Source organism: Schistocerca serialis, chromosome 10 (assembly GCF_023864345.2).
Source record: "Schistocerca serialis cubense isolate TAMUIC-IGC-003099 chromosome 10, iqSchSeri2.2, whole genome shotgun sequence".
Lineage (NCBI taxonomy): Eukaryota > Metazoa > Arthropoda > Insecta > Orthoptera > Acrididae > Schistocerca > Schistocerca serialis.
Genome location: NC_064647.1, coordinates 114,929,574 through 115,001,662, shown reverse-complemented (window position 1 = coordinate 115,001,662; position 72,089 = coordinate 114,929,574).

The window sequence follows — 72,089 nt, the reverse complement described above, 5'->3', positions numbered from 1 at the left end:
GATTATGTGGACAAAGTCCTCATTAACGAACAAGCTGGATTCCGACCAGGAAAATCATGCTGTGGCCAAATCCTGAATATCACACAGTACATCGAAGACGGCTATCAGAGAGGAGAAGTAACTGGGGTCGCATTCCTGGATCTCAGTGCTGCATATGACACAGTTAACCATAAGTTGCTTACCCAGAAAGTGTATAATGTCACTAAGGACTACACCCTTTCTATGTTCGTGCAATGTATGCTACAGAACAGACGCTACTATGTAACCTTACAATCTAAAAACAGCCGATGGAGGACACAGAAAAATGGACTTCCACAGGGCAGTGTTTTGGCTCCAATATTATTTAACATCTATACCAATGATCTTCCCATCAGCCACCAGACACGAATGTTCATATATGCTGATGATGCAGCAGTGGCCACTCAGGATAAAACCTTTGAACCAGTGGAGGAGAATCTCACAGTAGCCTTAACAGAACTTGCTACCTATTACGACGGCAATAATCTCAAACCAAACCCTAGTAAATCTCAAGTATCCGCCTTCCACCTTAGGAACAAACAAGCCAAACGGAAACTCCGAGTCATGTGGCAAGGGGAAGAGCTGAAACATACAAACAGCCCAAAATACCTGGGAGTAACACTGGACAGAGCACTTACTTTTAAGCAGCACTGTCACAACACTAAAAAAAAGGTCTGTGCCAGGAACAACATACTGCGGAAGCTAACAGGTTCATCGTGGGGAGCTCAACCACATGTTTTGCGCACCACAGGTCTGGTGCTGAGTATCTCAGCTGCGGAATATGCGGCGCCAGTTTGGAGGAACTCTGCCCACGCTAAGCAAGTTGACGTCGCCGTAAACGAAACTGTACGTATTGCCACAGGATGCCTCAAACCAACTCCCACAGACATCATTTACCCCATAATAGGCATAGCACCACCCACTATCCGCAGACAAGTAGCCGCCGAGATCGAAAGATCAAAATAAAAGAATGATCCTCGACACCCGATGTATATGCACCGAAAACAACGTGTCCGGCTGAAATCCCGCAGGAGTTTCATGGAAACTACTGAAGAGCTCGCCACCAAGCCCGTCGCAAGGCGGCTATCTCTCTGGGAAGAAATGGTGCCACACTCCACAATGGAACTACTTGAGGAGGGATCTGCAGGATTTCAACTACCTTTTACAACTTGGAGGTCATTAAACCGGCTGCGCACTGGAGTAACTGGGTGCAAATCAAACCTATTTAAATGGGGTTACAGTGATAGCGATAGGCGTGAATGCGGAGCAATACAGGACTTGGACCACCTACTGATCTGCCCAGACATGTCTATGACATGCACTAAAGATGATATTTTGAAAGTCAATGACAAAGCAATCTACGTTGCTAATTACTGGGAAGGGAAGATATAATTGGTGCATCCGGACACGGAAGAAGAAGAAGAATCCGCTCGATACAATTTGAAACGAGACTCGTCCGACCAGGCAACATGTTTCCAGTCATCAACAGCCCAATGTCGGTGCTGATAGGCTCAGGCGAGATGTAAAGCTTAGTATTGTGCAGTCATCAAGGATACGCGAGTTTGCCTCCGGCTCCGAAAGCCCATATCGATGCTCTGTCATTGAATGGTTTGCATGGTGACTTTCGTTGATGGCCCAGCATTGAAATCTGCAGCAATTTGCGAAGGGATTGTACTTGCGTCACCTAGAACGATTCTCTTCAGTCTTCCTTGGTCCTGTTCTTGCAGGCTATTTTTCCGGCCCCAGTGACGTCGGAGATTTGATTCCTGATATTCACGGTACACTCGTGAAATGGTCGTACGGGTAAACCTCCACTACATCGATACCTCGGAGATGCTGTGTCCCATCGCTGGTGCGCCAACTACAACGCCAGGTTCAAACTCAGTTAAATCTTGATAACCTGCCATTGTAGCAGCAGTGACAGATCTAACAACTGCGCCAGACACTTGTTGTCTTATATAGGCGTTGTGGACTGCAAAGCCGTATTCTGCCTGATTACCTACCTCTGTATTTGAAAACGCGTGCCTATACCAGTTTCTTTGGCGCTTTACTGTGGAAGACGGCAATAACTATGCCCTCTACATGAAGCCATTAAAGATCACCTAACTCACGTTGAGCAAACACTAGGGCTGAACAAAATGACTGACAAGGCACAATTCATCTTGTAGATGGTATAGTATGGACATATTGGAATAATTATTGTCGGGTGATGGTTTTAAAGTAATTCTCACGACATGAAAACTTTGTGGAAACGCGTCGATTTACTGGAGGCTAGTTTATCCCAGGGAAGTACCCAGAAATTACCGCGGTGCGCGGCTGGGGAGCGGCGAAGGGAAGCGACAATAGCCAACTTAGGGCGGCTCAAGCTCTGAGAAAGCGGTAACGGGGCGCGGCCTCCAACTGCCTTAAGATGAGTGACAGTGAGTGGGTGGTTGAACCCATGCTGTTGTACCAGGAAGCAGACAGAGAACTTGTATTCCTGTTGATAAATGTCCATCTTCCCGTTTTCAGTGAAACATGAGAGTAAGCCGAACAAAGCTACGGTGGAGCGGTCAACAGAGGACAAAATATGCATGTTCGTGACTTAGCAACTTCACGCTGAATTCACAGTTCGCAGAGTCTGAAGTAAATCAGGTGAAGAGTGACAGAATGAAATACGCCGGCCTCCGATGGGAACGTAGGACCAAGGAATTTGCTCTCCTGGGAGTCAGAATTCCGGAAAAATTGGTGTTTTGTGCAGACGCTAACCTTGATGGGTGGCCTGGGAGGAGCTAAATAGCAGAAGTTGAAAGGACTGAAATGTTGTGGGAATTTGTGCACTTCCCAGAGCAGGCATTGATCGGCGCTGGGAAGCGGCACATAATTAACGCGACTTGCGCTGCAATTGGCGTAAGTGATTTTGCTGGAGGGGAAACCGAGGCGAAGAGCAGACTGGGAGAAGTCCCCGTAGTGGTCTTCCCAGCTTGCCTAGAGTGCGGACGTGGCGTTCTTTACTCAGCTTGCCTGAGAAAGAGTGAGCACTCTGCAGTTTAGGACTTAGCAAATGGAACGATTCAGCTTGGAGATAGGAAGTTTTGGTTCAGCTGTGTACTGAGCAAGATAGCTAGGAGCGCAGCCTTGCAGCACCACGAGGTCGGCCGACGTCCGCACAACAACGCCGCTCCGCCACGCTGAATTCGGTGATATTGCGCCCGCTCCGGCCATTGATTAATTTGCTGGATCACGTCGGCAAAGTTTCCACGAGGGTATCATGGGTCGTGTATTGTAGAGTGTAAGTAGACTGTTTAGGTTTTTTTATTGGTAACGCCACCTCTGTATAAAAATCACTGGCTGTGCTGTGTGCAGTCTGTGTCTAGTTTGCATTGTTGTCTGCCATTGTAGTGTTGGGCAGAGGCAGCTGGATGTGAACAGCGCGTAGCGTTGGGCAGTTGGAGGTGAGCCGCCAGCAGTGGTGGATGTGGGGAGAGAGATGGCGGAGTTTTGTAATTTGTCATGAACTGCTATATACAATCCTGGAAATTGAAATAAGAACACCGTTAATTCATTGTCCCAGGAAGGGGAAACTTTATTGACACATTCCTGGGGTCAGATACATCACATGATCACACTGACAGAACCACAGGCACATAGACACAGGCAACAGAGCATACACAATGTCGGCACTAGTACAGTGTATATCCACCTTTCGCAGCAATGCAGGCTGCTATTCTCCCATGGAGACGATCGTAGAGATGCTGGATGTAGTCCTGTGGAACGGCTTGCCATGCCATTTCCACCTGGCGCCTCAGTTGGACCAGCGTTCGTGCTGGACGTGCAGACCGCGTGAGACGACGCTTCATCCAGTCCCAAACATGCTCAATGGGGGACAGATCCGGAGATCTTGCTGGCCAGGGTAGTTGACTTACACCTTCTAGAGCACGTTGGGTGGCACGGGATACATGCGGACGTGCATTGTCCTGTTGGAACAGCAAGTTCCCTTGCCGGTCTAGGAATGGTAGAACGATGGGTTCGATGACGGTTTGGATGTACCGTGCACTATTCAGTGTCCCCTCGACGATCACCAGTGGTGTACGGCCAGTGTAGGAGATCGCTCCCCACACCATGATGCCGGGTGTTGGCCCTGTGTGCCTCGGTCGTATGCAGTCCTGATTGTGGCGCTCACCTGCACGGCGCCAAACACGCATACGACCATCATTGGCACCAAGGCAGAAGCGACTCTCATCGCTGAAGACGACACGTCTCCATTCGTCCCTCCATTCACGCCTGTCGCGACACCACTGGAGGCGGGCTGCACGATGTTGGGGCGTGAGCGGAAGACGGCCTAACGGTGTGCGGGACCGTAGCCCAGCTTCATGGAGACGGTTGCGAATGGTCCTCGCCGATACCCCAGGAGCAACAGTGTTCCTAATTTGCTGGGAAGTGGCGGTGCGGTCCCCTAAGGCACTGCGTAGGATCCTACGGTCTTGGCGTGCATCCGTGCGTCGCTGCGGTCCGGTCCCAGGTCGACGGGCACGTGCACCTTCCGCCGACCACTGGCGACAACATCGATGTACTGTGGAGACCTCACGCCCCACGTGTTGAGCAATTCGGCGGTACGTCCACCCGGCCTCCCGCATGCCCACTATACGCCCTCTCTCAAAGTCCGTCAACTGCACATACGGTTCACGTCCACGCTGTCGCGGCATGCTACCAGTGTTAAAGACTGCGATGGAGCTCCGTATGCCACGGCAAACTGGCTGACACTGACGGCAGCGGTGCACAAATGCTGCGCAGCTAGCGCCATTCGACGGCCAACACCGCGGTTCCTGGTGTGTCCGCTGTGCCGTGCGTGTGATCATTGCTTGTACGGCCCTCTCGCAGTGTCCGGAGCAAGTATGGTGGGTCTGACACACCGGTGTCAATGTGTTCTTTTTTCCATTTCCAGGAGTGTATATTATGACTATTAAGGTAAATACATTGTTTGTTCTCTATTAAAATCTTTCATTTGCTAACTATGCCTATCAGTAGTTAGTGCCTTCCGTAGTTTGAATCTTTTATTTAGCTGGCAGTAGTGGCGCTCGCTGTACTGCAGTAGTTCGAGTAATGAAGATTTTTGTGAGGTAAGTGATTTCTGAAAGGTATAGGTTAATGTTAGTCAGGGCCATTCTTTTGTAGGGATTTCTGAAAGTCAGATTGCGTTGCGCTAAAAATATTGTGTGTCAGGTTAAGGACAGTCGTGTAGAAATTGTTCAAAGGGGACGTTTCATATGTCGACCCTTAGCCTAGGATACCTCACTGGAATCTTCTGATTTTTTTCTTGTAGTTTGTGTAATTAGTGTAGCTTTTGTTTATTGCTAGCGCGTAATTGTAGAGAAAATCTCCTTTGTACTTGCAGTCTTTCATTGTTGTACAGTAAAACAGTTGTGGCATGCATGTAGATTTGCACCAAGTATTTCGCAGCTGCAATTAACTAGATATTATTTTCAGTGTTATGTTAATGTGTTCTCTTATTTTGCTCTTCAAATTGTGCTTTTCTGTGTTATCGTGTGAAATATTGTGACAATTATGGCGTGTGAAAAACGTAATACTAGGCTCCAAAGTAAACTGAGAAATGACAGTGAAAACGAAAGCAGTGTGTTAGCGCCACCTTGTAATGAATTAACTAATGTTCAAAGTAGTAATTTGGTAATTGCGCATAGTGAGATGGAGCGCGTTGCAAATAATGGTGTACACAGTGAAACAATTAGTGAACAGGGAAGCATTATCGAACGATCGGTCGGCAACAGCTCGCCTCAGGAATCCGAAATGACAGGAAACAATCTCGCAAATACTGTAGATTCAGGTTTTGGGTCCTCACCGTTTTCTCAAATGAGTCAAGACACATTTTCTGTTTGTCAAAATGTGAATGTTGCCGGTGAAAATGCACTGCCAAAAAGCATAGAGAAACAGATTCCAGACACTAATACATTATTATTGCAATTAATGCAACAAATGGGACAAAAGCTTCAAAAGTTAGACACAATGGAACTAAATCAGAGACAAACACAGCAAAAGTTAAACACAATGGAACAAAATCTTCAAAAGTTAGACACGATGGAACAGAATCAGAGACAAACACAGCATAACCTTTAAAAGTTAGACACAGTGGAACAAAATCTTTAAAAGTTAGACACAGTGGAACAAAATCTTAAAAAATTAGACGCAATGGAACAAAATCTTCACACCACGCTTGAACAAACACGTGATGATTTGACTACTGAGTTACATAAAATCGAATCGAAATGTCAAAAAGTCTGTAACGACGTAAAAACACAAATTTGTGAGCATTTTCAACCTACTTTTTTCGCGGCATGAAAATGCATTACAGAATCACGAAGCAGCCATAAAAGAACTGCAAATTATTGTTCATGAAAATCATGAGACCTTGCAAGCTAAAATTGACTCAGTTGCATCTACCGATTCGGTTACGCAACTTGCAAAAACTCGGGAAAACTTAAAGGACACAGTAGAAAGACACATGGAGGAAATTAGTACATTATCAGAGAAAGTAGTTGTACTTTCGGATCAGGTCACTAACTTATCTACAAAGGTAGATGATGATCTGAATGACACAAGACCTGTAGCCTTCACTGACACAGAAGACTATGAACAAATTAGGAAATTCAAACAAAATCAGAATCAAATTAATACGCAACACCAAAGAGAAATCCGGGAAGTACAAGATCAGCTGACACAGGTAATACAAGAATTACGTGTTTCAGAGGACACTCGCGCCCCAATACAGGAAGAGGGACATAGAAATACGGAACAGCCACAAAATAATAACACAGCACATTTCGGAAATTATGAAAGAAATTGGCAAGGTGCACCGAATTTTGAAATGGAACCGCCGAAACCACGTAAAAATGACCGATATGCGACTCGCCGACATGATGACTTTGACTATAAGCTGTTCATTACTACACATAAATTCAAAACATTTAAGAATTCTGGCAACGACATTCATCCACAAGCATGGCTCCATCAATTCTCTCATTGTTTTCCTCCCAACTGGTCATTAGAGCACAGATTAGAATTTATGTGTGGCTACTTAGAGAATGAAACAGCTGTAAGAATGCGATCGGTCATTCACGATTGCCACAGTGAAGGAGAGTTTTACCATGCCTTCCTCTCAGCATATTGGTCTCAAGCCACACAACACCGAGTAAAACATGGCATCATAATGATGAAACATTTCGAACAATCTGAATTTTCCAGTCTTGTGAAATATTTTGAAGACATGTTGCACAAGAATCAGTACCTGTCAAACCCATACAGCCCCTCAGAACTCATCCGCATTTGCTTAATCAAATTACCTGAACATTTACGACATATTATTTTAGCAGGACGTTGCAAAGACGACATTGAAGCTTTTCAGGGACTGTTACAAGAACTGGAAATTGACACTGACAATCGGGGAACGCGGAAACAGGAGCACAACAATTACAGGTCACATCTGTCACAATTCCGCGATGAAAGAAATAATAACTGGACACGACAAGGCTATTCTCACAACACATATCGTGACCAAAACAGACACCACCCATATGACAACCACTGGCAGAGTAGTAATAATTACAGGGAAAGATCACTTCTCCGCGGTAGTGACTATCATAGAGACAATCAGAGAAACAGACAATTTGGGAACCAAAATAATAATTATCAAGGGAGACAGAATAACTTTAGACGCAACGGTCCAGCGCGCAGTTACGATTCAGGGAGAAATTCTCCACCACTTAACCGACAAGAAAGAAACTACAGGAACTACCGACCTGACGACAGACGATGTGATCGTAACGACAGACCTGAACTGCGGGATTTAAACAGGGCAGGGCCCTCTCGTCACGGTGAATTTGTAGAAGTTAGGTCTCCAAATCCCAGTAACGACGCGCGCCAACAAAGAGACAATAGGCAATGACTCACACCGCTGGCAGCCACAAAACGTACTTATGAAACTGACGACGCAGCTGCCGGAGCTAGTAATTACGTAAAAATGGAAGACATTAGGGACATCTTACTCCAGGAACACGACGTAAAACTTAACAACATTGCATATCCTGTGATTTACATTGCTGTAAATGACGTAAAATTTACGACAGTACTTGACTCTGGCAGTCGCATTTCAGTAATTAGTGAAACAGCTTTTAGCAAGTGCAACAAATCGAACGATTGCCCCACACTTCCGTTACATAAGATTAAATTACAAGGTGCAATCTTTGGAAAAAGTGTAGATGTACGCCAACAAACCAACTTAGAATTCTTTTGTCAAAGCCACAGCTTCTCTATGAACTTTCTTATTGTTCCATTATTGTCGACGGAAATTATATTGGGAGTAGACTTTTTGAATGAATACAAAGCAATCTTAAACTTTCACGATGCGGAAATAAGTTTAGAGAAGGAAGGTAAGTCAATAGCTTTGAAATTTGAAGATTGGCTCTCAAACCATGACGAGGAAATTAATCGGCTTTACCTTCTGTTAGACAACAGTTCGGAATTTTCTACGGAACTAGACACCAACAATCACTTTGCAAGTACTGACAGGGATGATATCGACGGCATATTTGAAATTAATGAGTTAATTCAGAATAAAATTCAAACAATGACACTGATAGGCAGGACCTTTTTGAGATTTTACAAGCACATTCCACAGTTTTTACTCATAAAACAGGAACAATCAAGGGATTTCAATACCGATTTCGTGTTCGTGAGCATACTAAATTTTGTGTTAGACCATATGTAATTCCAGCACATTATAGGGACTGTGTTAGAACAGAAATACAATCTATGCTTGACGATGGCATTATTGAGCCTGCGGTAAGCTCATACAACAATCCATTACATGTTGTTGAGAAGAAAAATGGATCGATCAGGCTTGTCTTAGATTCGAGACAAATCAATACTATTATCTTTCCTGAAACAGACAGGCCACAAACGATGGAAGAACTTCTTCAAAATTTTAATGGCGTAAAAGTGTTGTCTTCTATTGATCTCAGATCCAGCTTTTATCAGATCGAACTTCATCCAGAATGTAGAAAATACACAGCTTTCCTTTGTTTCGGCGTTTGTTATCAGTTTCGGAAACTTCCTTTTGGTTTGAACATTTCTTCGGCAGCATTCATTCGCGGGCTAAATTCCATATTACCTGAGTTCTTAAAACGTCACATCACCTTATATGTGGACTATATTCTAATAGCAGAAGCTTCATGGGAACAACATAATCGCATCCTCAACAGTTTGTTACGTATTTTTGTAGAATCTGGAATGACAGTTAACTTGGAAAATTCTGAATTCGGTAGGTCAAAGGTGAGGTTTCTGGGACATATTATTTCTTCTGAAGGCATTCAGCCGGATCCTGAAAAGTTAGAAGCAATCAGAGCCATTCCAGTTCCATCCACAAAAAAACAAGTCCGCAGTTTTCTAGGTCTCGTAAATTTTTACCGTCGTTTTCTGAATATGCAAATTCTTGTTACACCAAAACTTTGTTCTCTCACTGGAAAAAATACTGTTTGGAACTGGGACGAACAAGCACAGTTGGAATTCAATTCTTTGAAAGAATCGCTACTTCACGCGCCAATACTAGCTCATCCAGATCTGTCACAAGATTTCTGCCTTAGCACGGATTCTTCTAAAGTCGGTCTTGGTGCCCATTTATTTCAAAAAGCCATAGAAAATGACATTACTGTTCAGAAAACCATTGCTTTTGCTAGCCGAGTGCTAACAAAATCTGAAAAAAATTATTCCGTTACTGAATTAGAAGCTTTAGCTATTGTTTGGGCATTTAACAAATTCCGTTTCTTTCTTTCTGGTAAGCACGTAAAAGTATACAGTGATCATCGTGCATTACAATTTCTTATGTCTTCAAAATTAAATCATGACAGATTAAAACGTTGGGCATTGTTTCTGCAAGAATTCCGCTTCACAATAGTCTACATTTCCGGCAAGGAGAACATTGTTGCGGACGCACTGTCACGCGCTCAGGCTGGGCTTGAGAAAAGTAACACAGAAGGCAACCTCGAAAAAAATTTCAGTATTCTTTACATTCAGAAAGTCGCCTTTGAAAACTTCATCACCACATCTTTAAAGGACATTGCTCATGAACAAGATAAAGATCCGGTTTGGAAAGACATCAAGAGCAAATGGCATGAAAAGACACACACACAGATTCGGCATTATTATCTGGTTAGAAACAACATACTGTTCAAACGCTGCACTGTTGATGACAAGCTATGGGTACTTTGCATTCCTGACGATTTTGTTAATAAGCTCATTTGGTACATTCATTTCAGCTACGCACATTTTGGTCCACGAAAATGTTATCATATTCTTCGAACGACTTGTTATTTTAACAATATGGAAAAGAGAATTCGAAGAGTCCTATCTATTTGTAAACTTTGTCAAAAGGCTAAACCATCTACTATCTCACATCGTGCTCCGTTGTTTCCTATCAGTCCTTCTAAATTAAAAGAATTTGCTGCAGTTGATCTATTGGGACCCCTTGTCAGAACATCGAATGGATTTTCGTACGTTCTAGTCGCTGTTAAACTTACTTCAAAATTTGTTTCTTTCACTCCGTTACGTAAAGCCACTGGACGATCTGTATGCAACGCCTTTGTTAAAAATTTCTTACGTGAAGTTGGCCACGTTGCTAAAGTCATTTCAGATAATGGACCGCAATTTAGATCTGCTGTTTGGTCACGCATGCTTCGGAATCATAAAATCAATCCTGTTTTTATTTCATTGTACTCACCACATTGCAACCCGTCTGAACGGATTATGAAAGAAATCAATAAGCTTTGCAGACTTTATTGTCACAGAAAGCATCAGCATTGGGACAGATATCTACAATTATTTCAAAATGTGCTGAATGAAATGCCTCATGATTCCACTGCTTTACCACCTATTCTTGTACTGAAGAATGAAGAACCACCGAACAGAATCAGAGAGCTTGTACCTTTCCCAAATACCCGTAAACTTCGACACAAAGACATAATTGATTTGGCTCTTAAAAATATAAAATCTGCAGCAGACAAAAGGAGAAAACTACACCGTAAAGCAAATGCAAAGAAAATGTATATTGGTCAGAAAGTTCTCATTAAAGCTCATTCATTGTCACATAAGAAGAAACACTTGAGTCACAAATTCTTTCTAGATTACAAGACCTTACAGAATCCGATGTATACCACATGATAATTGCGTTGAAGTTGAAACTCTGCGTACTAGGAAGAGTAAAGGTTTACACCACATTTCACATGTAAAACCGTTTATTGAAAGATAATCTGCTTTTTAACTTTGTCTTTGCCATATAACTTTTCACTTTACATTACTAGTATGCTTTGTCAGACTTAAGAAACTGTTAACATGCAACAATGTTTGAAGTTAAATATCCAGTCAAGAACCAAGAGAACTTATTTAAACAGAAATTACGAATGCATTGTTATAGTGAACAGACGACACAGTGTTGTTATTTGTACATTCTTGCTTGTTCGTTACACGATTACGTAACGACTATCAGGCTTACATACTTCGAACATGTACTGGTACTGCTAATGAGATTTTCATGCAACATTTTGGTTTACTTGAAAAGACATTCTTTATTTGAAGTACTTTCTGTGGGATTCAAGATGACTTAGCACTTGGTTTCTTTGACAGCTACACTATTATATCACGACGCTACTAATGTGCGACACAATTTACATTGTTGCTTTTGTGCTGTATCTGCTTTATATCTGCACAGTTTTTCTGAATTCTTCTGGAAAGTAAAACATGTTTAATAGTGACTTTTGTGGTATAGCTACAATGAGACAGCCTTTTTCGTAGCACAACAATACGTTACAGCACAGTACTTTCTTCATCACAGCAATAAGCGTAATAACTAAGATATCTATACGCAAAGCATTTCACTTTTGTTTATCATGAGGTAAGTACATTGACTGCAGAACTTAGCTTTCGGAGGACAATAACTACGACACTTCCACAGAGATTATCTCACAACAAGACGCACAGTTTAGCGCTACAGTACACGTATTTGAGTGATTAATTTTGTACTTAAAACATTTATTTTTAAAGATATTTGAAGTACAACGATACAAATGTTTTCCGTGATACATTTCATTCCATTGCTGTAATCTGTAACACCTGAGGGTATAATTACATTAATCCTCAGGGGGGTACACGCTTACTTTGTGTACCATGTGTTTGGCAAGCACAAGGAGCCCTAGCTAATATGGTATTTGCTTATACAACTTTACACATCGGTACCATATTTCTCTAAAACATAAATTACACAGCTATCTGATCATTTAACTGAGAGACAAACACTTTTTTTTACTACATCAGTGACAGATGTTTACGTAATTACACAGTTGGATAACTTCACACTTATGAAATTGTATTTTGTCTGTATTTTGTGAAATGCTCATATTTTTCAGAACCATTGTGATACTATGAGAGCTTTGAATGATGTATTTGGTATGGGATTATGATTTTTAAAGTGCGATGAGGCAGATGACACTTTTGACATGTGCAGAGAATTTTTTTAGGTTTTGAAATTATTGGAGGAAGCTACGACGATTTTGAGAGTTGACTGAGGTGTTATGATGTTATTATTACGATGACTATGTGTATTATACTGTTGCGGTATGTTTATGATCAATAAGCTGATGCTATATGAGTTATTTGAGTATGCTACGTGAGTTATGAAATGTATGTAAATGCGTGAATGTATCACAATGCCGACGAAAATTTTTTGGACACTGCTATATCAATAATATTTTGTTTCTACAGATTTGTAACTCATATTCTTGCCCTGTGAAATATTTTTATATGAGACTGTCACTGTAGTGTAAACTGGTGTAGTAAATATTTCCGTAAGAAAGTTAACGGACCACCTGCACGTAATGCGTCGTGGGCACCCAGCTGTGTCAGACGCCTGAAAAAAAGCCACTAGTGAGGGCCTGTTCAGAGGCACAGGTGGAGAAAAAAAAGGGAGGCCATTATCCTCGCTATTGACATTCCTTTATAGAAAGCACCGCAAATACGACATGCTCATTACTTGGAAAGATACTTACATCTGCAGACCTGATTATGACAAGCGTCTTTCTCGAAAATTGAGAGAATTTTTTACTACCTTATGAAATGCCATATGGCTAATGAATGATGTTTCATGTCTTCCTTTGTACATATTTGCTCATTTTCTTTAATATCTAGTTTCTAGCTGCACTGCAGCATTGCTTATTATAAAATTTAATAGATGTACTAATATCACTATTTTCTGTCTACAGACCCAGTAAAGAATACGTTTCTGATAAACTTTCTTGGAAAAGAGAGCACAAATAGACATTTCCCTTCACAGGAATTGCATAAATACTATTTTTAATGACTTGGTAATTTCTTTTCTAGAATAAATTGTGATGCATCACTCTAGTGTCAAGATGTGACATAGGTATTAGACATGGTCATTTTCAGTGTAATATTTTTTCTGCTTGAGCTTTGTCATGTTTAGATATAAGCTGCTGTTTGCCAGGCATAGTGCTACTGAATTTTAATTTATGTTACTCTGCTAAGCCAGATTTATTTTTCTTGTTTGCTGCACGTTGCCTTATATTAGTTGTAATATTGCAATTGCTTTGCCAGTTTGAATTTTTTGTCATTGATGTTTGTGTTACTTGTTTTGTGCTGCCGCATTGCCTCGTCCCTTAGTTTAGCATCTGAGCTCAGTAGATTTAAGTTAGCTTAAGAGGGGGTAGACTATATAAGAGAATGAGTTGCGATGAATTGGAAGAAACGCATTGAGAAGGTATAAGAAACAGATTTGGTAAAAATGAGTATTGTGCACTGAGAAATAATTATTTTGAAAGAAATATGAATAGAATACAGGAAGCAGGTATAGATAGCACTTTTTGAAATAATGAAGAACGAAGGGAGATCTCCGAGAAGTAAAGAAAGTTTTGTTTGCAAAATACTGCAGTAAAAGAAATCCTGTCCTTTCCTTGTGTTATCCCACTATGTGTTTGTGTTCCCTTGTGTATTTGTGTTTTTCCTGTCTTTATGTGTTTAGCTAATACGATTTATGTTGTAGAATTTTTCTAGTACTAAGCTACATTCGCTATGATGAGGAATACTGTTATCCTCAAATATAATTTGCATTTATAATATGTTATTTTCTTTGTAAAGATGTTTAGACATTATTTATTCTGGTCTGTTTTAATGCTCATGTGTAAAGTTGATGTTTCAAAAGTTATTCTGATCTTTATGTATGTACTTATGTCATTATTTTTGTAACACTGATGTATATGTTATTTCGATTCTTTTGTAAAGCCTGTATTACTACAAATGTTATCTGTATTGTTATGTTCTTTAATGATGTATTTTGTACCTTTGTAATTGTATTTTCATGTTGTAAATTTATAATTGTATAGACACCAGTTCTTCAAATTAAGTTACATTTCACTGCACACGTTTCTGTTGGTCATAGTATATGGACAATATGTGAGAAGTAGGGACTGTTAGTGTTTATGCGCGTGTTAATAATTCAGCAAGGGACTGGATAACAGCATTGCTGGTTCTAAGGACAATTCCAAAAACTTTGTGAGTGCACAAGTGGTGGTTATGGACTTGCTATATTATCCGCAAGACTCTTCAATGGTGATTGTGCAACTGCACAGTCACAACAGATGGCGGCTGGCCATCTCTTCAAGGATTACAGTAGGTCTGCATCTTTGATGACCCACCAGTACCATTATTTCTACAAGGACTACAGTGGGTCTGCACGTTTGATGGCCCACCAATACCATTAACTCTACAAGGACTATAGAGGGTCTGCATCTTTGATGGCCCACCAGTATCGTAATCTCTACCAGGACTACAATGGGTATGCTCTGTGATGACCTACCTACCAATATTCTTCAAAACTTCGACTGACTCTGCTGTGGGTTTGCTCTGTTGTGACCCATTACTTGTCTGCATGTCGAGAGTCAGCACTGTCTTTCCGTTGGAAGGACAACACTACTTCTTCAAGACTGCATGGAAATCCACTACTTCTGTGTGCATTTTCTTTTACTGTTCAGACTTTGAAAAAAAAAAGAAAAACACTATAATTTTACTGTGATGAATCAGGACTGTCTTTATATATGTTAGTCAGGGCCATTCTTTTGTAGGGATTTCTGAAAGTCAGATTGCGTTGCGCTAAAAATATTGTGTGTCAGGTTAAGGACAGTCGTGTAGAAATTGTTCAAAGGGGACGTTTCAAGAGTTCTTCTCGCACTTCGCATTACGCCTGGGTCAGCCGATAGGAATTACTTTTGATTTATCGCGGTTTACTGCACGCAAACGCAATTTATTACCACTGCCTGTTATGAGAGTCATGTAATGTGATGATTGAAGGTCGTGAGTTAAAATAAATCTATGCTAATCGACTGTTTTCAATCAAGTAGTTGAAATCCCAAGTCACTTTCTTAATTAATTTTTTGTTCAACATTTGTATCTGGTGTTCAATAGCTGAATATAATAACATCAATGTGCAGCACTTTTTAATTAAAAGGGATCAATTCTGAATCCATTAATGTCAACATTGCCACCGCAGTTCAGTCAGGAGTCACAGGGCCTTATTACTTTCTTTGCGTTATCCGACACTGCGGCTGTTTTGCACTCTCTGATCTGTTAGTCAATTACCTGGGATGAACACACACCAATACCAGATATGTGACAAGTGGGGTGTTACAACTGTAGTTTTCGACATATGCAATGATTTGAAGGAAACTTTTACGAATGCTAAAATTCACCTATTTCAATAACCTACAAAACACCGGCCCTAATTAAAATTAAGAAACGATTTTAAATAAATTTCTAGGCACTTCAGTCCGGAACCGCGCGGCTGCTACGGTCGCAGGTTCGAATCCTGCCGCGGGCATGGATGTGTGTGATGACCTTAGGTTAGTTAGGTTTAAGTAGTTCTAGGGGACTGATGACCTCAGAAGTGAAGTCCCATAGTGCTCAGAGCCATTTGAACCATTTTTTCCTAAGGACAAACACACACACCCATGCCCAAGGGGGGACTCGAACCTCCGCCGGGACCAGCCGCACAGCTTTCGTATTTGTTAGGCTCCTTGGGGTCTCCTGTCTCTTTATACAGTATTTCTATTATTTATTTTCTTCACTGTTGTGGGAAGGAGGCTGTTTCTACTCAGATATTGTATAGTTTTGTCCGTGATGGATTTAGTATTTGGGCGGTGTTTTTTAAGTATTCGCTATACAGTCTGTGGGTCCTGCCGCTATTTTATTCTTGGCGCTCTTTCCCATATTACGCGACCACAAAGAGGTCCCAAAATTCTGCAACGCCAGCGATACGGGAGCACAATTATTCCTGGGCCCGTTGGACGACCCTTATGATGTAGAGGGGAGGGGAGGAGATGGGGTGCGGGGACACGGAGTGGTGCGTGGGTGTGGGTGTTTCCGGCGCGGCTCGCGACCGGGCAGTGACCACAGCGCGTACTGCAGCCGAGGGCGGCGGCCGGCCGCTCCGAAAATCGCATTTCGCGACCCAGCGCCGACCGCGAATTTCACGTCGACTGAAAAATTGCGGCGCCCCGAGTTTTCCGTGTCACGTTACTCTAATTAACCCGCACGCTGGACCGACAAAAATTAAATGAACTGCACCATCCACGCGGAAGCCGTGTCGGCGGCGCGGGGTGGGTTTTTCCGCGCAGCTTCTGTCGCGACCGCGGGTGTGAATAGCGTGTGGCCGGAGAACCACGTGTCTGTGTTCCTGCGTGCGTAAAGCAGTCACCTGGTCTTCCGAGCCCAGTTGCAAGGTGCCTACCTATCTTCCAGCGGCAACAAAAATTTCACTTTCAATATTACATACAATTTTCGAATATGAAAATTTTAATGTGGCCAGTATCTACTCATTAAAATGTACAGGGTGTCCGAAAAGTCGATCCCTGATTACATAAATTGATAACTCAGGCTAGAAGTGAGATACATATGAAACTGGTGTGTAATTGAAACTTCCTGGCAGATTAAAACTGTGCCCAACCGAGACTCGAACTCGGGAACTTTGCCTTTCGCGGGCAAGTGCTCTACCAACTGAGCTACCGAAGCACGACTCACGCCCGGTACTCACAGCTTTACTTCTGCCAGTACCTCGTCTCCTACCTTCCAAACTTTACAGAAGCTCTCCTGCGAACCTTGCAGAACTAGCACTCCTGAAAGAAAGGATACTGCGGATACATGGCTTAGCCACAGCCTGGGGGATGTTTCCAGAATGAGATTTTCACTCTGTAGCGGAGTGTGCGCTGATATGAAGTTTGGAAGGTAGGAGACGAGATACTGGCAGAAGTACAGCTGTGAGGACCGGGCGTGAGTCGTGCTCAGATGGTTTAGCCGGCACGGTAGCTCAACGTGTTCGTTCAGAGGGTTAGCAGCCCTCTGTAATAAAAAGAACTGAGTTAACCGATCAAAGACGAACTTAAACGGATGTCTTATGACGTCCGCCCCGAGCACATACAACGAACGAAGGCGAAAAAAAATTAGAATTAAAAAAAAAAAGATGGTAGAGCACTTGCCCGCGAAAGGCAAAGGTCCAGAGTTCGAGTATCGGTCGTGCACACAGTTTTAATCTGCCAGGAAGTTTCAAATCAGCGCACACTCTGGTGTCTAATTGTTTACAAACTACCTAAGTTTTTTTCACACATCAGTGAACTTCCACATGAGCACCCTTGGTAGCACGTAGCACATCTAGGCGATATTCAGTTTCCGTCCACACATTAGCCAACATCACTGGAGGGATCAATTCAACGACTGTGGTTATCCGTTGCCGCAGGGTTCCAAGATCTGGTACACGCGTTCGGTAGACCTGGACGTTGACATAACCCCATAAAAAGCATCTAATGGGGTTATGTCAGGAGAGCGTGGAGGCCAATCCGTTGGCCCATCACGACCAATCCATCGCCCAGGAAAGGTCATATCGAGATAGGCATGGACGTCCAAACCGCAATGAGGCGGTGCACCGTCTTGCTGAAACAAGACATCGGGGTGATACTGAAGCAGCTGAGGAACAGCATACAGTTGCAACATGTCCAGATACACTGCAGATGTGATAGTAGCCTCAGCGAAGGAGAATGGCCCCCATAATTCGATCGTGCAGTAGCACCAAACATTCACTTTTGGACTGCCTCTGGTCCACTCCGTGACCTCGCCAGGGGGTTGTGAACCTCAAATGCGCACATTATGGCGATTCACTAATCCACTGACAAAAAAAGGTCGCTTCGTCGGAATAGGCAATTCGTCTGAGATAACCATCATTGTCTTCAATACGTGACAGCATTTCGACCGGAAAGTCATATCGACGTGGACTGTCATTGGGGAACAAGGCCTGAACGATTTGCACTTTGTATGCACGAAACAATAAACGTTTGTTTAAAATGTCATGGAGAGAGCTTTTTGGCATCTGTAATTCACGTGAGGCCCTGCGCACCGATTTGTTCGGACTTCGCAGAAAAGACTGCCTTGCAGCTTCCACCCTGTCTGCTGAGGTTCTTGGTCGACCAGATCTCGGAAGGTCAGCAACCGATCCTGTGTTCTTGAACTTGTCATACCAGGCTTTAATGCTCTTGACATCAGGTGGATTCCTTCCAAATGTTGTCTGGAAGTGTCTCTGCACTGTGGTTGGTGATCGTGTCTCATGGTGCCACAGGACACACTGTGCCTTCTCCTGATTGGTTAACATGGCTTCGTGGGCACTGCAACTCATCCACTACTTACGTACTGCCAACCTAAAACAGATAAAAACTTTGATAGCTGTAAACAATTCGACACAAGTTTCATATTTGTATCTTACTTCTAGCCTGAGTTATCAATTTATGTAATCAGCGAAAGTCTTTTCGGACATCCTGTACAATCTCACGTTACAGTTTTAACAGAATAAGTCAAGTAATAAAGTTAGAAACTGTGTGTAGGTCTTGAGATAGAGCAACTAACGGCGCCCAAATTAGCCACACTACAGACTGTTTGAAAAATATACCGAAAATATTCGTGGTGCTGCAAATGTCTTGAGGAACAAAATGACGATAGAAACCCGTGTCCGGGAAAGTCATCCAACGACGATACAGAGCGTCTAGTTATAGCCGCTGACTGAACAGACAAAGAAACTGGTACTCCTGCCTATTATCGTGTCAGGCCCCCGCGAGCACCCAATCTGAGTAGTGCTGGATGGAATTGACACCATTAATCCTGCAAGGTTGTCCGTAAATCGGTAAACGTACGAGGGGTTTGGAGATCTCTTCTGAGAAGTGCGTTGCAAGGTATCCCAGATATGCTCAATTATGTTAATCTCTGGGGAGTTCGGTGGTCAGTGGAAGTGTTCGGAAGAGTGTTCCTGGAGCCACTCTGTAGCAATGCTGGACGTTTGGGATGTTGCACTGTCCTGCTGGAGGCTGGAGGCTTTCGAGATCTGGACATGGCGGAAGATGGAAAGAATAAGTTGGATGGATAGAGTAAAAAATGAAGAGCTACTGAGAAGAGAGGGAGAAAAAAGACAGTTACTAGACGTAATAAAGAGAAGAAAAAGAAACTGGATTGGGCATATATTAAAAAAGAATAACGGACTGATAAAAACAGTTTTAGAAGGTTATGCAGAAGGGAAAAGGAAGCGAGGAAGGAAGAGATTCCAGATACTGAATGACATGATGGACCGTCCAGCAGCCTTAAGAAGGAAGCAATGGATCGCAGAAAATGGAGAGGCAAAGGACCTGCTAATATAGCAGATAACTGATGATGATGATTGTCCTGCTGGAATTGCCGAAGTCCGTCTGAATGCACAATGGACAGGAATGGAGGCAGGCGATCAGACAGGATGCTTAGGTACGTGTTACCAGTCAGAATCGTATATAGACGTATTAGAGGTCCCATATGACTCCAACTGTACACGCCCCACGCCATTACAGAGCCTCCACCAGTTTGAACAGTCCTCTGCTGACATGCAAAGTCCATGGATTCATGAAGTTGTTTCCGTACCCGTACACGTTCATTCGCTCGATACAATTCGAAACGAAACTCGTCTGACCAGGCAATATGTTTGCAGTCATCAACAAACCATTGTCGGTAATGACGGGTCCAGACGAGGCGTAAAGATTTGTGTCGTGCAGTCATCAAGGGTACACGAGTGGTCTCTCCGCTCCGGACGCCCTCATCGATGATGTTTCGTTGAATGGTTTGCACGTTGACACTTGTTGATAGCCCAGCACTGATATCTGCAGCAATTTGCGGAAGGGTTGCACTTCTGTGACGCTGAACGATTCTCTTCAGTCGTTGTTAGTCCCGTTCTTGCAGGATCTTTTTCCGCCCGTAACGATGTCGGAGATCTGATGTTTTACCGGATCTTTTATATTCACCGTACACTCGTGAAACGGCCTTCCGGGAAAACCCCCACTTCATCGCTACCTCGGAGATGCTGTATCCCGTCGCTGGTGTGCCGACCATAACATCACGTTCAGACTCACTTAAATTTGATAACCTGTAGTTGTAGCAGCAGTTACTTATCCAACAACTGCGCCAGACACTTGCGTTACATAGGAGCTGCCGACCGCAGCGCCGTATTTTGCCTGTTTACATACACTACTGGCCACTAAAATTGCTACACCAAGAAGAAATGCAGATGATAAACGGGTATTCATTGCACAAATATATTATACTAGAACTGACGTGTGATTACATTTTCACGCAATTTGGGGGCATAGAACTTGAGAAAACAGTACCCAGAACAACCACCTCTGGCCGTAATAACGGCCTTGATACGCCTGGGCATTGAGTCAAACAGAGCTTGGATGGCATGTACAGGTTCAGCTGCCCATGCAGCTTCAACACGATACCACAGTTCATGAAGTGACTGGCGTATTGTGACGAGCCAGTTGCTCGGCCACCATTGACCAGACGTTTTCAATTGGTGAGAGATCTGGAGAATATGTTGGTCAGGCCAGCAGTCGAACATTTTCTGTATCGAGAAAGGCCCGTATAGGACCTGCAACATGCGGTCGTGTATTATCCTGCTGAAATGTAGGGTTTCGCAGGAATCGAATGAAGGGTAGAGCCACGGGTCGTAACTCATCTGAAATATAACGTCCACTGTTCAAACTGCCGTCAGTGCGAACAAGAGGTGACCGAGACGTGTAACCAATAGCACCCCATACCATCGCGCCGGGTGATACGCCAGTATGGCGATGACGAATAGGCGCTTCTAATGTGCGTCCACCGCGATGTCGCCAAACACGGATGCGACCATCATCATACTGTAAACAGTACCTGGATTCATCCGAAAAAATGACGTTTTGCCATTCGTGCACCCAGGTTCGTCGTTGAGTACACTATCGCAGGCCCTCCTGTCTGTGAACGTGCGTCTCGCGGGCCCCGAGGAATCGCTTCATGACGTCATCAGTAAAGCTGAAAGCGTGACAGCGCTGCCTGGTGACTAGACCTGTAAACAACTCTGTTGACGTAAGTGACGTCACACGTTGGCCACAGCGTTTGTACAGAATTGCCATCAGCTATTGTTTTGGAACGTCAAATCAATCCAGATTGTTTGAATGAAGCTTCCATTAACAGAATTAAATGTAGAAAGAAGGTTTGAATGCGAATAATCTGGATTATGGTGACATAATAATCCGCAGCGTAGTCAAAGTTACACATTAGAGTCTTACGTGATTGATTGAAGCCAATTGATAAAAAATTATTGGTCGAAAGGCAGAGTGATTTATAGCATAACACATATTACGTACTGAGGACAATGTGTATAAATGTTTTTAACGCATTAACTGCTGCTTACCAATGTAGGCTAACTACCACTGAGACGTTTGCAGCACGAATTTGTCTTTGAACCCATACCAGCAGTAGCAAATGCGGAAAAACAAATCAAATATGGTAAAGGATACGTCGGGAACGCCCATTGCATTTTTTCCAGTTTGTGTACGATATCTGTAAATAATATGCATCAAAACACGTCGGATGATTGTTCATTTTCTAATATATGTTTTTTGGGGATGACCCAGTAGTTTTATTTTTTTATTATGAGAAATGCATTAAATGTGGGAAAGTGCATTTAAATACGCCGCAAACAAATATTAGGCAAAGCCACACGTCTGTCTCTTATCACAACTGTTATTTCTCATTCGCTGTGTTCCACAACTGTCGACGAAATTATCGCTTTTCAACCTAATGTAGACCTCAGACTATGCTACAAATAGTTATTACTGCAGCCAAGGTTTCTAGGGAAAGGGGGGGAAGGGGGCGAAATCCAGTATAGTGCTCTAGCCCAGATATGTGCTCTTGCCCAGTGTGTGTTACCGATATGCTTAAATTTTGATCGCTGTTTTTCTGTAAACAAACAGCTATATGCCAATCACATCTCCCTGTATGTAGTTTCTCAAAAATCCAGTTTATGTGATCTTAAGATAAAAAGAGCTCAATGAGGGAATATTAATAGATCCAAGCAGTAAGCTTACTGACATCTCCAAATTGTAAGACTGCTATAGATGCAAGTCACTGATTGTCAGAGTGGGACAAAACATTTGAAGTAAATCACAAAGCTTAGGTTAGTTCAACTATTACTTCTTAATGTAGTAGGCAGTCACAATTTTCTTCCGTATTTTGATGTACATACATACTACACAAGCAACCAAATGGTACCTGGTGGAGGGTACCTTGTACCACTACAAATCATTTTCTTTCCTGTTCCACTCGCAAACAGAGAGAGGGAAGAAAGGCTACCTACCATCCGAACCCAGATTTCTCATGCCTTCTAAATTTTCTCAATAGTGTTGTACAAAAATAACATTATTTTCCCTCCAGGGATTCTCATTATACTCACACATAGTTTGAAACTACTGGTAACCTATATAGCATCCAGACTCTGAGTTGCTTCAATGTGTTGCTTAAATCTGACCTGGATCTCAAACATTGGAGCAGTACTCATGAATGTGTCACATAATTGTTCTATACGGGTGGTGTAAGTGATCTTCCCCTCATTTCCAGTCACAAACTATATTCATCTTCCCAGAGGAAAGAAGTAACAACCCTGAAAGCTAGTAAGGTTTTTTTTTTTTTTTTTTTTTTTAAGTGCTGTTTTTCTCTCATACTTTATACAAGTCATTTCATAATTTTACAATGAGTACTGTCAGCTGTTCATATAATGGTAACATTAAAATCCTGTTAATTTGAACCTTAGTGTTAACATTATCTAACATTTGCATTCGTGAGTCGAAACATTATGTTTAATTATAGTTATAGAAGGAGAAGCTAAAAAAATATTTTTTTTACTTTGTATTTTTTTATTACCTTAGGATTTTCAGTTTTCTGCCTAATGTCTAGCAGCAACCTGTTAAAGACTTTCAATCAGAATGTGATATTCCATTCTGAAGCGTAGGCAGAGATGTATAGTCTACATGGACATTGTTTTTACTTCCAGTATTTTGCAAGTTCATTTCACTGATCAGAGTAAAATTACCCCTATTATGAACAACAAATACTATTAGGGAGTAAATATGTTGACATGTAAGTGAAAGACTCCGAAGGGCCCTGAAAAGACTTCCGTAAGAAGCTGCGCTATCAATTTTACACAATAATTTTACTCACATGGATAAAAAGTTTTGTTAACTTGCCACATCAGATTTGAATAAAATCGCAAGCTTTTCATAGCAGCCTCCATCACCGTCACCAGTAATGGTACTGGTGTGGTGTACTGCAGCAGCACATTAAAAGTGAAACTTCCTGGCAGATTAAAACTGTGTGCCAGACCGAGACTCGAACTCGGGACCTTTGCCTTTCACGAGCAAGTGCTCTACCATCTGAGCTACCGAAGAACGGCTCACACTCGGTACTCACAGCTTTACTTCTGCCAGTATCTCGTCTCCTACCTTCCAAACTTTACAGAAGCTCTCCTGCGAACCTTGCAGAACTAGCACTTCTGAAAGAAAGGATATTGCGGGGACATGGCTTAGCCACAGCCTGGGGGATGTTTCTCATTCTGGAAACATTAAAAGTGTTTCAATTGAATTGATTCTGCATTATTTCTCTTCCTCATGTCCTTGACATTAATGCTACCAAGTTGTGTTCTTGTACTGTAATTAGTTTCCATGTTATAACATGTTAAATATAGAAAGTTTAACTGTAACCAAGCAGTAGTTTTCTTTGATGACAATATCAGTTCCAGTGCACAACTGAATTTCAAAATCTGTCTTGTGGGGTGAAAATCCATTACTGCTGCTATCTTGTGCTGACAATGAGATGACTTTCATAGAAATACTGAATTATTTCATTTGTAATACAGTTTCATAGTTTTTGTAGTTGCTCATGACCTTTACACTTGCATGCAATAGATGTAGCATCAGCATACAGAACTATCCTTGAATTTGGGGAGCAGTATTTTGTCATTTACATAAATCGACAAAAGAAAGTATCCCAGTACTAAGTCCTGGGTACCCTGTATTACATATCAGTAATTTTAGATCAGTGTATGCCACTCACCATTCTTAAGAGTGAAAACTGATTTGTGTTAGATAAGGTTTTATTAAACTGTGAACAATTATCAGCATTATTACCCAGCCGTTTTCCCAGAGTATTTACTATCTCTCTCTACAAGCAATTGATAGAGATTAGCTTTCCCATCTATAGCTTATCGCAGAAAGTTCAGTAACACCTTCAACATGTAAGGAATTGAGCACCAACTATTGGCACTTTTGCAACATCACCATAAGGTTTGATATCCCTACTGAAAGACGAGCAGAAATTTTTTGTTGATTGGTGCATAATAAGGTTCTTTTTCGGTATACCAGTGCTCAGTAATAACTGAAACATCTGGTTTATTAAAACATGCTATTATGTCCAAATCATTGTGCTTACTTCCTAGGCTCGTAAAGTTTTGGAAGATGATCTTTGTTCGCAGGTTGCATTGTCACCACATGTTTTTTTCTTTTTTTTGTTTGTAACCATAAATATCCTCATTAAGTAAATCAGATGTACTTGTCAAACTGGGAAGAGGACACAAAAAGGTCACACATGTACAAAATAATAATAAAAGGAAAGATTCAAAACGAGTTTCTTACAGCAAAATGTAAAACTTAATTGTTTTTGGATATATTACTTAGTTATATCCTTCATTCAAAAACTTAAGAAGGCTGTTAGTTTAGTGTCACTGAGCATCACAACAATCAAGCCTGAGATAGTAGTGTACTATGATACTACCTATGAAGAAATTGATGCACTGGATGTGAAGTGCACTGTTTAGTCTACCCAGCAGGTGTTCCAGAAGATGGCCCTGCACTATTCTATAGCATCATGAATATTTGTGTGGTATATACATTAGTGATATATTCATCACTGACAGAAAATTTAATAATCACATTTTTCCTTCAAGTTTCTGAAATGGCAGTTGATGAGATCATATCTGAAGAGACAGCTATCAACCCACACTTTCAGCATAAAGTAGGACTACAATTATCAGAATTCTGAAATGTGGATCTAGTAAACCTAGAGTTGCTCTAGGAAAATAAGTAAGATGTGACATGTGTCCCATATCAAAGATGAGAAAATGAAAGGTTGCTGTATTAGTTATAGCACACAAATATGCAGTGACTAAGAAGTGTGAAATGACTGTGTTCAAAGCTATGTAGACTTGCTTAATTCCTGGTTTAAGTCATTCACATTATTTCATTGCTGTGTTTCCTGCTGCCATCCATTAATACCAGAATGTCAACAACTACTTTGTTACTTTAAAATCTTCAACATGTTCACTGTGGCTAACACAAAGGTCAATAAGAGCTACTAGCCACGAGCTTTTAAGTGTCAGCTGCAGTGAATGTGCAAAACAAGAAAATTTTTGCAATTTAATTTAAAGTCCTATTCAGCTTCCTTTTTCAGGCGTGTTTATTTTTAAATATTAAAACTGATGAGAGTTTCATTACAAGACCCCTAATTTTGAAATCTGGATGACATCATCCCAGCATTGCAACAAAATATGCACCATACACAACAGGTTCAATGCAATCTCTCCTCTCCACAAATTTGCACCTCAGATGTGTTATATGTCATATATATGTTATACATCATATAATACTACAGTTAATTTTCCATATATCTGAACAAAACGAGTTATTGTGTGTCCATGTTTATCTCATCTAGGCATTGCATCTTTCCCATAACTTCAGTGTGCTTTACAATAAAATTTGTGTGAAAAGTTTTCTGTGTAAATTACCTATTCTACAGCTAATACTTGTGTAACCCAGTGTGCCATTCAGGTGGGTTTACTGGTGTGTCAATATAATTGTCAGGTTTGGTTTGAAAGGGGTTCTTGAAATATATTCCCACATAAATTTTTATCTATTCTCGGTTGCAAAATATATTACACACTGTCAGTGCCATTTCAATGCAAAGATTTTAAATCATGCTGGGGAATATACCAATAATACAGTTGCAGCATACCTCAGAAATTTAATTTTAGTTGCTTCAACCAATGACAATTACGGACCAAGTCTTGCACTGCCTTGTTTTGTGTATTAACCCGTTGGCTGGCATGAAGGGGCCGGTGGTCACAGCAGATTGCTCTGCTGGGGCCAGCACTGATCTCATGGTAACAACCAGGTATCAGCAATTTTACACTTTAATCTTAACGAGGAAAAATATTTACTTATATTTGATATCCCTTACCATTTCAAGACAATTTTTCGGTTTGCAGTATTTTTATTTAAATGACTACAAAGTTATTCATGAATTCAGTTTTACATACATATTTAACATAATATATTTAACTGTGTAAAGGATAATTCCTGAAACAGTAATTAGCATTCTAGCTGTAGCTTTTTAGCCAAGGCTGTACAGATGCATATAATTCACACTAGTTCCTAAACGACTGCTTAACACATTGACTACCATGCTGCTGACAGCAGAGCAGCACACTTAATGCTGTATTCCAGACCTAATCATGTCAGGGCCAAGAAATGCAGAAGATAATCTCTCAGGGAGTACTATAATCTAATAATGTAAAATTATAACTACAAAGGCCATTTCCAATTATGTCTACCAAGCAAATTATGCTTTGAGTCAGTGATTTCTTTTGCCATAACTGAATAGTGAAAACGCATGCCCGAGGATGGTGAATATTTATACTTTGCCTGTGAGAAGCAGCTATGCACGTAGTCCAATTTAGGTTGAAATTATCACCTGGGTATTTTAATTAAATTTGGTCTACTATAAGCAACATGATAAAGGAATCAAAAGAAAGACACACACAGAATTAATTTCTTTATTAACAATGCTCGGATTTCCACATCACCATAGAGGTACCAAGCTGGATGCGTTACTCGTTTTTTTACATGGCGAGTTTCCCCAGTAGGCCTATAAACCATGAAACAGACAAAAAAGCTATTTCTCGTTGTCTTCTCTTCCTTGGACTTTCACTTCAGAAACTCTGAAACATCCATTACAAAAACGCATTACACCACTCACAAACCTGGATTCAGTCACTGCAAAGCATATCTATTTTACTGTCAAATATACTGACTATGATCAATGATTAATTGTGAACATTCAAAAGTTTTCAAATGTGCAGGTTACTGTTAGAATACAGTTACTACACAATTTTTGATCAGGAAAAAGTTACGATGATTGCAAATTAAATACCGAAGCCATTTGTTATGAGAATACGCCGTTACCACAAATAATCCACATAGATGCATTGAAAGAAACTTTACTGAGTAACATAATGCATCAGAATACTATAGGCACAAAGAATGAAATTTCTGTAGATTTACCACACATTTTACTTTTCTTGCGCATGATAAGATTACTAACGGAAGTTACTTACCGTCCATTGTCTGGAATATAAACTATCCTTTCTCGTCTGCAAACACGTGCTTTTGCAGCAAGTATTATCAATTTTTTTCCGTGATTGAAAAGCTTTAACGCACACAAATCCCGCCATCATACACAAATCCACAAGGCATCAGCATGCCATGTTCAAAGAATATCCGCGTTTCGAAAACTACCAGCGATATTGGCTTGCATGAGAGACGACGTCATGCCATGATATGACGTCATGATTCCTCGGGGCCCGCGAGACGCTTCTGTCTGTGATGCAGCGTCAAGGGTAACCGCAGCCACGGTCTGCGAGCTGATAGTCCATGCTGCTGCAAACGTCGTCGAACTGTTCGTGCAGATGGTTGTTCACTTTCAAACGTCCCCATCTGTTGACTCAGGAATCTTTGCAAAAACAGACATAATGTCTTATGGGATAACAGCAATCAGTGATTTTATAATGTTACTTTAAATCCGTCTTGATTGCAAATTTTTTTTATTATTCATATGACCGGTTTCGGTTCATTCAGAACCATCTTCAGATCTGATATTTAAGTTACAGGAGTAACCCGTCCAATGAAAGTTGCTGAATTGGACGGGTTACTCCTGTAACTTAAATATCAGATCTGAAGATGGTTCTGAATGAACCGAAACCGGTCATATGAATAATAAAAAAAATTTGCAATCAAGACGGATTTAAAGTAACGACTCAGGAATCGATACGTTGCTGCACGATCCGTTACAGCCATGGGGATAAGATACCTGTCATCTCGACTGCTAGTGATACAAGGCCGTTGGGATCCAGCACGGCGTTCCCTATTACCCTCCTGAACCCACTGATTCCATATTCTGCCAACAGTCATTGGATCTCGACCAACGCGAGCAACAATGTCGCGATGCGATAAACCGCAATCGCGATAGGCTACAAACTGACGTTTATCAAAGTCGGAAATGTGGTGGTATTTTCTCCTCCTTACACGAGGCATCACAACAACGTTTCACCAGGCAACGCCGGTTAACTGCTGTGTGTTTATTAGAAATCGGTTGGAAACTTTCCTCATGTCAGCACGTTGTAGGTGTCGCCACCGGCACCAACCTTGTGTGAATGCTCGGAAAAGCTAATCATTTGAGTATCACAGCATCTTCTTCTTCGTGGTGTTGCAATTTTAATGGCCAGTAGTTTATTAATTATGTATCTGAATACGCATGCCTATACCAGTTTCTTTGGCGCTTCAGTGTAGCTTGATTCTTTGATGATGTTACCAAACTTTCAGGGATAATAGCGACGGGTAGATGTACCAGTCTAAGGTGAGGAATCCTGGTCCGGAAACGAACGAATCGGAAGTTATAAGGGAAAAGCGTTCTGACAGTGGAATACATGTACTGATACGGCTGTTGCTCACACTGTAGGGTAGGTAACTTTTAGAGGTGGTAGTATGGGCCACAACAAGGAAAAATATCCTGTAAGCATACATACCTGAGGAGATACGAGCACTTGTTCATCTTCGCTGCTGTGAAACACATCTTTATTGAACACGTGTTCATAGCTCTTAACGTATGTATTTTGGAGTCTATGTTTACTGGGAGTTTTTTCTTGTTTTGGTCCATAAAACCTCTTCCAAAATGTGGAAACTGAAAAGCTTACTACAGAAGAGGTAGACAGGCATTGGCGCCTATAACTTCGATATCCTGGAGCGTCATTGGATGATGTTTGTGGGCACGAGTTCCTATCTTCATTTTTTTTTTTCTGTAGACACCTTCTACACTCCCGCGAAATCTGTCGGTGTAGTTTTGGAACACCCTGTATGTTCGTCCAGTATTTGAAAATGGTAGCACTTGGCGACTTCCGGTAACTAAATGGCTGAAATAGCTCTGAGCACTATGGGACTTAACATCTGAGGTCATCAGTCCCCTAGAACTTAGAACTACTTAAGCCTAACCTAAGGACATCACACACATCCATGCCCGAGACAGGATTCGAACCTGCGATCGTAGCAGCAGCGCGGTTCCGGACTGAAGCGCCTAGAACCGTTCGGCCACCGCGGCCGGCTCTTCCAATAACCCCTACGCATCACACTTGAAAACAAATTTTAACCTTCTGTTTCTTGCAAAGGCGAAAATAGTAGATTAACATGCATTTGAATGTGCTGAAGTTGTAAATGACAATTAAATATCTAGATTACCTCTGTTCTGGAAGTTAATGAAACTTTTATGTTCTTCACATACAGTATTATCATGGGCCATAGACTAACATGCGTAGCACTTCCTAACCCACATTTACTTACCAAACATTTGACAGTGGATGCAATGATCACAAATATGGAGTCCTGTATTGTAGAACGAACACAGGTTTTTAGGTACTGGTACTGAGTTTATATTATTACTGAAACACTGACAAATATTTTTTTCGTATTCTATTCAAAATTCTAATAACGACAAGAATATGTAAACGGACTTATACAATGTAAGGAATGCTGAATCTATACATCACCAAGTTTTTGTCAGGTACGCTCTATTTTTTTAGATTTTTGGTAGGTTACGTCACTAAAATTTATTTATTTATTTATGCATTTATTTTATCTGGCAAGATTAGTGCCTTCAGGCCCTCTCTCAAACCTAACGAGGCATACTCAGATTGAACGAATTTCAGTTTGTACAGACCATTATGGACATACCACGTGTTATACAGTATTAATGTTAAAGAAAAAATAGAAATTATAACAGTAGTACAAGGATAATTATAACAATCAAAAAATAATCATAAGAATCAATAATAATAATAATAATAATAGTAATAGTAACGACTATGTATATGAAAGTAAACATATTTTTCTTTTATGAATGTCAGTCCTGTTGCTAGTTGGGTATTTTCTCGTTACGTTCTTGCAGCTTATGAGTTATTCACATCGAGCAGAGACATAAGACGATAGAATGGGGTGAAAGAGATATAGAAGAGGTAGTTAGGTTAGAGGAAGAGAAATAGAATGCATGAGCAATGTAAAAACTTGTAGTCTAATTTATTCACGAATGAAACGGGGAAATAAATCGACATTAAAAAAAAAAAAAGGTTCAAATGGCTCTGAGCACTATGGGACTTAACATCTGTGGTCATTAGTCCCCTAGAACTTAGAACTACTTAAACCTATCTAACCTAACGAAATCACACACATCCACGCCCAAGGCAGGATTCAAACCTGCGACCGTAGCGGTCGCGCGGTCCCAGACTGAAGCGCCTAGAACCACACGGCCAAAATCGACATTCATTAGACTAAGTATATGAAAAGCTGTAGTCAATTTAGTTTAACCAAAGAAACGCTATTAACAGCTACCTTGTTTGCAACACACGTTTTCTCTTCGTCTGCCACTTACGGGGAATATATGAGTGTTTCTGCGAAGTCCAGCAGACATCTACCAACTCTGACGCACTGAATCTTCCCCAGTATGTTACATTACAGAGATTTTTTGGTGAAACTTCTCACCAAGTTCGTCACTAAATTCACCACAACCTTCAGGTAAAACATCGATATGTGAGTGAATGAGGTGCATTTGGAGTGACATGGCGCAGTACAACTATTCAGAGACACATATGAGGTCATTCAGAAGTTCAATGCAATTTTAAACCCTCCTACTACCCAATAACAATGACGTAAGTTTCTGAAAGCAATGGCAAGCGTTTAGCACATCAGGACTGAGAATACACTGGAACTTCTGGTTACGAAGGATGATACGTATCTGTGGGCCGATGAATAATCCCTGCCTGACCTTCTCAGCACTCAGTCCAGAGAACTTTTCACTCAAATATGCAAATGCTCGTTCGTTGCTCTTATTCACTGCTTTTGCAAATGACTTCATCAGTTCTAGCTTTACATGTATATAGTGATAGTTGTTTCTAGAAACAACCCCCAGGCTGTGGCTAAGCCATGTCTCCGCAGTATCCTTTCTTTCAGGAGTGCTAGTTCTGCAAGGTCCGCAGGAGAGCTTCTGTAAAGTTTGGAAGGTAGGAGACGAAGTACTGGTAGAAGTGAAGCTGTGGGGACGGGGCGTGAGTCATGCTTGGGTAGTTCAGTTGGTACAGCACTTGCCCGCGAAAGGAAAAGGTCCCGAGTTCGAGTCTCGGTCCGGCACACAGTTTTAATCTACCAGGAAGTTTCAGTGATAGTTGTAATAGGACTTAACTGCGGTTCACAGGTGGCTCCCGTGAGATATTTTTCTTGCCAGGCTATTAAACTTTTTGTCTTGGCCAGTCGTTCAGTTTTAATGTAAATCCTTGGCATGATAATACCACTCACATACATTATGTGATAAAAAGTATCCGGACACTCCCAAAAGCATACGTTTTTCACATAATGTGCATTGTGCTGCCGCCTACTAACAGGTACTCCATATTAGCGACCTCAGTAGTCATTAGACATCGTGAGAGAGCGGATTGGGGTGCTCCACGAAACTGACGGACTTCGAATGTGGTCAGGTGATGGGGTCTCACTTGAGTCATACGTCTGTACGCAAGATTTCCACACTCCTAAACGTCCCTAGGTCCACTGTTTCCAATGTGATAGTCAAGTGGAAACGTGAAGGGACACGTACAGCACAAAGGCGTACAGGTCGACTTCGTCTCTTGACTGACACAGACCGATGACACTTGAGGAGGGTCATAATGTGTAATTGGCAGACATCTACCCAGACCATCACACAGTAATTCCAGAATGCATCAGGATCCACTGCACGTACTATAACAGTTAGGCTGGATATGAGAAGACGTGGATTTCATGGTCGAGCGGCTGCTCGTAAGACACACATCACGCCGGTAAATACCAAACGACACCTCGTTTGGTGTAAGGAGCGTAAACATTGGACGATTGAACAGTGGCGCAACGTAGTGTGGAGTGACGAATGACTGAACACGATGTGGCAATCCGATAGTGAGGTGTGGGTATGGCAAATGTGTGGTGGACGTCATCTTCCAGCGTGTGTAGTGCCAATTCGGAGGCGGTGGTGTTATGGTGTGGTCGCGTTTTTCATGGAGGGGCTTGCACCCCTTGTTGTTTTGCGTGGCACTATCACAGCAAAGGCCTACATTGATGTTTTAAGCACCATCTTACTCCTCACTGTTGAAGAGCATTTCGGAGATGGAATCTTTCAAAACGATCGAGCACCAGTTCATAATGCACGGTCTGTAGCGGAGTGGTTTCACGACAATAACATCCCTGTAATGGACTGGACTGCACAGAGTCCTGACCTGAATCCTACAGAACACTTTCGAGAGGTTTTGGAACGCCGACTTTGTGCCAGGCCTCACCAACATACATCGATACATCTCCTCAGTGCAGCACTCCGTGAAGACTGGGCTGCGATTCCCCAAGAAACCATCCAGCACCTGATTGAAAGTCTGCCTGCGAGAGTGGAAGCTGTCATCAAGGCTAAAGGTGGGTCAACGTTTTATTAAATTCCAACATTACCGATGGAGGACGCCACAATCTTGTAAGTAGTTTTCAGTCAGGCGTCCGGATACTTTTGATCACATAGTGTACGTAGCAACAGGACTTGGTGTGCGCTCCTTGTAGGCTCATAAACATACGAATGACTTTTAAATGAGCACATATGAGCCACTGATGCTGATCACTGTTGCTGCTGTGCAAAATACCTATTATTATGTAACTTTCCTTTGCTGGAGATGGATATGCTACTGGGATAGAAGGAAGCACGTTGCCATTATGTAATAGCAGAGTTTTCAAACTAGTTTTGGAACTATCTATGAAAAATCTCCTCTCGTCGTGTATGATCAAATAAGGCATACTGCGCGTGTACGATACTGAGCTAAAAAAAAAAAAAAAAAAAAACATTATTTTCCAATTGAGCGTGCCAAAATCTATAAAGATTGGGTATTTTTCTTAATGTTCAAACTTCATTGTTGAACAGTGGAATTTCAAACATTTTCCAAACTTTTTCTGCATGACACTCCCAACAGTTTATCGTTTACTGTATATTCTCAGTTCATACAGTAAAACGTCGCCGTTGGGCATGACGTTTTAGCTAATTACTTTTCCACTAGAGACTCTGTTCGCAATACGTTTTGCAGACAGTATCCGTATGAGTCGCTGAATCTGCCTACGAATTATATCGTTGGTCGACACATAGTATAGAAAATATGAGGCCGTGAGCTCCGAGATGCGTGAAAAACTGCCTTCTCCTGAAACGGAAAGCACATTGCCTAGTGTAGATTCATACCGTGTTCGATTCTTTAAAGGATTTTTAAAGAAGAGATAACTGGTAAGCTCCTGTTTCCGTGATTCTACTTTTATCGTCATTTCACGAAACGTAGGCCTGCATCGAGCAGGGTTTTTTGGTTAGAATGGTTCGAATGTGTCACTCTGAACGTTTTAGTATGAATTCCGCTTCTATGTCACAAAAAACGCGTGGCACCAGAATCGCATTTCGGGTATTTGTAAGTGAGGGTGTTTAAAGACGTGCAAACATTTCATAACTTTTTACTGTTTTTCAGTCTTCAGCTGTTAGATTTTGATAACTATGTGACGAGTTGTTCAAGTAGTAACTGGTACATTCTGTAGGAGAATATGCAGTGCGAATCATTTGATCATAAACTTCATTTACAACTACGCCTCTACCTAAATATCCGCATCCTGATCCATAAAATTTAGTGTTGTGACTAGGCGTAATATTTTACCGTTTCTTTATATTCCGTTGCTATAAGCTAGACAGCATACATTGGACGAATACTGGGAGATGACAATTAAATGAGCGAGCATGAACATTGTTAGATCTGCACCCCGCCGCATAGTGAATCGCAAAATTGTTACATTTGATGAAAAGTTATATAGTGGTTCATCAGAGCTAGTGGAAACACATAAGCAACAACAGACATAAAAGTTGCTGAAGATGACTAGGAGACATAGAAGCTACTGAAACTGGCTAATACTGTGCGGTGAGAGTATGAAGTTTGCTAAAAACAATAACACAATTTCAGTTGTAAAACGTGAGTAATTCAGTTACATTCACAAGACAAACAGCTTTTCTCTCTGGCATTAGTTTCTGTAGCATTTGTCGTCTTAACTAAAGAGATTAGGTATGTACCCATCTTATGTTTGTTCTTATTTCGGTTCTCTGCTGGGAGGATTTGTGGATATTCAACCCATAAGGGGGTAAAATAGCGGGTGTAAGTTTTTTTGTACTAAAGCATTTTTGGAGCTACATGTACGAAAATTGATGTCGTCTTCTCGATTGGAAATGAAGATTAAATGTTTAAGTGTTTTTGGAAATTCAATCCCTAAGGGAATGAGAAATTTTATGGAAATATTTCATTATGAAAATAGAATCACTTTTTTGACGGAGGTACATTCGGAAAATGATATGCTTCTATGGTCTTAATTAGCGTGAAAAGTTGGAAGGCAATTTGTGAACCAAATTAAAGGAAGCTGTTTAACAGCCACCACAGCAAATAGAGTTTGTTAGAAGTGCAAAGAGAAAGAAATGGCTCTTTAATAACTTAATTTTTCAGTAGGCTAGCCAAACTGATGATATAATAGATACCAAATTTAAATGCGGGCCCGCATCTCGTGGTCGTGCGGTAGCGTTCTCGCTTCCCACGCCCGGGTTCCCGGGTTCGATTCCCGGCGGGGTCAGGGATTTTCTCTGCCTCGTGATGACTGGGTGTTGTGTGCTGTCCTTAGGTTAGTTAGGTTTAAGTAGTTCTAAGTTCTAGGGGACTGATGACCATAGATGTTAAGTCCCATAGTGCTCAGAGCCATTTGAATTTGATTTTTTTTAAAGTGTGGATTCAGGCACAGGAATATCCATTCGAATTCAGTACCAGGTGTAGAATCACTTATCCGATTTGTCTCTTTCTTTTTCTAACTCATATTAAATTAAATTAAACCTGTTGGAACACTAAGTATGCAAAGACTGCCAGTGATGTAAATGGTCGCTAACTCTGTTACACTATGTAGATTTACAAATGAGCAATGGGCGCGACAATAAACAAATTCAATCAAAGAAGAATACAAAAAAGAAAAAAAAGAAAGGAATCTGTGCAGACGATACACTTTACACGAGCGAAGCGGAGGGTACTACGCTAGTATGTATGTATAACCATTTTCTGATTCCCTCTCTGTTTATGATGATTAGCTCATAATTACGTGTTTCAAATTTTTTTAATGATTTGCATTTATTCTTATGCTGACTTGAATGCAATTCATTCACAAAAGATTGTTTTCCGCGCTTTTCCAGAGTTTGAGTTCCTGGACTGTCATTAGTAGGCCATCATCTTTGAGCAGATGTTGGAAGAGGGGGGGGGGGGGGGAAGAGGGGGAAGGGTAGAGAATCAAAAATATTATCGATATAAAACAGCCAACTGGTTGCAACAAAATTTTGCATTTGTCAGGTTTCCACACACAGACTATGGGTATCTTCATCAGATATTCACGATTGCTTAAAAAGATTACAAATGAACATTAACATAGAGAAACTTGAAGAATAACGTGTTCTTATCCCGAACAGATTCACACGAGAACTGTACTCACATGTGGTAGCAATAGTGCTCTCGTCAGATAAAATACTTCATTGAGAAGTTAATATTAAAACTAAATAAAATTAAAGACACTGTAACGGACGTAAAGCCGGCAATTTTCAGTAGAACTGCAGCTACATAGGGTAACACAGTTACACGTCGCCAAGGGATGCGAGGGATAAAATTCACTGGAGGTGACATCAGACTACGAGGCGCAAATGCCACAACGTGCGCACAAAACAAGTCGCGCCATGTAGTCAATAAAATAAAAATAACAGCTGCGCCATTTTTAAAAGAATTCATTTTAAATATAAGTAGCTAGCATAATGAAAAATTTAAAAAACAACAAGTATTAGGTATATATTTGTACAAAATTACAATGTAATAAATGAGAAAAAGAGATGAAAACGATATCTTAGAGTCTATTCTGAGGAAACAAGGTGATAAACGTTTGGCATTTTAAGTGTAGTCATTTTTTTTTTTTTTTTTTTTTTTTTTACAATCGTATTGACCAACTAGGATCACGTCAACAACTTCAGTTCCTCTTCTTCCTTTGTTGTTGTTTCCTATTTTTCCAGTATTCCCTCATTTTCTCCCCATGAAGTCTCTTCCTTTCTTCTGTCCATGTTGTTCCCGATTTTTTTATTTCTTCTGCTTTGAAAGCCTTCCAAATTTAGCATTTTGTTTTTAAAACGGTTTCTTTCTGCTATTTCTGATTCTTTGAGTTGTTTCTTTCAATATCTTTTCTTACTTCTGTAATCCATGCTATTGTCGATTTCTTCTTCCAGAAATATAGGAGTATTTGTTTTGTTAGTCTATTTCCATCCACTCAGCAGCTATGTCCAAAAAAGGTTAATCTTTGTTTGACCATTACTTCAGATATTTTCTCTATATTTTTGTAGATCTCCTCATTACTTCTTATTTTCCAACCATCTGCAGTTTTCATTGCACCCATTATTTTTCTAATAATCCTTCTTTCCAGTACCTCTAGTTTGTCCATCTTATAGTTCATCGTTAGGCATTCAGATCCATATAAACATTCTGGTCGTACCGCTGTGGTGTAGTGTTTTAGTTTTGTTTTTCTAGATATACATTTATTGTTGTAAATATTTTTGGTCAAACCCTATGCTCTTTCCATTATGTTAATTCTTACATCTATTGCAGATTTTTCTAGTCCGTCCTGTTGTATAGTTTCTTCAAGATATTTAAATTTATTTGCTTGCTCTATTTTACATATTTGTGTTTCTATGTATTTTGGTGCATTTTTTTATATTTGTCATGAATTTTGTTTTTTCAACTGAAATTTTGAGACCAGTTCTGTTTGCTAATTTTTCCAGAATGTTTATTTGAGTAACTGCTTCTGTCAGGTTTTCTGAAAGTATTGCGAAACCATCCGCAAAAGCCAAGCAGTTTACCTTAATTCCATTTGTTTACCTTCCCAGAGTTATTGGTTCAATTTTGTGATCTTTTAGCTCCGAATTCCAGATCCTTACAATTTTTTGTAGAACACAGTTAAACAGTAAAGGTGATTAACCGTCACCTTGTCTAACACCAGTCTTTATTTCAAATGGTTCAAATGGCTCTGAACACTATGGGACTTAACATCTATGGTCATCAGTCCCCTAGAACTTAGAACTACTTAAACCTAACTAACCGAAGGACATTACACAACACCCAGTCATCACGAGGCAGAGAAAATCCCTGACCCCGCCGGGAATCGAACCCGGGAACCCGGGCGTGGGAAGCGAGAACGCTACCGCACGACCACGAGCTGCGGACAGTTTTTATTTCAAAAGGCTGAGATACTTGTCCCATAAATTTGACTTTAGATACTGTCCCTGTTAGTGTGATAAACGTTTGGAAATTTAAGTGTAGTCTTTATAACCATTCAATTTTTTTTCATTATGTAATTACAACTGTCCATTAAAAATGAAACCATCATTAAACTAAAAGTGTTTAAAAATCTGAAATATTATTGTTTTTGTGGCGGCTCTGTTTCCTGGTGATTGTTTAGCAGGTGTACCGGTATGAAATGAGCGTTAAGATACAAATGTGTCGATAGGGAACATTTGTTGTGAACGAGCCTTAATTTTCTTTTGTTTTGTTGGTATGACATCTGTCAAAGATATTTAGTATACAGCAAGTCATGGAACAAACAACATCATACGTTTCCATCGTGTTAACAATGTCGAATTTTGTAGCAGAAAGTGATGATTTGCGGAAAGCATTAATTTTTTGTTTTCATTTGAAAAAAAGTGCTGCAGAGTCGCATCGAATGCTTGTCGAGGCATATGGTGATAATGCTGTATCAGAAGCAACATGGTTTCAACGGTTCAGAAAGAATGATTTTGATGTAAGAAATGAAGAACGTGGAAGACCACGAAAAAAGTTCGAAGACGCCGAATTGCAAGCAATATTGGATGAAGATGATACTTTGTGTCAGAAGGAAATGGAAGCAATGCTAAATGTTGCACAACAAACAATTTCTGACCGTTTGAAAGCTATGGGAAAGATCCAAAAGTGAGAAAAATTGGTGTCACATGAATTGAATGAAAGATGGAAAACTGAAAAACCATTTGTCAAATTTTGCTTCAAAGACATGAAAGAAAATAAATTTTGCATCAATTGTTACTGGCGATGAACAATGGGTTTATTTTAAGAATCCTAAACGGGAAAAATCATGGGTTAATCCGGGACAACCATCAACGTCGACTGCAAAACCAGATTGATTCGGCAAGAAGACAATGCTCTGTGTTTGGTGGGATCAGAAAGGTGTGGTGTATCACGACCTTCTAAAACCCGGTGAAACTGTGAATATCAATCGCTACAGACAACAAATGATCAGAAACTTCCTGGCAGATTAAAACTGTGTGCCCGGCCGAGACTCGAACTCGGGACCCCTGCCTTTCGCGGGCAAGTGCTCCACCAACTGAGCTACCGAAGCACGACTCACGCCCGGTACTCACAGCTTTACTTCAGCCAGTACCTCGTCTCCTACCTTCCAAACTTTACAGAAGCTCTCCTGCGAACCGTGCAGAACTAGCACTCCTGAAAGAAAGGATATTGCGGAGACATGGCTTAGCTACAGCCTGGAGGATGTTTCCAGAATGAGATTTTCACTCTGCAGCGGAGTGTGCGCTGATATGAAACTTTCAACAAATGATCAATTTGAACTATGCATTGATCGAAAAAAGACCAGAATGGACCAGAAGACATGGCAAAGTAATTTTTTTACACGACAATGCACCTGCACACAAAACAAAACTGGTTCAGGATACAATCAAAACACTTGGCTGGGAGCTGCTACCCCACCCGCCGTATTCAACAGACTTGGCCCCTTCCGACTACCATTTGTTTTCATCAATGGGACACGCATTGGCTGAGGAACACTTCGATTCCTACGAAGAAGTCAAAAATTGGGCGTCTGATTGATTTCCTGCAAAAGACGAACATTTCTATTGGTGTGGTGTCCACAAATTGCCAGAAAAGTGGTCAAAATGTATAGAAAGCTAAGGTCAGTGCTTTGAATAAAATGTTTATACTTTTCAATTCAAAATTAGAGTTTCATTTTGACAAAAAAAAAGCTCATTTCATACCGGTACACCTGCTATGTTCCTGTCCAACTGTTGCTCGATAGAGGGTAGCCACGAAGACGGAAACTTATTGAAGCTGTTCTTACTCTTAGATGTTCTGGCTGCTTCCCGGACTGACCTATTACTATTATTTTCTCAGGCCAGCACTCGCATGTTCTTCGGATCTATAACGTCGTTCTAGTCTCCTTCGTGCTCCGCTGCCACTGATTTAGCATTTTGTCTGAAAATGTGTGAGACGCCCCTGATCTTTCGTGCGTCCTTCCAGTTACGCCGTAGCGTGCTTTATCACTGCCACACGTCACGCAATCCACTCCCTCAGTGTGGAGGCGGTCAGGCACCCCCATCGCAGGTCGGATGTCTTGCGCTGACTCAAAAATGCAGTGGTTCTACTATTATTCAGAAGGATTCTGCTTCGAGGAAGTCTGAAGAGGAAAATCATTCGGATTAACGACTCAGAAGATTGTAACATGTACTTTTTGAGTCGTGTATCGACTCGTGCTACACCTTGTGTTTAAATTGCATTGGCTTTCCTTTTCTTCCCCTGCCATGTTTCTTTGATATGTTGTCTGTCATTAAGTGGCTGCTTGGTTGTATTTTCTCTCTGCTATCGATATCTGCGTTTTTGATTCTGGGAAACTGCTATGGAGGAAGTGAGATCTTTTACCACTTGTAACCTCGTGTGGTGGCGCGGAAGTAGGGGCGTTGCGCGCAGAGAGAGAGTGTGGTGGACACGGGAGGGCAGTGTAGCTCGCCAGCGCGGACGAGGCGTGGTCGGTTTTACCGAGTCGCCACGCGATGTATGTCGGTTGTGCGTAACGAGCGGGTCGAGTTGACGGAAGAGCTCCCCCGCGTGTTGGTTGTATACAGAATCGACCCTCGAGTAGTTGCTGTTCATTTCGCCTTGGTGCGACGTTAACAAGCTTCTTTAAATCCTCCGTTTCAGCACTGGAGTTTAAAAGGAGACACCTAACGTGAAGGAGCGGTCACTACCCGTCAACGTTGCAGAGAAGACGTGAACTCCGGTGACAGAGCGTGTTGTCGCGTGACCGTGGCGTGTTGGGTACGCTGGCGACGCGTGCGCGGTCGGATATGTGGATCCTTGCCATCGGAGGTCGTGTACTGCCTGTTCGAGCATAACTGCAAGTTAAGTTAGTGGAAAGTTTAATCACTAAGTAATAAGTTTGCGTAACCAGAGTCTCTTCTGCCTTGTGGCCTCCGGCGATCGGGTTTCCTGTCCCTGGCACCGGTGTAATTGAAGACAGTGATCTTTCCTCCCCCTCTCGTTACTGTCCGATGGGAGGTGTAGTTTTGGCAGTTTAATTGTTTCGCTATTCTGTTGTGTGTTATGAGTAAATTCGTGCTTCTTGCTGGTTGATCATGTGGTCGCTCATTCAGGACTGTGTGGTGTAATGTTTCCTTGCACGAGGTTAGCTCTAATTCTGTCAGCAAGTTAAGCCATCTTATAACAAGTTTTCGCTGGCTAAAAGTCGGTGCAGTGACCAGCCCGAGAGTGGCAATTGTGTTTACGGGCGTATTTAAATTGGTCAGTATTCTGTCTAGCCTGAGCATCCCTGAGTGGGTGATTTGTGGCCGAGTTCCACGGGTCCGTCATATCTATTATGTTCTAATGATATTCCAGGACAATTTTGTTTAAAAACTTTTTTTAATTCCTCCATCCCTTTACTGCCTTTAATCATGTGTTTGCTGAGACCTTCAATTTTTTTTTTTTTTAATGGCCGTGTTGGTGGCTTCACTACCTGACCGTATTTTATTAACAAAGTTCTGTATTTACTTTAGTATCCTGTTTATTAATGTTCTTTAAATTTCTTTAAACTGTTGTATTGCTATAAATGACTTGATTGCCGTTTTTAAAAGAAATTTTTAAACTGTTGCATTGCTGTAAATTCCTTGATTGCCGTTAGCGGCGTGTTTTGAAAGGTTGTTGATTGTCGTACTGTTACTTCTATTTTTTTTAAAAAAGAATTTTTTTTTTACAATTGTTGTATTGCTATAAATGATTTGAGTGCCGTTAGCGGCGTGTTTAAAAGGCTGTTTATTGCCGTACTGCTAGTTTCTGTAAGATATGAATAAAACATTTGTGTGTGAAAATCTCAACTCGACAATAAACTACTAGAAATTGGGCCCCGTTTCCCAACTTGTGGTGTGACTTGTAGTAACCGTAACCACTGTGTGTGTCGCTTTTCTGTTTCTTCGACCCGCTCGGGTAACCGTGCACGTTAAAACACGGCACGGGGAGGTGGGTCGGCCTCGTGTCAGCCGGATGGGTTAACAACGATGGTCGGTGTACCGGCAACAGTTTCTAGGCGATTTCCCACGTCCGGTTAGTGAGCTAATGAAGCGGTGGTACCCAAGTCCTGGCTGAGTCACACGACTCGCATATATTCAGAAACCTTGCGGTCACTTTGACATGAATAACACTACATGCAGGCGGTTGGGGTGCATGTATTCTGCCCCTGTGGGGGAGGAGGGGTGGGGATGGACGGGGTGGTGACAGGAAGGGAATCTGGCCACCCCTTAAATCAACCACGCCAATTCCAATAATAATCATACCGACCCCGCGGCGGTGCGGGATAAATTGGAAATTTGTGGTAAGGACTATGGGACCAAACTGCTGAGGTCATCGGTCCCTAAGCTTACACACTAAGTAATCTAACTTAACATAACGCTATGGACAAAACACACACCAATGCCCGAGCGACTCGAACCTCCGACGGTTGGGAGAAGCCCGAACCGTGACAAGACGCCTTAAACCGCGCGGCTACCCCACGCGGCAGGTGCGTGATGATGGCACAGGAAACGAAGAAGAAGGTTTTTTTTGTTTCTTTGATAAGTCAATTATTTTGAGGGATCTCTCAAGCCAGATTTACATCCTTTCAGTGATGCATCACGTAAAATGACTTTCCTGGAGACGAGTGAGAAGTAAATTCGCTCACTTACACTCGAAGTACAGGGTGATTCACTTGACCCTACCTGTGGGTTTTATGCAACCCGCAACACCTTCAAGTACCATAGAGCAAACTATTAGTCCTACAGAAAAAAGTAATAAACTGGACCCTTTTGTATGAAATTTAATATAGCTATATTTTATGCTGGGATACGTTGTTTGCAAGAGACCATAGCATTTGAATTACATAAGTGTCCTTCAAATTCGTTTTTTCGAAAACCATGGCCTGCAGCGAAAAGATATCCCAGTACAAAATTTAGGTACGTTAAATTTCCTATAAAAATGTCCGGTTCATATTTTCTGTGGGACTAATAGTCTGTATGTAGCGACTAAGATAGTTTGAAAATTTGGACCGGGGTCTTCGAAGGCTTAGCAGGTTGCATACAACTCGCAGGTAGATGCAGCTGAATGACCTCGTGTATTACTAGATGATTTCATAAGAGAGACAGACGACTTGGTGCTAGTGTACACGCTAGACACTACCACGGTGCCCTGGAAGAACTTTCGGACTCGATTCCTATTCATTGAGGGTCATCTGAGTGGCCATAGCTGCGTCATCGAGCTTTCAAAGTCCGAGGGGATCCGCATCATCCACATCATGCCACATTCCAGCACAACAATGCCACAGGCGAGTCTAGTGGCCAACACATAACTTGAATTCACTGTCATGTTATTGAAAGCACGATTATAGCCTTTTGACATGGACAATTATCTTACTAGAATATGCCATCGTCATCGGTAGCTGAGTGGTCAGCGCGACAGACTGTCAATCCAAAGGGCCCGGGTTCGATTCCCGGCTGGGTCGGAGATTTTCTCCGCTCAGGGACTGGGTGTTGTGTTGTCCTAATCATCATCATTTCATCCCCATCGACGCGCAAGTCGCCGAAGTGGCGTCAAATCGAAAGACTTGCACCAGGCGAACGGTCTACCCGACGGGAGGCCCCCGTCACACGCTATATATATCGGATAAGACATCAAGTATGAAGCGACTGAGGTGACCGTCCATAATAACGTAATCCACAGGTATGATGCCTTCGATTGCTACAGGGCGATCAATCCTTAACGCAACCGTCTGGTGGGAATTTGTTTTCCAGGCAGCCGGCGGCGGCCTTGGCAGGGTGTATATTTCCCCTCCGCTGCGAGTCCTCTGTGTGTGCTGAAAAAAGTTCAAATGTGTGTGAAATCTTATGGGACTTAACTGCTAAGGTCATCAGTCCCTAAGCTTACACACTACTTAACCTAAATTATCCTAAGGACAAACACACACACCCATGCCCGAGGAAGGACTCGAACCTTCGCCGGGACCAGCCGCACAGTCCATGACTGCAGCGCCTAAGACCGCTCGGCTAATCCCGCGTGGCTGCGTGTGTTGAAATGTAGAGCCATTAGCACGTCTTTGTTAGGCGCCGGAGTGTACTGATCATTCTGATTGAGGTCGTGTACCGAGGGGCTCGCTGAGTGCATCACGTAAAGTTTTGAGGCTATGGATTTCCTCATCTGTAAAGTCATTTGGAACCAGGTGGGGCTTAGAGCTAAGTGCTTATTAACCTATCAATCTACACAAGTAATTGAAGTGAAACGAGATAACCAGTGATCTGTGCCAGTGAAAAGGGGAAATACAGGTATTCTATTCACCAAAAAGTATTCCTGTATGATTAATTCGTGCGTACAGAATCACAGCTTGCAGTAAAAGGATTGTTTCAAGTGGAATTTCCCGATGTTCGATCTCCCAATCAGAGTACGATTTATCTACTGATAAATTAATTTCGTGAAACGCGAAGTGTTCTTCATAAACGAAGTAGACAGCCATATGCAGTATTCACAGTGGACAGCGCTGGGCATGGTCTCTTACAAAGTTAATTTGACGTCTTTATCAGCAAATGGGAATCTCCTGTGGTTCCGTTCAAACAGCTACGAAGTTACCAAAGTTACAGCGCTATAAAAATAACTGCAGTGCAGGAACTGAAACCGAGTGACCCTGCTAAAAGGCTGCGGCTTTGTGAAGGGATTTTCAAAATGGTGCATGTTGGAGAAACTGCCCGTCACCTATCTTTCTGTTCGGACAACTGGCTATGTGAATTCACGAACGAACCATTTTTGCAGTTCTGAAAAGCCTAACGTAATACACGAAGAACACCAGCATGATCATGTGAGCTAACGATCACTGCGTTCTGATTTAAATATACAGGGTGTTACAAAAAGGTACGGCCAAACTTTCAGGAAACATTCCTCACACACAAATAAAGAAAAGATGTTATGTGGACATGTGTCCGGAAACGCTTACTTTCCATGTTAGAGCTCATTTTAGTTTCGTCAGTATGCACTGTACTTCGTCGATTCACCGCCAGTTGGCCCAATTGAAGGAAGGTAATGTTGACTTCGGTGCTTGTGTTGACATGCTACTCATTTCTCTACAGTACTAGCATCAAGCACATCAGTACGTAGCATCAACAGGTTAGTGTTCATCACGAACGTGGTTTTGAAGTCAATGCAATGTTTACAAATGCGGAGTTGGCAGTTGCCTATTTGATGTATGGATTAGCACGGGGCAATAGCCGTGGCGCGGTACGTTTGTATCGAGACTGATTTCCAGAACGAAGGTGTCCCGACAGGAAGACGTTCGAAGCAATTGATCGGCGTCTTAGGGAGCACGGAACATTCCAGCCTATGACTCGCGACTGGGGAAGAGCTACAACGACGAGGACACCTGCAATGGACGAGGCAATTCTTCTTGCAATTGACGATAACCCTAATGTCAGCGTCAGAGAAGTAACTGCTGTACAAGGTAACGTTGACCACGTCACTGTATGGAGAGTGCTACGGGAGAACCAGTTGTTTCCGTACCATGTACAGCGTGTGCAGGCACTATCAGCAGCTGATTGGCCTCCACGGGTACACTTCTGCGAATGGTTCATCCAACAATGTGTCAATCCTCATTTCAGTGCAAATGTTCTCTTTACGGATGAGGTTTCATTCCAACGTGATCAAATTGTAAATTTTCACAACCAACGTGTGTGGGCTGACAAGAATCCGCACGCAATTGTGCAATCACGTCATCAACACAGATTTTCTGTGAACGTTTGGGCAGGCATTGTTGGTGATGTTTTGATTGGGCCCCATGTTCTTCCACCTACGCTCAATGAAGAACGTTATCATGATTTCATACGGGATACTCTACCTGTGCTGGTAGAACATGTGCCTTTACAAGTACGACACAACATGTGGTTAATGCACGATGGAGCTCCTACACATTTCAGTCGAAGTGTTCGTACGCTTCTCATCAACAGATTCGGAGACCGATGGATTGGTAGAGGCGGATCAATTCCATGGCCTCCACGCTCTCCTGACCTCAACGCTCTTGGCTTTCATTTATGGGGCATTTGAAGCTCTTGTCTAGGCAACCAAATGTAGAGACTCTTCGTGCTCGTATTGTGGACGGCTGTGATACAATACGCCATTCTCCAGGGCTGCATAAGCGCAATAGGGATTCCATGCGACGGAGGGTGGATGCATGTATCCTCGCTAACGTAGGTCGTTTTGAACATTTCCTGTAACAAAGTGTTTGAAGTCGCGCCGGTACGTTCTGTTGCTGTGTGTTTCCATTCTATGATTAATGTGATTTGAAGAGAAGTAATAAAATGAGCTCTAACATGGAAAGTAAGCGTTTCCGGACACATGTCCTGATAACATATTTTCTTTCTTTGTGTGTGAGGAATGTTTTCTGAAAGTTTGGCCGTACCTTTTTGTAACACCCTGTATAGTCGAAAGAGTCAGCCTACAGGAATTGTGAAACGAACCCTGTCGTCCAGGACCGCATGCCACAAAGGGCGCAGATTCACCACGAGATGGGGAAACTCGCCGCGTCTATTGGCAATTGAGGCCTAAGTGCTGTAGTGAGCGAGTGAGACAGACGAGAACCTACGTCATAGGGAAACCTAGTGGAAGCCGCTGGTGGCTGAGGAGACGTAGCAGTGTTAAAAACGGCGGACCTAAGATCGTCTATAAAGGGAAACATTTATGGAAACTATTTAATTTTGTAATAATGCAGGGAATCACAGTAATTTTAATCTGCTATCCTCCATAAATTTTCATGGTGATCCCAATAGAAATTGAATATTGATCATATCTGTAATAAAATTTTAATGAAATGAACACCCTTAGCTGCTTACAGGCGTTGACATACGTCAACGGTGACAGATGTGTTCCCCGACCGGGACTCGAACTAGAGATCTCCTGCTTACATGGCAGACGCTCTATCCATCTTTTTTTATTCGTTTTTTTTCATTTTGTTCGTTATTGATCGTTGTGTTTTGGTCGTTGCGGTCGTCGGAAGACATCCTGTTCAAGTTCTGTGGTTGATCCTTCCACTCAGTCTTTTATTACAGAGGCCAGCCGGCTCTGACCGAACACGCTGAGCAACCGTGCCTGCTCATCTGAGCCACCGAGGACACAGAGAATAACGCGACTGCAGGGATTTATCTCTGGCTCGCCTCCCGCGAAACCCACACTCTCAACGCATTGTCCCGCACTACATTCGTAGTGTCCCCGCCCATTATACTCATTACTCGCGGCGCGTTGCCGATTGCCGTAAGAGTTCGGGCACTGTTTGTGCATTCGCACAGAAGAAGAAGATGGCCAAGTGGCCGGTCAGCCTCGGTGGCTCAAATGGATAGAGCGTCTGCCATGTAAGCAGCAGATCCCGGGTTCGCGTCCTGGTCGGGGCACACATTTTCATCTGTCCCCGTTGACGTATGTCAAACGCCTGTAAGCAGCTAAGGGTGTTCATTTCATTGTAATTTCGTTCTAACGAGCTGCATGGTCACCGATGGTATCTGGTCTTTCGAACATGTCCGAAAGAACAGATACCATCTTAGTATATCTGTAATTGTTTAGGATTTCCTTGTTCAGGTGAGATTCTTAAATTTTGTAACAAAGACGTGAATGCTAAAATATGAACGCTTTGGTCGATCTTAACGATTGACATTTCATATAGAAACGCATCATTAAAATGACAAATGTCGTAAATATCAACTCTAACTTCATTTGTTTAAAAGATATAGTAAATTTAAATTATCAGTATTTTCAGCAAGCATTTGTATTTCGCTAACTTGCCATCAGCCAGACAATTTAACCAAAGGGTCAGAAGTGTCTAATTTGGGGCGCGTAATGCGACACGTGCGGTTCAACCCCTAGACGAGTTTGAGGCAGGACATTTAGACGAGGAGGAACAGCAGGTGAGCCCGAACATCTTCGGGGTGTTAGCTCGCAATCAAAAAACAAGAGTGTTTTTTGCTATTTGAGATGAGCGAATGATGACACCACATTTTTTTTCAGGAAAGGATTAACAGTGAGAGGTACGTGGAAAACAACTTGCGCCCTTTTTTTCCATTTAATTGAGAGAGAACGTGCTTTCGCAGTCTTTTAGCAGAATTTTGCAACGGCACATACAGTCAACTTCTCATTACAAAAAATTCGTGACGTGTTTATTCAAGACAGAGTTATTACTAACAACATAAGGTCTCCTCGTTTCCTCAATTTGGACACCAGAGATTTTTATCTCTTTCGAGGGGTGGGGAGGCGGCAAGAGAAAGCGTACAGATCAAATCTACACATTTTAGATGAACTAAAAGGAGCAATCGTCAAGAAGTTGTTGGCGTTTGTCAGAGGGAACTGCAGAGTGAAAGAGCAGTTTCCTAAGCAGGTACCAGAAATGCTTCAATAACGAAGGGAGGCTTCCCTAGCATCCCCTTGCTTAACATACACGAGTTATTTACTTCTCTTTTTAAGGAGAGACGGAAGACGAATGGGCTCACAAAATTGATTTTAGATTTTTGCGTATCTCAAATCTCCGCTATTTCCTGTAAACAATAGTTTTTCTTTCATATAAATACGACAATTTTTCTCGAGAGTTGTAATGGTCTTCGTGACGGTCTGACCGATCTGGCACTTAAATGCCACCCCCTTCTTTTTGTACCATCCAAAGATTGTTTTTTTTTTCATTCCTTGTACGTTATTTCCTGCTTCTTTTTGTACATTAGAATGCATTGGGCATGTCCGGAAGCGAATGGGGTCCAGACTGAGAAGATTATTAAAAGAAAACTAAAAATAATACTGGAAGATTGTAAGAAGACATGTGGCAAAGGTCGCTTGACAAATGTTAGAGCAGATAGATTACAGAATTATTATAGCTTGGTATTAAGAAGAAATGTTGGGAATTTAGGTAACATGAAAAAAACTGTATGGCCTATCTTTACCCAAACATTTCCAGAAATGAAAATTCTCAGCACACTCTTTGCCCTAATGATCTTGACGCTTGGTGCAAGTACAGGAGAAGTGCAACATGTGACCACAAATATTCTGTAACTGCAGCAGTAATGAATCAAGTTAAACCTATAGTTGGTGATCCTTGTCTGAAGAAATGCCTCCATGGGAAAACTAAAAATTTAAGTAAATGTTTGGATTCAGTCATTCGGACGAGGCTACAGAAAACTGTACTTGTTCACATTACAACCCTCAAACTTGACGTCTGTGATGCTATTTTGTGCTTCAATGATGGTAAATGAAATGAAATGATCGTATGGCATTGCTGGGCGAGAGGCACCATCTGGAGAAGTTCGGCCGCCGAGTGCGGGTCTTACTGCAGTCGTCGCCACACTGGGCGGCTCGCGTGCTGGTGCTGAGGATGAAATGATGAGGACAACACAACACTCAGTCCTCGAGAGGAGAAAATCTCCAACTCAGCCGGGAATCAAACTCGGGCCCGCTGCATGGGATTTTTTTTTGTTTTTGTTTTTTTTTGTTTTAAGGATAGTGGACCGGTGGGGGCTCAGGGGGCAAAGTGGGTAGGGGTCGAAACCCAAGGCCTGGCCACATTGACCCCTCACCACTACCGAGCCTGTGGGGCATAGGGAAGTGGGAGACACAGGAATCAACAGAAGCGGAAGGAGTTGGTCTTGTTTATTTATTTGCATTTTGTTTTTGTAATATTCACTACTATTATGTGTAACACCCCACCCGTCACTTATGTGTTCACCCCAACTAATTGACTAACAGATCAACAGAGAGTGCAAAACTGCCCCAATATCGGATAGCGCAAAGATGGTAATAAGGCCCTGTGACTCCTGATTGAACTGCGGTGGCAGTGTTGACATTAATTGATTCAGAAAAGATCACTTTTCATTAAAAAGGGATGCACATTGATGTTATATTCAGCTATTGAACACCAGATGCAAATGAAACTTCCTGGCAGATTAAAACTGTGTGCTCGACCGAGACTCGAACTCGGGACCTTTGCCTTTCGCGGGCAAGTGCTCTACCATCTGAGCTACCGAAGCACGACTCACGCCCGGTCCTCACAGCTTTACTTCTGCCAGTATCTCGTCTCCTACCTTCCAAACTTTACAGAAGCTCTGCTGCGACCCTTGCAGAACTAGCACTCCTGAAAGAAAGGATACTGCGGATACATGGCTTAGCCACAGCCTGGGGGATGTTTCCAGAATGAGATTTTCACTCTGTAGCGGAGTGTGCGCTGATATGAAGTTTGGAAGGTAGGAGACGAGATACTGGCAGAAGTACAGCTGTGAGGACCGGGCGTGAGTCGTGCTCAGATGGTTTAGCCGGCACGGTAGCTCAACGTGTTCGTTCAGAGGGTTAGCAGCCTAAGACGTGGCTTAGGACAGGGCGTGAGTCGTGCTTCGGTAACTCAGTTGGTAGAGCACTTGCCCGCGAAAGGCAAAGGTCCCGAGTTCGAGTCTCGTCGGGCACACAGTTTTAATCTGCCAGGAAGTTTCATATCAGCGCACACTCCGCTGCAGAGTGAAAATCTCATTCTGGAAAATTCCCCAGGCTGTGGCTAAGACATGTCTCCGCAATATCCTTTCTTTCAGGAGTGCTAGTTCTGCAAGGTTCGCAGGAGAGCTTCTGTAAAGTTTGGAAGGTACGAGACGAGATACTGGCAGAAGTAAAGCTGTGAGGACCGGGCGTGAGTCATGCTTCGGTAGCTCAGATGGTAGAGCACATGCCCGCGAAAGGCAAAGGTCCCGAGTTCGAGTCTCGGTCGGGCACACAGTTTTAATCTGCCAGGAAGTTTCATATCAGCGCACACTCCGCTGCAGAGTGAAATTCTCATTCTGGACCAGATGCAAATGTTGAACATAAAATTAATTAAGGAAGTGACTTGGGATTTCAGCTACTTGATTGAAAACAGATGCAGTCTATTAGCACGAATTTATTTAACTCCCGACCTTCAATCATCACATTAAATAACTCTCCTATTAGGCAGCGGTAATAAATTGCGTTTACGTGGAGTGCGAAAAATCAAAATTAATGCCTATCGACTGACCGAGGCGTAATGCGAAGTGCGAGAAGAATTCCCCAGTACACGACCCGTGAAACCGTCGTGGAATCTTCGCCTACGTGATCCTACTTCATGTAATCGGCATAGTTCTTGCCATCTTACATATGAAATTATGCGGAACATACATCGGCGACAGAGAAAAAATAACATAAATGCTAGGTAAAGAAAAGAGAAACAAAAAAAGAAATAAAGTCCGCGCAATCTACGACGCTCTCTCCCATCCGCGGAGGTCCGAGGTCAGTACCAATAGCCGTTATTTTGGTTTTATTTATAAGGCAACCAGTTTCGACATTACATTATGCCATCTTCAGTCCTGCGTATATCGAGTAAACCTCGTGGTACAAAAGAATGCAGCAGTGAAACGAGACCAGTTGACAGTGCTGTATTGGTTTGTATCACGAAGGTTACTCGATGCATGCAAGACTGAAGACGGCATAATGTAATCTCGAAACTGGTTGCCTAATAAAAAAAACAAAATAACGGCTATTGGTATTGTATTATTGAAAATCGACCAGCCGAAGTCCCGCACTCCAGACATAGGATGGAGCTACATTTATTAGCCACAAGTGTGGTTTTAAAAGGTTTACTTCAATCAAACCACGATCGGTTTCGGAGTTCTTACAAATTTTTCTTCAGACAATTGTCACATGCTTCGTTATCATCTTGCTTCGGCCTTGTTTTGTATTCGTTATTCGTTTGCTGCACTAGGATAGACAATTTTTTGTTCTCTACTAGTGATTTACTTCTTTTGTCCTCTATCGAATCATCTATGAAAGTGTTTTAAAGTTATTGTATACATAGAAGAAGCCTGGAGATACTGACAGGTTTCAGATAGATTACATAATGGTCAGACAGAGATTTAGGAACCAGGTTTTAACTTGTAAGACATTTCCAGGGGCAGATGTGGACTCTGACCACAATCTATGAATTATCAACTGTAGATTAAAACTGAAGAAACTGCAAAAAGGTGGGAATTTAAGGAGATGGGGCCTGGATAAACTGACTAAACCAGAAGTTGTACAGAGTTTCAGGGAAAGCATAAGGGAGCAATTGACAAGAATGGGGGAAAGAAATACAGTAGAAGAATGGGTAGCTTTGAGGGATGAAGTAGTGAAGGCAGCAGAGGATCAAGTAGGTAAAAAGACGAGGGCTAATAGAAATCCTTGGGTGACAGAAGAAATATTGAATTTAATTGATGAAAGGAGAAAATATAAAAATGCAGTAAATGAAGCTGGCCGAAAGGAATACAAACGTCTCAAAAATGAGATCGACAGGAAGTGCAAAATGGCTAAGCAGGCATGGCTAGAGGATAAATGTAAGGATGTAGAGGCTTATCTCACTAGGGGTAAGATAGAAAAAGAAGTACAGTTTTTTTACAGTTACTTCTAATACACTGAATGACCAGGCTTACAGATACAAAGTTTATATGTAAACAGAACCAAAGACTGTGTAAGTAAGAACAATATTTTGTTACCCCCACGCACAGTCACAGCATCGGCAACGTAAGGTCCTTAGGACTGTAACAGCTTTGAAAACATTGTTTGCATTACTCACGTGGACCTGAGCCACGATTTGTTAATGCTTATCGCGTGTGCTGCCATTAAACAGAGAGTGGTGTGGTGTAAAGTGCTTTCCAATTAACTGAACAGCACTCAGGTTAGTGCATGTCCACAGATGTGTTGATTTTAAAATTCGTAACAGAAACTCAGCGCGAGAACTTAAGTTCTCATCACGTTTCATGTTTTAAAAACTTTAAAACCCTTTCATATATATTTTGCTAGAGGTCACAAGAAGTAAATCTCTAGTGAATTTCACCAAATATTTTTGTCTAGCCTAGTACAACAAACCAATAGCGAACACCAAACTAGGCTCCAGATAGAAAACGAAGAAGCCTTTAACAACCTTCTGAAGATAAATTTGTATGGAATCCGAAACCAGTCATGGTTTGGTTCAAATAAACCTTTTCAAAACACATTTGTGGCTGGTTGGTGTTTCAGTTGTAAACTTTATAATATTACACCCACGGTACTCAAAATGTCAATTTTCGACAAAATAGGAATGAACATTTAGCTCTAAGCCCCGCCTAGTTCCATATGACGTTACAGCTGAGCAAATTTCCAACCTTAAACTTGACATGATCCACTCAACCAGACCTCAGTCACTATGGTTACCTCCGCCTCCAGAAAATGCTGCATTTTCAGCGGAATTATTTTTACATACTAACCAAATCAGAGGCAACAGATCTTTTTGAATGGCCACCGTGCACATGTGGGCGTGGAGTGGCCCCAATTAAAATTTACAAAAAAATGTGAGCTTCAGTTCAGAACGGCACTTCTGGCGGGCGCAGCGCTCGGCGTTTTACGTACAAGGCCCGCCCGTAGCTCGCACCACTACCTCTGCCCCTACACATGCCCCGCCCACTGCGCACCTACCGCTCACCATATTTTGAGCGGACCCTAACCTCCCCGTTAAGGTATGAAACAGCGCACAACTCTACTGTTTACATTCAGCGATGTGTGTATCCTTTTGCACATGCTAAGCTTGCCAGTCTGCAGCGGTTTGGGTCAGGAATCCGTTCAGGGAGGAGTTTGAGACCTATTGAACTCAAAATTTCTCTCTGATTTCACTTTCCTACGACTTAAGCTAAAAAAAAGTCTCGATCGCTACGTGCAATCCGACTACACGAGCCATTCCCGATATTCGACTATCTTTGGTGTCTGTTGTGATTGGGCTGTTACGCCACCAGCATAGTTGGCTATTTCGTTAAAACTACTAATTTGAACGTTTCCATTAGGGCAATCAACAAAAAACGACTTTTCTATGTTGTGTTGGCTGAAGAGCCAACACCGTGTTACGAGTAGAGGCCGAAATGCACGCGTTTTAGCTCACGCAGTCTGGCGTGAGGAGGGAAGAACTGTACTGACGTAAGGTCTGGAACATGACAAGGAATGAGAATTCAGAAAGCGGACGTAATTAGTTTGATACTTAACTTTAATCCATTAATGATGAACGTCGCTCTTGACAGTACATGATTCACAATATCAATATCAATAGTAACTGAATACGGCGCCTTGCTAGGTCGAAGCAAATGACGTAGCTGAAGGCTATGCTAAACTGTCGTCTCTGCAAATGAGAACGTATGTAGTCAGTGAACTATCGCTAGCAAAGTCGGCTGTACAACTGGGGCGAGTGCTAGGGAGTCTCTCTAGACCAGACCTGCCGTGTGGCGGCGCTCGGTCTGCAATCACTGATAGTGATTGCAGACCGACGTATACTAACGGACCGTGGCCGATTTAAAGGCTACCACCTAGCAAGTGTGGTGTCTGGCGGTGACACCACATTCTAAGCTAAAGCTAATTATGTTTCTAAGCCGCCCTTCTACTGTATTGTCTGTACTAGTGAATATAGTTAATTAATATCTGCTGTAGTCTCGCTGTTTAAAAAATTAGATATCGTTTCTAATAAGTACCCATCGTCAACGTGCGAACATACTCTGAAGATACTTGCACCAATAACTGAATTCTGACCGTGTGCCTTCGATGCATGCCCTGTTTAATCTCCCAAACCGATATATGTTGCTCTTCTTTCTAGGATATTCGATTAATTATCAAGAGGCTTCAATAAGTAAACACTTTTGTACGATACAATAATTTTATTCCATTTTAAATTCAAACAACACGTTCTTACTGGTTCAGACGGCATTCACACTGCAACTGCAGGCATTCATTTATAACGCGCTTGTGTGACTTTACTGTACGATCGCTTATTCATTATGTAACAATTCTCCCGGGTTGTTGTTGTTGTGGTCTTCAGTCCTGAGACTGGTTTGATGCAGCTCTCCATGCTACTCTATCCTGTGCAAGCTTCTTCATCTCCTACTACCTACTGCAGCCTACATCCTTCTGAATCTGCTTAGCGTATTCATCTCTTGGTCTCCCTCTACGATTTTCACCCTCCACGCTGCCGTCCTGTACTAACTTGGTGATCCCTTGATGCCTCAGAACATGTCCTACCAACCGATCCCTTCTTCTAGTCAAGTTGTGCCACAAACTCCTCTAATAAAATATGGCGTTTCAGTCTTCGATCGCTTAAGTATAGCGATCGAAGACTGAAACACCATATTTTATTAATGAACGATCGCGGAATTCCCATTGAGACAATTATGTCTAGATTTACAAACTCCTCTTTTCACCAATTATATTCACTACCTCCTCATTAGTTATGTGATCTACCCATCTAATCTTCAGCATTCTTCTATAGCACCACATTTCGAAAGCTTCTATTCTCTTCTTGTCTAAACTATTTATCTTCCATGTTTCACTTCTCCCGGGTACGAAATATAATTCTGAGCTTCAAAGTTTTAAATTTGCTCACATACATAGGTGTTCAACTCGTGTTTTAACTCTGGTGCGACTGTCATTAAAATCTTCCACTTTTATGCGTCATAGCGAGAACCGCAGGCACTCGGGATCTTCAACTCGACTGACAATATTGCGCAATTTTTCAGAAGTATTTCACTTTCCAGGTGCAATGCTTCCGATTCAAACTTAATCCTTCCGAGCATAGTATTTTCGTAGTCAGAAGGACTGACGAATACAACAATATCATTCCAGAATGAGATTTTCACTCTGCAGAGTGCGCGCTGATATGAAACTTCCTGGCAGATTATAACTGTGTGCCGGACCGAGACTCGAAATCGGCACCTTTGCCTTTGGCGGGCAAGTGCTCTACCATCTGTGCTAGCCAAGCACGACTCACTACCCGTCCCCACAGCTTCAGAAGAGCTTCTGTGAAGTTTGGAAAGCAGGAGACGAGGTATTGGCAGAAGTGTAGTGTTGCAGAATAGTAAAGAGTTGGAAACTTGGAATATTGTCAAAGTTTCGTTGCATATGCCGAGACCTAGAGGCAGTAGGTTAGCCAAGAGGTATGAGGATTGTACATATATCGGAATGTGTCGTCAGGCAGAGGCAATGGCCTGGTTACAGTAGGTGAGAGAGAATTGCTTAGCACGCGGGTTTGTGTTAGACGGAGACTTTTGTAGAGTGTAAGACATAGGTATAGCGTCAGCTGTACTGCATTTCACAAGTCTGCCGTAACAACACGTAACTCTGTCGCAAGAACACCTAAGGGGCGAGTACGACAGATAAATCGGCAGTATAAGTGGAACGAATGCCTTCATTACCAACGAGCATGACGTCAGGACGTCGCTCGTGCTTCCTTTAAATACGCCAGCTTTGATAGCAACAAGGCACTCGCAGTTAGACTTGCAGTTAGATGTTTACTGGGACGCTGCGTAGCGCTCAGCTCGGTGATCGACATGTTAATCTTTATTAAGGAGATGTTGCAGTAAGGGCGGCCCATCCAGCTGCAGACGTGAGGGGACAGAACAAGCTCTGGTCCTCTCTGCTGACGCTGTCAATCATCAACCCAGGATTAGCAGACATCGCGGCAGACTCGCTCGCCGCAAATGCTGACCACATCAGTAAGTCGTCGTCGAGATCTTGCGGGGCCTAGGCCCTGTGCATCCGCAGTCACAACCGGGTGAGCCGACGACGCTAGGGAACTGCAGCCCATTCCGCCTGTCCACCGCGGACGAGCCACCAGGAGGAGCAGGGACGAAGACGGGGTGGGATAGAGTACACTCCGCACTGCGAGGACGCCTCTCGTGCCGACAGCACCAGGACTCCAACCCGAAGCCTCCAACGTGCAGCAGCTTGTGTCCGCGGCCGAGCCGGCCGGCCAGCCTGGCGCCACCAGCCACGCTCGGCCGAAGTACGAAGTAAGGACATTCCTCCACTACGTCACAGCACGCGGCGCTGCGCTAGCAAGACTGGTGTGGCCCGGAGCTGGTGTCATCGCAACGAGTCAGCGAGGACTCGGAAAGGTCGTTGATATCACCAAGCCACATTGCACTCGGCAAGAATAAAGGTGTTATTAATTAATAATGTTTCTTTGGCGTTTCTGACGCATCCACAGTCATTTCCTAGCATCCTGACAACTGGAGAAGTCACCGCTCGGCCTACAGTCCACCGTAGGCAACCGGGACCAGAAGTGAAGCTGGACGAGTTGTGAGTCGTGCTTGGGTAACTGAGATGACAGAGCACTTGCCCGCGAAACGCAAAGATCCCGAGTTCGAGTCTCAGTCCGGCACACAGTTTTCATCTTCCAGGAAGTAACAATAAATTGTTTATTTTACGCTGTAAATTCACAAAATTGTTGTACAAAATTTACACAAACGTCAGATTTGCAACTTGTAAGTGCTCGACTAAGCCGGTGTCATAACAAGGCCACTCAGTGAAGACCAAAAAAGGTGGAATCTGGGAAACAATATGGTCAGTCACAAATATTTGTACTGTGGTAGGTCGGACTGCCATGAACAACGTAGCCGAAATCCTGACAGGTGGCAATGGAGCGTGGTGGTGGGGCTGCATTTCTCGGTCACTTTTTTTCGTTTTTCTTGAATGATTTGGAAACTACGGTCTCTATCGAAAACTACATTAAATTTCCTACAAATAAGTTTCGCTCATTTTTTTCTATAGGACGAACAGTTCGTGTGTAGCAAGCGAGAAACTGAAAATCTCATGTATGGTTTACGAAGGCCAGTCATAGCATAGCAGGTTGCATAAAGCTACAGCGGTAGGGGCAGCTCAACTACTACGGATATGTAGATGAAAAGACAGAAAAAGTCTCTTCAATAATTATCCGTCATACTTGGTATTCGGTATGGGCAAAGTGAGACTGTCCCAGAAAATATGTCATGCACCTTAAGATACGCAGCTCAACCACACACGGAGCAGATGATGCCCATCCAAATGCAGATGAAATATTTTCTGGATGTCTCAGTTCGCTTACCTTCTGTAATGCGTGGTTACCCTACTTGAGCCAGTGTTGAGCTAACACTGTGGGAATGACGCTCAGACTGTGCGCTGCGGGATTTGCTCTGTTAGAAGAGTTAGGCAACGGTACTGGTATGGCGAGGCAGTGTTCAAACACAAGCATCGGTGTGCATTATGTAAGGTGTCAGGCAAATCAAACACCTTCCATGAAAACCCTGACATGATAGCAAATCCGGCAGTATGTCACATAGCTCCGAATAAATCCTGACATTAAATTAACCAAAGTAATACGATCAACGAGTGAGCAAATGGAATACCACAGACTAACACAAGAACGCCTAAATGCATGTCATACCTTCCCACCGTGAAACAGACGCAGTTCCGAGGGGAGAAACGAGAACAGAAGCCGAGAGCAGAATCGTGTAGGCTAGGAGGCCCTACGATAAGGGACGGACACCCACGTCGCCAGCAGACCGCCAAGACCACCCCCAGCCCATGTTAAAAGATAGAGCCCTCCAGAAGAACAGTATAGATCTTACGATAACACAAAAAGGGCCACACCAGCTGCAAGTTCTAGCATGAGACTATACACGTCTTTGTTACGCAGCAAACACTAAAAACATTGCCCCACCATGAAAAGTATAACGTTTCTCATTGGATAGACAGAATTTTTGTAGGCAGAGCTTAAGGTTAACATTGAGATGGTGATTGGTCAGTTGAAAACACAGCCAGATACCTTTTTCTTAAACCAACTTCGGTAAACAGTAGTAAGCAGAAGTTCGTGAGAGTTGCTACCAAGACGGCGAGGTGTGTGGAGCTGCGCCGCCTGCTGCCCCCTGATGCTGCCTAACCACCGACAAGGTAATGAACGCACGCGATGCCGCATAAGAGCGCATAAGGCTTCACTCAGAACTGCAGAAGTCTCATCTGTTACAACCCATTTTTACGTAATACTCGTGTCAATCGTCAATGAAACTTCATGGTATTCACATATGCTACTTGAAGTAAAAATCTGAAACGCGATGATTTTTCTGTTATATAATTGTTAAGAAGCCACATCAGACACTGCAATTTACGACAAGTTAAATAAGTAATTAAAAATAATTGGGGGTCACTGTAGACCATTTTGATAGTTTTCTGTTTTATGAAACTTAATTTAACCCTAGATTATAGATGTGATATGGCATAGGTCATCCTTCGATCCATTGTAGAACTTGGAAACCCACTCAGGGAATATTCGTTCACATTTTTGTTGAACGCAGTTGGTTTTTATCATCCTGTATTAAAACATTTCCTTTTATCAATAGTGCAATTTATAAACAATGTTTTGTGAGTAGAATAAAATTTCCAATGGTAAACTTAACTGCTTTTTCGACGTTATTTTACCAGCTAACTAAAAGTAGGAAAGCCTTGAACCCCTTCCACTAATTTTAGTTAGTATTAAGATTCTTTTACAGGGAGTGCAGTGGAGCTGACGCTGAAATCATTAAGTATTTGATTATATCATCGCTAGTCTCACTGAACTCTTCTGAACTCTACATGTCATGTGTGGTCTGGCGTCTCCTTACCAGCAACAGGTCCCAGGTTCAAACTAGTCAGTTCCCTAAAAAACGCGCTCAGAGCGTCGTTGCGCGAAAGTGGTAGGGAGACACGACTTAGAACAAACAGACACTACGCAGAATGTTAGAATTAGACCTGCAGACAGTCAACATGGGTCTGAACAAGTTGAACAGAGATTTATTCGTAAATCTGTTTTATCAAAACAACAGCAATAACGTCACTATTTCCGTTTTCCGTTGTTCTTTAGTTGCTTCAAAATTCATGGAGGCATGTTCCGTAGTTGCTAGTTAAATGAAAGGCAGTTCGTTTTTTGCCATATGCGTTTCGCTTCTTCTGTTTATGAAGGATCTTCTGCAGTCCTTAATACTCGTTTCTTTTAATACGTGCACAGGGAGGTCATGTAATGTCTGAAACGCTTGTAGGAATATTGCAGGGCAGGTTGTATTGAGACATAAATGTTGGGACAAAATCGATGCGTTGCGCCGCTTGAGAGGTATTTAGCATTGACGTTGGCCAATCGGGGCTTCGAGGACTCACGTTCAAGCAGTCTGACAGGGGACGTGTAGCGCAGCAAGTGGTTTGTTTGGTTAGCTGAAACTTGAATTTGAGCGCGCGACCACCTGATTGGCCAACTTCAGTGATAAATCATTCGGAAAGGGCGCTAAACATGGTGTTACAAAAAGGTACGGCCAAACGTTCAGGAAACATTCCTCACACACAAATAAAGAAAAGATGTTATGTGGACATGTGTCCGGAAACGCTTAATGTCCATGTTAGAGCTCATTTTAGTTTCGTCAGTATGTACTTTACTTCCTCGATTCACCGCCAGTTGGCCCAATTGAAGGAAGCTAATGTTGACTTCGGTGCTTGTGTTGACATGCGACTCATTGCTCTACAGTACTAGCATCAAGCACATCAGTACGTAGCATCAACAGGTTAGTGTTCATCACGAACGTGGTTTTGAAGTCAATGCAATGTTTACAAATGCGGAGTTGGCAGATGCCCATTTGATGTATGGATTAGCACGGGGCAATAGCCGTGGCGCGGTACGTTTGTATCGAGACAGATTTCCAGAACCAAGGTGTCCCGACAGGAAGACGTTCGAAGCAATTGATCGGCGTCTTAGGGAGCACGGAACATTCCAGCCTATGACTCGCGACTGGGGAAGACCTAGAACGACGAGGACACCTGCAGTGGACGAGGCAATTCTTCGTGCAGTTGACGATAACCCTAATGTCAGCGTCAGAGAAGTAACAGCTGTACAAGGTAACGTTGACCACGTCACTGTATGGAAAGTGCTACGGGAGAACCAGTTGTTTCCGTACCATGTACAGCGTGTGCAGGCACTATCAGCAGTTGATTGGCCTCCACGGGTACACTTCTGCGAATGGTTCATCCAACAATGTGTCAATCCTCATTTCTTGGAAGAAGAGACAGCATTGCTCGTATATTTTTGTTTATTATCGCAAAATCGATTTTCGGTCACTTAGTGACCATCTTCAGTGCTGTAATATATAACTCAAATTAGTAAGCACTGGTGTCAATAAGCTTACGGCGATCACATTTCAGTGCAAATGTTCTCTTTACGTATGAGGCTTCATTCCAACGTCATCAAATTGTAAATTTTCACAATCAACATGTGTGGGCTGACAAGAATCCGCACGCAATTGTGCATTCACGTCACCATCACCGATTTTCTGTGAACGTTTGGGCAGGCATTGTTGGTGATGTCTCGATTGGGCCCCATGTTCTTCCACCTACGCTCAATGGAACACGTTATCATGATTTCATACGGGAAGAACATGTGCCTTTACAAGTACGACACAACATGTGGTTCATGCGCGATGGAGCTCCTGCACATTTCAGTCGAAGTGTTCGTACGCTTCTCAACAACAGATTCGGTGACCGATGGATTGGTAGAGGCGGACCAATTCCATGGCCTCCACGCTCTCCTGACATCAGCCCTCTTGACTTTCATTTATGGGGGCATTTGAAAGCTGTTGTCTACGCAACCCCGGTACCAAATGTAGAGACTCTTCGTGCTCGTATTGTGGACGGCTGTGATACAATACGCCATTCTCCAGGGCTGCATCAGCGCATCAGGGATTCCATGCGACTGAGGGTGGATGCATGTATCCTCGCTAACGGAGGACATTTTGAACATTTCCTGTAACAAAGTGTTTGAAGTGCCGCTGGTACGTTCTGTTTCTGTGTGTTTCCATTCCATGATTAATGTGATTTGAAGAGAAGTAATAAAATGAGTTCTAACATGGAAAGTAAGCGTTTCCGGACACATGTCCTCATAACATATTTTCTTTCTTTGTGTTTGAGGAATGTTTTCTGAAAGTTTGGCCGTACCTTTTTGTAACACCCTGTATAATAAATGTATTGTATAGTAGTTACAAATATATTATTATGTTACATTTACTCTTGCTTTTCAGGTTGGAAACAGCTTTTGTGGCACAAGTTTAGTGAGACTGAAATCGTAAGTAACTCCAAACGATGGTTTAACCTCACAGAACTTGTGCTACAAAGTTGTTTCTAATCTGAAAAACAAGAGAAAATGTGGGGATAACAACACATCCGTAAGTTCTACACAATTCATTTATCATGAGTATAAAAAGAGGCGTGTATTACAGACCACTGAAGATGCTTGATAAATAAAAGAAGCGAAACGTTTATGGCAAAAATACAAACTACGTTTTAGCTGCAAAAATGGAACAAACCTCCATGAACAACCAGTATCGACGCGTTAAAGCAACACGAAAAGGTCCTCTTCCCGCACCGAGATTGAAGAACACGTTTCGGAAGTCCAAATTCACTGAGGATTTGGGAATTGCTACTCCTGGAGCCCGACGGACAATTCCACCTCGATTTGTTGAAAGAGTTACTGTAGCCATGCTGGACGCGATATGTGATCTTCAAGCGGAACACGACCTGTGACGACAGCTAAACGTTCATGGCCCACTGTTCGAAAAGTGATAGGAACATTTGCGAAATGGTGTCTGTAGTGAGATTCCAGGCTGTCCCGGATGCGAACGGTCGTCACGCTGAGCAACTTTTGTAACTTGGAACGTAAACACGGTACGTAATTAACATAAGTAAGTTTCTCAGCCGGCCAGGGTGACTGAGCGGTTCTAGGCGCTACAGTCTGGAACCGCGCGACCGCTACGGTCGCAGGTTCGAATGCTGCCTCGGGCATGGATGTGTGTGATGTCCTTAGGTTAGTTAGGTTTAGGTAGTTCTAAGTTCTAGGGGACTGAAGACCTCAGATGTTCCATAGTGCTCTGAGCCATTTGAACCATTTTAACCCTCTCATGTGGAAATTAAAATGTGTTTCTTTCCATAGTTTATTCCTCATTTCACTTCCTCGTGTCTTTGCAAATAAATACCCAGGCAGCGCCAAGGTACTCAGCTATTTGTTTTATAGAATACATGAGCTCTTACTTCGAACTATCCGTCATGAAAAATTTATCAAAACTCTTCCATCCTCTAGTTGATGTTTCAAACACCAACACTCACAAACGTCCAAAATGCTATTTTGCTGACATGTGATTTTTATACCACAGAACACACTACTTACTAAAATGTTCAGAGAGCCATACTTGAACACGTCTAACTCAAAATTATGTAAAGGGACGATCTCATACAACTCTTCCGAATTAAAGTCCAGCACAATAAAGTTAAAGTTTTCAGGTCCAGTTCCCACCTGCGAATATTACTCTAAGTCTCTACCCGATACAACGCTCCAGGAACAGCATCCGAAACAAAGATCCATAATCCTACGATCAATCGTTTTTCATGGGGATCCTTTCAAGTAGCAAAAGTTTGGTTGTAACCACCCTCTGTTTCATAGCGATGTAACATAACACAGTTCCCTGTACACTATGTGATAAAAAGAATCAGCCCCAAAACATACGTTTTTCATATTAGGTGCACTGTGCTGCCACCTACTACCAGGTACTCCATATCAGCGACCTCAGTAGTCATTAGAGAGCAGAATGGGGCGCTGCACGGAACTAGCGATCTCAAAAAGGTTCAAATGGCTCTGACCACTATGGGACTTAACTTCTGAAGTCATCAGCCCCCTAGAACTTAGAACTACTTAAACCTAACTAACCTAAGGACATCACACACAACCATACCCGAGGCAGGATTCGAACCTGCGACCGTACCAGTCGCGCGGTTGCAGACTGTAGCGCCTAGAACCCCTCGGCCACTCAGGCCGGCTAGCGATCTCCAAACGTGGTCTGATGACTGGGTATCACTTGTGTCATACGTCTGTAGGCGACATTTCCACACTCCTAAACAACCCTACGCCCTCTGTTTCGGATGTGTTAGTGAAGTGGAAACGTGAAGGGACACGTACAGCACAAATGAGTGCAGGCCCAGCTTGTCTGTTGACTGACAGAGACCGCCGACAGTTGAAGAGGGCCGTAATGTGTGAAGGTCTGACATCCATCCAGAGCATCACACACGAATTCGAAACTACATCATGATCCACTGCAAGTACTATAACAGTTAGGTGGGAGGTGAGAAAACTTGGATTTCACGGTCGAGCGGCTGCTCATAGACCACACATCATGCCGGTAAATGCCAAACGACTCCTCGCTGGGTGTAAGGAACGTAAACAATGGACTACTGAACAGTGGAAAAACGTTGTGTGGAGTGACGGATCATGGTACACAATGTGTCGATCCGATGGCAGGGTGTGGGTACGGCGAATGCCCGGTGAACGTCATCTGCCAGCGTGTGTAGTGCCAACAGTAAAATTCGGAGGCTGTGGTGTTATGGTGTGGTCGTGTTTCTCATGGAGGGGCTCGCACCCTTTGTTGTTTTGCGTGGCACTATCACAGCATAGGCCTTCTGGCTTCCAACTGTTGAACAATTCGGGGATGGCGATTGCATCTTTCAAAATAATCGAGCACATGTTCGTAATGCACGTCCTGCGGCGGAGTGGTTACACGACAATAACATCCCTGTGATGGACTGGCCTGCACATTGTCCTAACATAAATCCTATAGAACACCTTTGGGATGTTTTCGAACGCCGACTTCTTGCCAGGCGTCACCAAGCAACATCGATACCTCTCGTCAGTGCAGCATTCCGCGAAGAATGGTCTGCCATTCCCCAAGACACCTTCCAGCACCTGATTGAACGTATGCCTGCGAAAGTGAAACCTGTCATCAAGGCTGAGGCTGGGGCAACACCATATTGAATTCCTGCATTACCGATGCAGGGCGCCACGAAATTTAAACTCATTTTCAGCTAGGTGTCCGGATATTTTTGATCACATAGTGCATGTCTCAATATAAACTGATAGCTGCTGTACAGCAATCCTCCCGCAGATCTCTGTGTGGGAATGCGAGTCCTAATTGGCCATTAGCACGGACTGCTCCGCCGCAGCGGGCAATTACTCGCGGAACCACTGCTGCGGTTATTTTCCGCTTATTGACTTTGCGTTATTTTCCGGTTATTAACATTGCGATCCTGGATGACCTATCACTTTGATTGCGGGGTCGTACTCACGCCCTTCTGAGCAACAATTCGGGAATTATCAGTAGTTTATCGAAATTAGAATGAAATTCTCATTGGCTCTGCATTAAAAGCTACGAACACCAAATTTGCTCCAAAACATTGGCCAGAGTAGAGCTCGCGCACTAAGGGTTTCGTACAAAATTATGTATACGGACAGTTTGTCCTTTCCGGGAAACGAGAATTTTGACAATTTCTGCTCGTTATCGACGCTGATACTGGCAATATATCTTCCCCAGTCATTCCCGGACTTACGAGAATTTTTTAGTTTCAAGTTCGAGGAGGGATAAAAAATGACAAAAGAAATATTTTTTTCGTGTGATGTAATTGCAAATGAATTTTCTCTTTCCATGTACTCGGAAACATTGCTTCTTGCCAAATTTCATGATTCTAGGTCAGTGGTTTCCAACCTGGGGGGTAATTACCCACTGAGGGGTAAAATGAAATTTTCTGAGGGGTAAAAAGTAAACGATTCCATTCTGTTTCAGTCAAGACACTAAATTATTTTCGGAATATCACTACTATTATCACAATTTTGTAAGGCTCTAATACTGTTTATATAAGTTACCAATAACAACTTTTGCTCAATAAGAAGCATTAATGAGGCAGAAGTTACAGGTTTCTCACATACTCCACCCACTACACACATATGATGGGCTTTGATCCATACATCGCTGATGATAAGAATGAGACATATACGTAGCAAATTCTAAATATATAAAGAAAGTGTCTTCTGCAAGTTGTAAATAGTACCTGTCGTAGTGCAGAAATTGTATGAATGTGTGGTGTCCGTTCTGTTCCAGAAATTGCTTCATTACTCGCTTCGAATCAGATAAATGAATTAAATGACTGCAAAACCCAGCAGTAACTACATAAGGGGTAGTACAGTGCTGTACACAGTATGATTATTGTTATTATCACTGTAATTAAAACTTCCGGGCTAAGAGGCCGTCGTCCAATAGTAGAAATACTTCTCCCTGACGTTTCGTTGCCAGCTGCGGGCAACATCATCTGAGGTGAGTCTACGACTGACTGCTAGGCCGAGGAGGTCCTGTTTATATAGAGCACGTAGAGGGCGCCACCACTCGTCACGTGTTGTCAACAGTAAAACTATCTCTGGCTGGCGTCATTACTCTCGATCGAAGGTAATCGATTGTCACATCTTTGGTACAGAGTCGATCGCCATATCTTATCTAGCTTCAAGCCTTCTTCTTTCCTGTTAAAATTATTGTGGTGTTTAAAAATCTCTACAGCCTCTCTATACATACGTGCATAATAATGCGATGTCTTAGCTAGCACGCTCGTCTCACTAAATTTAATTTCATGGTCACCTGTTTCAAAAACGTGTTCCGCTACAGCCGATTTGTCCGTGTGTCTCAGTCGACAGTTCCTTTTATGTTCAGTTAGGCGAGTGTTGATACTTCTTTTCGTGGAGCACTCCATCCCAGAAGAAAAATGTCCGAAAACGTGCAACAACAACAACCATCGGTGGGGAAAGTTTTTCTTCCATTCATCCACAATATTACGGACCGTATCGGGAAAGTGCTGGCCAAGTTCAGAGTTGATACAATCTTCAGACCCACCAAGAAAATTAGTGAATACTTAAGATCGGCGAAAGATGCACGACACCCTTTAGCTACTCCTGGTGTCTATAAGATTCCCTGTACTTGTGGGAAGGTTTACATTGGAACCACGAAAAGAAGTATCAACACTCGCCTAACTGAACATAAAAGGAACTGTCGACTGGGACACACGGACAAATCGGCTGTAGCGGAACACGTTTTTGAAACAGGTGACCATGAAATTAAATTTAGTGAGACGAGCGTGCTAGCTAAGACATCGCATTATTATGCACGTATGTATAGAGAGGCTGTAGAGATTTTTAAACACCACAATAATTTTAACAGGAAAGAAGAAGGCTTGAAGCTAGATAAGATATGGCGATAGACTCTGTACCAAAGATGTGACAATCGATTACCTTCGATCGAGAGTAATGACGCCAGCCAGAGATAGTTTTACTGTTGACAACACGTGACGAGTGGTGGCGCCCTCTACGTGCTCTATATAAACAGGACCTCCTCGGCCTAGCAGTCAGTCGTAGACTCACCTCAGATGATGTTGCCCGCAGCTGGCAACGAAACGTCAGGGAGAAGTATTTCTACTATTGGACGACGGCCTCTTAGCCCGGAAGTTTTAACTACTGAAGACGCCGGCCGTGAAAGCCTACACGCTATGTTATTATCACTGTTACTGGCTGTGGTCAGACACAAAGCATTAACAGCCTGCAGTCTTCTAATTTCTGCCAGTTCAAAAGTACGGAGTGGAGCACACATCTGAACAGGTTTTATTTTAAATGGAGTTGCAATGTGCAAGTCATGCAAGTGCCTCAATGGAGAGGAGCAATGCAAGAGAAGTATGTTTTGTAGCAAGGGTCTACCTTCACTGTGGACAGCTTTCTTAGCTTTGAAGGAGTTTTGGGTAGCATTTGCGATCCACCACGAATTCCTTCGTCATTCACTCCATCACCCCCACCCCAGATCTCCACACACACACACACACACACACACACACACACACACACAAACACACACACACACACACACACACACACACACACACACACACACACACTGACTAAATATTATTCACCTTTCTTTAGGTTGTGTAGAACCTCTGAGTTAACTCTTCCCAGTGAAGATAGTGGGTGGCCCACTGTAAATTACAAGACGGAAGACTTTCATCATCAGTAATCAGTGAAGTAATGTCAAGTAATGCTACAGACAACTGAAAGACATTAGTTGTCGCTGGCGCAAGAATGCTTTCGATGTGGTGTGGCCTGAGCGTGACTTTCTGCAGGACTAATAAGGTAGACGGGATGACAGCTACGTTTTCGTATCTTTTTCTGTTCCCAGTTTTTGTGATAAGAAGATATGTCAAAGTTGATGACTCTTTCATCCCGCGCCCCTAAATTTCTGCGATACAAATGTGAAAGGTGCTGTGATGTAAAACCGTAACAGAATTATGCCTCAGAATGACTGTAGAAATTGTATTGATTTTGTAATGTTTTTCTTCACAGGTTAAATTGGTGACTCCAATGATTTGTGTAATTATCTGTTTTCTTGTGTTTTTTCGTAATCTCGTCTAACTAACGACGACGACTCTTTTTTGTGCACACGCATTTAATGGTAATTTTATGTGAAATTTCCATAACTTAATCTTCGTTAACACCAATCATTGTTGGAGAAGCATATTTCACTGCTGTGACAACAGGTTTTTCTTCAGTGGCACATGATAACACGTACATATTGATACTTAACACTTTCGTAACTGATGTTAACTAATACCATGTTGAACTTATCTATTAAGGTAAAATTTATCCTTTTCTAAATATCGTTTCTTTCTTATTTGTCTGCTATGTTATAGTGAGGTTGAAGCATGATTTACTACGGCTGTTAACCCGCCTTTTACAGTGACACATATTAGTTTAAACAGACACACAACATACTGATACGTGATCTAGTATCCAACCTTCTGTACACAATCAGATTATTTGTTTTTTATCTTACGTAACAACGTGAATTTTGTTAGTAAGAATCTTCATAAATATCTGTTTTGTATTGACGTATCAGGTCCATTCCATTTTTTTACTTTATAAAACAAATCTCCTGTGGACCATATTTCATGTCTCGTACAAATTTTGTACTCATTATGGTTCTGAAAATTTCGTTGTGTTTGCTAATATTTGCACTGTTAAAATCATAATAATTTTTGTGGTGGACCACCAATGTTGTGGTTCCCTCCTGACTCTGTGTCAGGGTGAACAAAAAAAGAAAAAAAATAACTCTCTAGACACTGATATCATTTGACAATAACAGGTCCCGCCCGAAGTCTGATTCTTTTTCCCAGCAGTAACGAAAGGCATCTGTATCAGCCACCTTTCATGAACACACACACACACATACACACACACACACACACACACACACACACACACATACATACATACATATATATTCGAGGGTGAATCAAATGAAGACTTTAAATTTGCAATAACAAATTGAAAGTTTGCGCCGTTATCCTGAAAGTTGGTGAGCGTGCTACAAACAGCATGCAGAATGGCCTGTAGGTGGCAACATAGTGCAGATGCACGCATACCTTCGCAGTGTCAGTATAAAGATGGCCGCCCCACTTGCGACTTGCACCAGGGAAGAACAGCGTTCTGTTATTCGGTTTTTGCGTCGTGAAGGTGTGAAACCTATTGAAATTCATCGACGAATGAAGGTTCAGTACTTTGATGCATGTTTGTCACAGCAGCAAGTCTACGAATGGAGTAGGATGTTGGCAAATGGTGTGACTTCAGTAGAAGATGCTCCTCGTCCAGGTCAGGCACAACGAGTTGTGACACCACAGAATATTGCAGCAGTTGAAGCCATAGTGAAGGGAAACCGACGAGTGACACTGAATGACACTGCAGCATGTTTACAGATTAGTCATGGGTCAGCACACTACATTGTGCATGATGTGCTCCAGTTTCACAAAGTGTCTGCAAGATGGGTGCCACGGCAGCTGACTTCTGAAATGAGAGAACGACGTGTTGATGCTTGTGAAGAACTTCTTCGGCGCTTTGAACGAGAAGGTGATGGCTTCCTTGCAAGAATCGTTACTGGGGACGAAACCTAGGTTTACTTCCACCAACCGGAAACGAAGAGGGCGAGCAAGGAATGGCGCCATTCCTCGTCACCAAGTGATTTCCGTATGTTTGGACCACTCAAAGACGCAATGGGAGGGAAGAAGTTCCGTTTTGATGAAGAGGTACGCCACGCTGTTCATGAGTGGTTGCGCGGACTACCAAAAGAATTTTTTTGTAAAGGAATTTATGCACTTTGTAAGCGCTGGAGGACTTGCATTGAGCGTGGGGCAGATTATGTTGAAAAGTGATACAGCTTTGTACCACTTCTGCACAGTAAATAATATTTTAAAAAATATTTAAGGTTTTCATTTGACTCACCCTCGTATTGGAGGCTAAGTATAGATGTAATAAGGAATACCACTCAGTCCATGATAAAATGATTGCAGCACTGCCCTGGTGCCAATGGTCACCACTTCGAACACCTTCTGTAAATAGACCTTCATGCCACCTTTGTGACCTTCGTTGATCTTCAAACACCTTACTGTTACACATCATAGGATTCGTCTCGACAGCCGCTATTAGAAAATAAGTACCAGACAATAGCATTCCAATTAAAAAATCGAAGTTGACTTTCATATCTCTGACGCCACCCCACCTAGCAACAAAAACCAACATCATATTATGGCCCCCATTGTCCCATGCAAGTTTTGTCCCATAAACTTTTGAGCTACTATCATACTTTCGGAGTTATTCTTGGTGGCAATAGTTAGTGACTAACCCTATATATATAGGGTGTTACAAAAAGGTACGGCCAAACTTTCAGGAAACATTCTTCACACACAAAGAAAGAAAATATGTTATGAGGACATGTGTCCGGAAACGCTTACTTTCCATGTTAGAGCTCATTTTATTACTTCTCTTCAAATCACATTAATCATGGGATGGAAACACACAGCAGGAGAACACACCAGCGTGACTTCAAACACTTTGTTACAGGAAATGTTCAAAATGTCCTCCGTTAGCGAGGATACATGCATCCACCCTCCGTCGCATGGAATCCCTGATGCGCTGATGTAGCCATGGAGAATGGCGTATTGTATCACAGCCGTCCACAATACGAGCACGAAGAGTCTCTACATTTGGTATCGGGGTTGCGTAGACAAGAGCTTTCAACTGCCCCCATAAATGAAAGTCAAGAGGGTCGAGGTCAGGAGAGCGTGGAGGCCATGGAATTGGTCCGCCTCTACCAATCCATCGGTCACCGAATCTGTTGTTGAGAAACGTACGAACACTTCGACTGAAATGTGCAGGAGCTCCATCGCGCATGAACCACATGTTGTGTCGCACTTGTAACGGCACATGTTCTAGCAGCACAGGTACAGTATCCCGTATGAAATCATGATAACGTGCTCCATTGAGCGTAGGTGGACGAAACTAAAATGAACTCTAACATGGAAATTAAACGTTTCCGGACACATGTCCACATAACATTTTTTCTTTATTTGTGTGTGAGGAATGTTTCCTGAAAGTTTGGCCGTACCTTTTTGTAACACCCTGTATATGGGTGACACGGCGATCGGTCGCATTTGCCACATCTTGGCCAGAACGCGGAGACTTGCTTGCTTTTTTAGGGTTCTAAGTCTGTGAAAAGTGTAGCCCTATAGCATCACTTTGTCGTCCGTCTACCTCTCTGCCTGTCCGACAGTGGAGAACACTTGTTCTCAGGAAGGTTGGTTGGTTTGGGGAAGGAGTCCAGACAGCGTGGTCATCGGTCTCATCGGATTAGGGAAGGATGGGGAAAGAAGTCGGCCGTGCCCTTTCACAGGAACCATCCCGGCATTTGCCTGGATTGATTTAGGGAAATCACGGAAAACCTAAATCAGGATGGCCGGACGCGGGATTGAACCGTCGTCCTTCCGAATGCGAGTCCAGTGTCTAACCACTGCGCCACCTCGCTCGGTTTCTCAGGAAGGATTAGACTTTCGAGTACTAATATCTGAGACATGTTAAGGTCTACAGTCGTTGGCGGTGTAATAATTTTAAGCATATAATTCAATTCAGCCATAAAATACGGTCATTTATGTCACATAGGTTGATACTCGATGATGATGTTTGGTTTGTGGGGCCACCCATACAAATTTCCAATCCTTACACAGTTCAGCCTTGCCAACTTCACGAATGATGGTGAAATGATGACTACAACACAAACACCTAGTCCGCGGG